Genomic DNA, 71,204 nt, shown 5'->3' with positions numbered 1-71,204 from the left:
GGCCTGAGCTAAGGATGCTGTGCTGGAGACTGTTAAATAGGATGCTCTTATCTATACCCCAGCTCCTCTTGCCCCGGGAAGACAGGGAGCACCTACCCAGAGTGACAGTGGCAGCAATTTAGTCCCCATCTTGCAACAGGCCAGCTCTTCTTGCCAACGATGAGAAATAAATGGAGGTAGTTATTTGCTTTGCAGAGTTAACCCAGGTAAGCAGAAATGCCCAGTGGCTTTCACATCCCGTTGACGCTGGAGAAGCAGCACCAGCCCAGTGCAGCTTGGCTCCCATCAGGCTCAGCCTGCGCTGTCCTTAGCTGAGCCCTCACAGGTGCCTCAGAGCCGGGGCTGAAGGTTTGGCCACCCTCTGCCTCACAGCTGTGCCCTCTCAGCATGCTCATGGGTGTTCCTGTGACCATAAAAGGCTCCTGGTGCCTCTTTGTATGTCCCTAGTCAGCCTTTACTCAGCCCCAGTAAAAAACCCAACAAACCGATTAAGCATCTAATTCCCCAGCCCTGCCTCCAACATCCCCATGAAAACCTCAAACCAGGCACCTGGGCTCTTCAGCACAGTGCTTGGTGCCCTCTAACCAGCTGGGCCAGGCATCTTGTTGCAGCACAGAAGACCCACAAACCCAGATTCTTTATCTGTGCTCACCTGAGCTGTTGTTCCCTCAGCTTCCTGGTGCGGAGCAGCTCCTCTGCGAGGCAACAGCAACACGTGCCCTGAAACCCCCAGCCCTGCAAGCACTTGCCCTTTGCACCCTAAACCTCTTCTGAAAGCAGCAATTCCTCCTTTCTCTGGAATCATTTTATTTGTGTTAATAAGTGAAAAAAATATTCTCATTTATTACGGAATGTGAACAACATGGAGCAACCTCTCCCCAAAACGCTACGTGTGAATGACAGGCTGCCCTGCTTGGAGGACATGGTCTTCCTAGTGTATAACTGCGAGGATACCTGGTTCTCCCCTTCACACACAGTTTAGCCTCTCAGCTGCGTGTTCCCATTGAAATACAAACTGCAAAAGCTGTGTCCCTGCTTCCCTTGCATGTCCAGCTGATTTCCCACAGCCAGCGAGCATCTGTCTGCTCCTGCGGGCTTGGGGGGAAGCACCACCCCACAGCCAGGGTGGCAGGAGCTGCAGTGAATGGTTGTCTGAAGCTTCACGGTGTCCTTGCCTGGGACATTGTGCACAAAGCAGGCTGTTCAGTCATGGCTGGACCCAGGGCAATGCTGGGCTCCACCGCTGCTGAGATTTTTACATTCCCCAAAACTCCTTCCAACATCTTCAGCATCTGCTGCAATGGGTCCTCTTCACTCTGGGAGCACCTCTCCACTCGGGTGGGTACTGGGGCTGCTGCTGTGAAAAGCTCAGGCTGTCAGCCTCTGCTCCCAGCTTTAGCTGCAGGAAGAACATCTCCTCCTGGGATTTTGGTAGATGCTCCTGCCAACTTGTACTGACATGCCTCCCTGGCCATCACCATGTGGCCTGGGTGAATATTGGTTTCACATTTAGGGATGTTTGCAAGACTTTTGCTGTGGTTCATTAGTTCCCACCACTTCTTGTTGCAGCTCCCTGATTTATACCTGTCTGCAGATGGTCTCCACTAAAGGACCATGGTGGGATCTGTCTCTGAAGGCTGAATGCAGCTTGAGAAGTCCCTGGAGGTTTTCCTTTCCAGTGAGCTTCTTCACTCTGCTGGAGAGTCAAAGCTGTTCCCATCAGCCAGGGCCTGAGAGCCAGGAGGTGGTATCCTTCCCCCCCTGCTGCTGGGAGGAGCCTGGGTCCTACTGCTGGCTAATTCTGGGTCTTCAGCAATAGGTGATGGATCCAGGGTTTCCTCTGGGACAAATCCATGCTAGTGGGAGGCGGGCACAGGACAGCCCTTTTCCTTCTGAGTCAGAGGCTTAAAATCTTTCCCCTGCCCAGGAGTAAGCCAACACTCAGAGCAAGCAGGACCACTGGAAAGTGATCCCTGGAAGGCATCTCAGCTCAGTCCTTGATAGCTCTGCAACCAGGGGAGCGTGCTTTGGCTCTCCAGGCAGTCCTCTGAGCGCAGTTAGGCTCACTGCAGTGAAGGGATGGAAACTTCACAGCTATATGTTTAGAAAAGCAAAATCCCTGTGAGTCGCTTGGCTCTCAGCATGCAGCATGGCAGCAGATTCCCCTCTTGCTTGCTCTGGGACGTTGCTGCAGATTGGCGCATTCCCTTGAGAGCAGCGCTGCTGGGATTTGGGGATGTCCTCGCAGTATAATTTTGCCCTGCAATCACTGCTGGCACGTGGCTTCTCACGCCATTTCCTTTGGCATTTGTCAACCTCCGTGTTTTGGGCAAGTGCTAAACTTGTACTTAATTACTTAGTGGTATGTTTGGAGCCCAGTGCACAGGAGGAGACACACTCAGCCCCCTTCCCCTACCCCTGTCAAAGGTTTAGGAATGCCAAAAGAAGAGAGTTTCATTGAGTGTGCACCAGCGTTCACTGAACACACACCTGTGCTTGGCTGAAGGCATATCCAGGTGCCCACCAAGTGTTCTTTTCATCCACCAAAAGCCTTTGATTTCCTTGATTAACATAACTAGGAGGACCTTGCTGATTTGAAAGCAGAGTAAAAAACCTTCTCAGCAGAAATCAAAGCCCTGGAGGGGACCGGTATGTACAGGAATGGCATTAACAACTAATCCCCTCTAATCCAAGATGACATCCTTATCACATGAGGGCATAAAACGTAATTAGACTTATATAGTGCTATCTCCAGAGTACTAAGGAAATATTAACCAATCCATCTCGCCAGTGCTGCTGTGGGAACAGCCCAGTTATCCTGGCTGTGCAGGTGGGGAAATCGAGGCACAGGATGGTGCTCTAGCAGGGTCCCTTTTCTGGAGAAGGCCACACAAGCCTTGCATTCAAAACCCCTAAATTAGCAAAGCATTTATGACCACTAGGAGGTCTTCTGGGGACACGGAACATGTCTTCCTTCAAGGCCCCTGTTATCAAGGGAATGGTGAGTCACTGCTGTTTCCCTGCACTTCCAGGATCCCTCCACAGCTATTATATATCTGTAGGGAGATGAAACACATTTTTAAACATGGGCTTCCTCTGTTGTTAAAACGTGGTTAAATGACATCCAACCATCTCTTCAGCTCTCTTTGTATTAGGGCTTGTTTTCTAATCTTGCTTATGCCCCAGATTGTCCCCATCTCACAGATGCTGCAGAAGGTACCTTTTGCCAGGGGGAGCTTTGCTGTCCTCCCCTTGGCTCTCCGAGGTTAATTGGCCCCAAGATGGGTGGTGCAACTGATGGTCCTTCCCTGCATGGAGTGATGCCATTGCCCTTGGGACTAAAGCCAGCATGTAGGCTTTACAGTCCAAACTAAGGTCTCCATCATCCCTCAGTGCTGAGGGTACCTGGGGATGGGCAAGCAGCTCTGCCTTAGACACCGTCTGTGCGATGCCTTTCACCAGGCAGTGGTGGGTTTTTATTTAACAAAATATAGGGCCTGATCCACTTTGAGCAGCAGTAGGACCATTTACGGCAGCCCCCTGTGGTCCTCTTACCAGTGTTGGTTAGTGTCGGTGCCCGTGGCCAAGAGCTGCTTTTGATGGAGGAAGACACAAAACAGCCACCAAAGTTTTCAAGGCCTTGGGATAAGATTATATGTCTTGGGCTGGCAATGCCCTTTGTTTTAAAAAAACAGTTGGATGTATTTGAGTGTGAAGTATAAATACCTGGGCTCTATCAGTCTCTAAAATCAAAGACACGCGGCAAAAGGCTACTGGCATTTGGGGGACAGAAAGTTTAATGGGCTCCTCTTTGGTGGGGACGGGATGGTATCCCTCCCTTAACTGGAGGACATTACCCTTGATCTGTCACAACATACATGTGTCAGAGGGCTTGGGAAGAGCTGCGCGGTGCAGGGTGAGCAGAGGAACAGTCGTGGTGTCCCTTGAGCCCTCCCTGGCTCCGGGCCACCTCTCCCTGCTATGAGCTCTCCCACACCCTGCAGGAACCAGTCAGTGAACGTTTTGTTCTATTTTCCTCTGGGACATTGGGAGTGAATGAAACAAAGCAGTGAACGTAAGTACTCATGGTTTGTTTTCTTTATTAATAAAGTTCCAGGTTTTCTGGAATGGAAAAGAAGATGGCATCTGCAGAAAACTTTAACGAATCTTTCCAGGCACAAGGAACTCCATCGAGACAGATAGATGTTGACGTGGTTCATGGAAAGCTGTTTTGCCACTGGTCTCTTTGGAGCTGAGACTGTGTTATATCCTCAGTGGTAGTCATACATCACTGGCTGAGGGCAGGATCTGTCCCCAGCCCTCCCTTGGCTTCTTTCCACCCTGCTCCCTGCACTGCACTGGCACCACCAGTTGCCTGGAATTCAGATCCAGGGACTGATCCAGCTGAGAGGCAAACTGAAGACCAAAAAAACCATTGGTTTTTTTTTTCTCAGGGAGAACGAACAGTTCCTAGAGGGAGCTGCTCACCTCCAGGCACTGCTGGTGCAGGCGAGAGGTGCAGCGTGTCCTGCTGTGGGTGGATGGAGGTGCAGGGGAGGCAGTGGTGCCTCCTGGGCAGGACTGTATCACCCCAGAACCCACTGTGGGATACCTCAGCTGCTGAGAAGTCAGTGTCACAGTGGGTTTCTGCCTGCTGAGGAGCTGCTGCTAACTCTGTGTCTAGGATAACCGCTAAAACCCTATGCTCAAGAGGTTGCCTTCCAAATTGAGGCAGTTAAAACCCCAAAATACCCAAACACTAGCATGCTGCAGAGTAGAGAACAACATTTGCCCTTTTAGGCAGCTCACCTGACACTGCTTTTCTAGCTTTATAATGCTGCCCATGAACTTGGTAACGTGTGACTTGGCCAATGCATCTTCTAAAAGCCACTAAAACTGTTCCTTTTCCTTGCCCAAGGGGCGCTGGCTCCAGAGTCACTGGGTTTCCTCCCTTTGCTTCTGGAGCTCGGGCTGCCCAGATTAAATCATGTATTGAAAAATTCCATAACAGCTTCTGACCTCAATGAATAGCATATTCAAGGCCACTGGAAAGCTCTTGCATTATCTAGTTCAATGGTTTTCAACCTTTTTTTTCTGTTTTGTTTTGGTTTTTTGTTTATTTCCAGTAGAGATGGGAATCCCCCAATATTCAGATCTATAGCCAGCTGGCCAGCTTGGTGCAATCACTTTCCACAGACACCTTAGGAGCAACCTGGGCCCTTGCAGGGTCTCTGGGTCACTGGTTGAAGTCTGCTGTGGTGTGACTCCCATCTAAGAGAAGTCATAAGATTGCATCTGCAATTGCTGGCATCTAAATCACTGTAGGAAACAATGCAGAGGAACACTTCTGGTCACGTTTATGCATGCAAAGCTGGGCTGAGCTGGAGCTGGCAGCAATACACCTTCAGGTTGGATCAGGCAAACAACAGGTGGTCTACAACGAAGGACAGCCTACACCCAGGTTGAGAAAAAGCCCCAGGCCATCGAAAGGGTGATAGCAGGAGGATAAAGGCTGAGACTGGAGTCCTGGGGCACGAAGGGAAGGGAGAAAGGGCACTGAGTCAGCCCTGGTGACCCACAGAGGTGGGGTGGGATGGAGAGACAAAAGAAGGCAGTTGTTGTCAGCTCCAGGGTTCAAAAAGCACATCCCAAAGCAATGAGTGGTGTCCCTTGCACTCTGTGTCACTGTGAGGGATCCCCAGCAGAACCTGGCACACATTTGGTGCTTGGATGATGGACAGATGCTTTTTTTCTTATTGTATGTGGGTACAAGGGCATGAGTGAAGGTGGATTTTTTTTTACAATAAAATCCCCTTCCCCTCCTCCAAAGTCTTATCTTGTGACTTGCTCTGTCATCATTAACCAACGGGCGAGTATTTCCCATGGTCTCCTCAGCAGATTGCACCCTGTGAGCAAGGCTGATGCTCTCTGTTCCAACCCTGTGCTGGTTGTATTAAAACACACCTTTTATTTTTTTTTTGCCTCTGAGCTAGGAGATTTGGCATGTCTCATGTGTCTTCCTCAGTATGTATCACTTGGGTAATCTTTGTACCTTCTGTATAGTTAATCAGATTTTAGATTTTTCTAAGTGAAAACTTAGAGAAAGAACTGTGGTAGTGAAATTATTGAGATTGGAAGGTCTGGCTAAGGAGTTATTTTTACTAAAAGCACATTTCTTTTGACTGAAAGGTGACAACCTGTGACTGTTCTCAACTGCCCGCTGCTGAGCTAGGATAACACCCCGTGTGTCACCCCGATGGCCTCCACCAGGAGCTATCTCCCCATATTGTCGTGTTATTTGCTGCTTGATTCCTCAGACTGGGACAGTTAACAAGCTACTTAAGGAATCCATCCCTCTTCTTTTTAAAATATTATCACAATATGGGTTTTCTTCTGGAATTCCCCATGGATTCCAAGTCATGCTGAACATTGGCACCAATGGCACAAGCTTCTCTTCAACACAGTTTATGCTTGGATTTGCTGGGTCAAACCCATGTAATTTTACCCACTGCTAAAGTTAGAAAAGTCTAGACAAGAAACCTCCAGGAAGAAGAACTCAAGAATAATTTCTTTGATGCATTTGGGAAAAAAAAAAAAAAAAAGCACAGGTGGCATGTATAATGACAAAATCCAAATGGTAGGCACTCCAAATAAATGAAGGCTATTGAAAAGCAGCTATGAAGATTAGAAATAAATCTGACTGCTTGACACTACCAAGTCAATTTGGGTTTATTCTGTTTATTCGTAACAAAAATATGAGTGCTGTCTCATGTAATAACCGTGGTGGTTGTTACTGCTCGCAGCAGGTGTTAGGAGCTGGATGCTGGGCGGTGGGGTCAGTTTCCCATTCAGTGTTACTACCTCCCTTCTGTTTGTGTTACAAAAAGTTACTTCCCAAGAGATGTTTATAAACAATGATCAAGTTTCTTAACCTTGTTTTGATAAACGAAAGCAGATGTTTGGCAGGATTCATCAGTTTCATCTCCAGTATTTATAGACAGTGGGATCTCACTGGCATGGTCCAGGGAGTCTAGGACACTATGCATCCTATCCTGAACAGACGTTTATGTTAGGTCAAACAAGGAAGACAGGTCTATACCTTGTAAGCAGCTAAAACTATGACCACCGTATCCTCCTATTTCATACAGGTGTATGTATTTTTCACCTCTTTAATCCACCTACAATAACCTGCCTTCAAGACAGCAAATTTCTTTTACAATGGGCAACCTGTACCTATAGCGTGTAACTCTTGATCGAACTATTCTGTGATAATAGAGTTGCTTAGCTGATGCCTTATAAATAGACATGTCAGGAGCAGTTTATTCTATTCCCTGGTAAGGGGCAGCCTGGAACTAGTCCATGTTGTATTTCAGTGTCAAAGAAACCCACGTCCTGGGCTGAACCAGCAAAATTGTTTTATGGATAGAGTAATGTTGTATTTGTATGATCGTATGCAGAGGCTGGGTAGTAATTTTGTGTCATCTTGGCTCTGGTGATGGGAATAAAGAGGGTTGTGAAGGAGATGGTTTGGGTGTTAGACATTTTAGTCTCAGTTAATTGATTGCCAACTCATCTGAGGTGGTTAATAGGTTTGGAGAAGCTGATGGGATGTCTGTCTCAGGACATAATTATTTCTGTTATTCCTTTCTCCAGCTGAACCTAAATGTTGGTTAATTGGCACTGATTGATTAAAGGAGAACTAGGGAAAACTTCCTCTGAAAGTCTGAGGCTTGTCTTTACTATGAAATATGGGAGGACCTCTAGCCTGACATAAAAATCCTACTGAAGACAACAGTTTCTGCTTGGTACAGTGAGCTTCCATTAGATCCTCAGTGTCTGTTGTCTCTGGTCCAACAGCTCTTCTGCAATCAAACCTAAAGTAGACAAGAAATAGGTAGTTTTTGCCATGATATAGCTAACACTAGTGAATACTGTGCATCTGAACTGCTGTTGACCTTCCCTAACTACATCATGGGAAAAGTTAAAGCAATGGTCCCCAGGAGGGTTTTGCAGTGAGGTTATTTATTTCACTATGAAAACAAACTGACAAGCCTTGGTTTGGAAGTGAGGACGTAGCAGTGCTGCACTTTGGTCACTTGAACCGTCTTATCTGAGGATATTCATCACGGTCCGTGCCCTCAGACTGCCATCCCATCCGGATATGGGAAGTCTTTACGCACACCACAGGGGCACCTCAGTGGTCAGGTGATTTGTACGTTAAAAAGACTTGAAGTTGGTGCTGATTCACCTTAAAAAATTTGCAAACGACAGTGTCTTAAACCACTGTAAGTACAGCTGCCCTGGGTTGTGTGGGAACGGGCTAAAATTGTCACATTCCTATTTCTCTCACGAAGTTTATTGTAAAGACGAGTCAATGTACCCCACTGCTGCTGTGGGAAGATAAAGGGTCTGATCCTTCTTCCACCTACATGGCTTTTACATTTCTGTAATCCACTATTTTTTGTCAAACGATTCTTAAGTTTATCTCTCTATGCATAAGAAGAAAGTGAAGCTGCAGACTTCAGCATAGCATATCCCACCTTGAAAGAGTTGGCATCTCCCTGGTCTGACTGTATGGCTGTTACGGAGACCTAGTCTGTATAGGCTGGGACTCATGGCCCTGGGATTTTTTCACAGGTCTGTCACTGTCTCAGGGATGGGAAGACAATTTGCCCTTTAGTTTCCTGACCCATAAGGTAAGACCACTTGCTTGCTCCCTAATGGTGGTAGGATATTTATTTGCATGTGTAAGGTGCAGCCACGCTGTGCGCCATCCTATGAAGTTAAAAGAAATGTATTAACTTTCCCCACAGGACCTGCAGAAACAAGAGGTGACACCTTGAACAAGCAGGAAATCTAGGATATTCTTGGGGAGAAAGGAATATTGAGGAAATAAGTGTATTTGTAACCAGCAGAAGAGATGAGTGTCTACTCACCTCACCTCACCTTACCTTTCAGGGGACTTGCGAGGCTTCATTATTGGACTTGGGAATTGCTGTGCAAACACAATAAAAAAGAGTCTTAAATTTGACTTATAAACATTAAGGGAATAATGTGTTGTTAGAATAATTGCACAAATTACTGTCATTGCAAAACTGCTTTTACGTATGGGTATATTCTAGTTGGGAATAATTACAGTCAGACTATATGTAATACAAGAAAACCACACTCCCTTTTCCAGTTTATCTTCTTCTTAGTCTTGAATTTGTTGCGCAAATCATCTAACTAGAGCATTTCTATAAGAAAAACTTCATTTTGATGGAAGAGCACTTTGAAGCAAAGACCAAATATTATAATAATAATGCTCATTATTTTCTCATATTTTGAGTTTTGACAAGTCATAGTATTTGTGAAGGACTAGTGGTCTTGTGAGATGTAAATTGTGATTCTGCTAAGGTACAAAGAGTTGTCTGAGAGACTACTGAAAGGCATTTTGAGTACGTGAAGAGTCTTAAAATGTTTTCCTTTCAAGGAATTTAAACCGTTTCTGAAGTGTTTAAGGGGAGATGAAAGGCTCTGTAATGTACTTCTTCATGCTTCGTGCTGTCCTACAACAGATAAATGCCCTGGGGTGGAGCATTTCAGATCTTTCCACATGCTCAACTGTGTCTAATTATTATCCTGGAATTATTTCATGTCTGAGGAGTTTACATTGGAGATGATGCATCTGTTTGTCACTGTTGCTTTGCCAGGTCCAGATTATGATAATGCCTTTCCTCCAGAGTTAAAAATAACCACTTTTCAGATGGTTTTTGCTTAGAAGTCTCAATGGGGAAGGAAAGCACATGCAGTAGGACAGCATGTAGACTTTTTACCATGAGTCTCTTCAGAAGCTGGAAAGCTGTGGACATCCCACATGTCCTTGTGCATTACCTGTATGGTAGAACCTGGACATTGCCTTGAGCAGGAACAGGACTGTGGGGCATGTACACTAAAACCTGTGTCAGGACCATAGTATCCCTTGCAGCTGGATTTCATAGACCCGTTGAAATGTTGGTGGGAAGGGACCTCTGATTGTTTCTAATCCAACCTGCACCTCAAAAGAAGGCTGCAGCCTACACTGCATTGAGTCAACCGTGGCACACTCCGCTGGAATCTTGAACACCTCCAAGAACGGAGATGCTGCAGCATGTCTGGTAACGTGTTCCAGTCCTCTAATAAAAAAGTTCTTCTTGGTGTTTGATCTAACCCCCCAGTCACAGCTTGTGGGCATTGCCTTGATCACTGCTGCTACTGAGAAGGGTTTGGCTCCATCATCTTTTTAAATGCCTTTGCATCGCCTGTGGGCTGCTGTTTAGTCCTGTCTTCATCAGCATCGGGCTCAGCAAGCCTGATGCCTTCAAGCTTTGCTCACAGGAGAAGGGCTCTAGGCACTGAGTGTTTCAGCAGTTCACTTGCTGCATCGCGTCCAGCTTCTCCATCTCCCACTTGAACAAGAGGCTGAAACAGGTGCAGCCTCACCAGCACCAAGCAGAAGGGCAATAACTTCCCTTGATCTCCTGCGCTTTGAGGAGTGGTTTGCCTCAATTCCAGTGAGAAGGAACTGTTGTCTCCTATTTAAGATGGCTTTCAAGATAACCCATGGGTCCTTTTCAGTAGAGCTGCTCTTCAGCCAGTTGGTTCCCAGCCTGAACTGGTGCATGGAGTTATTCCAGCTTGGTCCAGTAGTTTGCACATCTCTGCTAAACTTAATGAGGTTTGTATTGGCCTCGAGTTTCCCAGGGTCCAGCTGGATCAAAGCACTCGTGCTCGGCATGCCAACCACCCCACCCAGTTCGGTGTTGTCTGCAAATCTGCAGAGGGTGCCTTCTCCTTCTTGTTCAGGCTTTTAGGACTCTCTTCCCATGAGGAGAGAGTCTGGATTAGACATCTTCTGGCACCTCTTCTTCTGCTTTCACACCCCTGCCCCTGGCAAAGCTGGTTTAAGCAACCCCTGCTGCAGCCTGGCCCCAGCTGCTCCTTCCCCCCCTTCCCACTCCTTGGTTGAGCTGACACCAGCGTTTGGGGCAGGGTGGCAGACCAGACTGGTGGGTGGGTGTGGGATACACACAGCCATCACAGATATTTTCGTCTTGGCTACAGTTTTTTTGCTGCAAAGCAAAGCTTCCTCAGACAGCGGAGCTGAGAGCAGAGATGGTCTGTTTTCGGTTCTGGGTGATGATGCTTTGTCTCCAGCTGTTGCTCCCCACAAAGCTCCAGGTAGTGATGGTCCCCCTTTCTCTGCCAGCCTGGTGTGTGTGAGGATGCGGTGTATTTATACCACTCCAGCCAGGCCAGCCGAGGCTGCTAGGAGCAGGCAGCACACACGGTGACCTCAGGCAGAGGGACCGCAACTAACCCCTGAGACGTGTATCGGTCACAGCTGTTTGCAGAGTCAGTGCCTGCTGCTGGCCAAAAAGTACATGGGTTTTGTTGTTGTTGTTTTGGTTTTTTTTAAAGTCATGTGCTGCTTTCCTACTAGTGCTGTCAGCTCCAGAGCCCTTCTTGCAGCAATGTAAACACAGCTACTGCGTGTGCTCCATCACAGAGTGCCGGTCCCCGTAATTGCAGCCTGTAGTTCACAATGAGACAGCCAATGCCAACAGATGTATAATGAGCATTTTAAAAGCGCTTATTTTGTCATCCAATCATCGATCATCCTCATTGTGTAAATATTTTCTGTTTCCACAACAATATGACTTTAAAAGAAATGTTCACCAGGAAGAAAGAAAATTTTGATTCTGCTGATAAAATCAGGACAGTCAAAATGATTAATATGACATTGGGGAGAGCTCGCAAATGAGGCTTAATTTCTGTGGCAAAAAGACCTCGTGGATTCATCAGTGCTTGGTTGCGCCTGGAAATTCAGTGGCAGCTGGAAATTTGATGGTGACCTCTGATAAGCAGGAAAATCGTGAGCATTTTAATGAATGACTTGAATAAGAAAATAAATAAGCCAGTCTGTGCGGCATCCTTTCTGATATTTGTTTTGCTATTAAGTTCAGTTAATGAGGTTCTCATTGTGTCATGATGACTGTGTTGACAGCACATCACGACATATGACCATTGCTGGCATTTTGGCTGTCGGGGGAAGGGGATACATCGCCTTAGACACACCAGGTAGGACAGGGAGGTGGCTGTAACAGGCAAGCATTTGCAAGCCTTTGGTGAGGCTACCTCAGAGATAGTAAAGATAGGAAGATTCCTGGTGAGCATCTTTGTTCTCTGTCAAACTGGCCACAGGACGTAAAGGAATTCCTTTCTTTTCTTTTCTTTTTTTTTTTTTTTTAGGAGAAAAATCTAGTCTTAATTCACATCTAGAAAATGGGAATGGAGAAAGGGGGCTTTAGCCACAAACTTTGGGAAAGTTGTACTCATGGTTGATTACTTTCCTTGCTAAATTGTGCAGTCTGTTCTTAGCCTTGGTTTAGTAATTTGTACTGTTTATTCCCTGACTCTTGTATCTTTGCTGTGAGGTTTAGAAGCATTTGTTATGAAATGCTGAATTCCCATGCGAGTATTTATAGACTATGTTTGAGTCACCTGTTAATCTTCCTCTGGGTAAAACCAAACTAAGCTCTTTGTTTCTTTCACTATAAGGCACATTTTCAAGACCTTGTTCATTCTGTTTTTCCTCTTCAGTGTCCTTCTCAGTTGTAACACCAAGACTACATTCATACTCCTGGCAGTAGCCATTGCCCAGAACTGTAGGCCACCAGCTATGCTCCGAGGTGCTGTTCGGTAGAGGGCAATGGGAACCCCTCTAGGCTGGTTTCCATCTGAAAAGTGGAACTGCACAAGATGAAGAGACCTCAGGCATCAGTGGGCTACATGGGAGAGCCTGCACTTGCCACTGGCTGCCCCAAACCTTGTCAAAGGCAAAGCAATGATTTTCTGGCTTTTAGAACAATAAGGGCTGCATAACAACTGGTCCTTTCTTTGCTCAGAACATCACAGTTGATTAAAACCTTGGGTTTTCAGTCTTTTCTAGTTTCTGGTACCTTCAGTGTGTTCCAGGGAAGGCAGACCAAATTAACCAGTCACAGTACAGACACTTCTCTTGGTTATCTTGCGGAGCCTACTTAAACATGGTTCCCCTGTTTACTCCTGATCTCCAGGTCAGAGGCTGGAAACCTGTGAGCTAGAATACACACAGAGGCAACACAAAAGGCACCATGCTGATCCTTTTTCATAAAGCATATTCAGTGCTTGGGTGACCATCCCAGTAAGTCTTCCCACGTCTCAGCAGCTCATTTCAGATCCCTGCAGTTCATCCACACAGGCTGTAACTTTATGGCCCATGCATCAGGAAAGAGTTGGAGTAATCCCTGAATAACCTTGACTAATGCCATAAAGAGCTAATGGCAGCTTTTGGAAGCTCTTCAATACAGTATAATATTCAGCCTTGATACTTTAAGTTTATTTTGGGCTTCATGAACACAGAATTGCTTATCTGACATCGAAGCTACTGTTAGGCTTTTCAGAAGCAATTCAGATGTTTATGGTGGAATTCATAAAGGTATAGAGATGCTTTGTTTCCTTCGAATTTGGTGGCAGTTAAGTGCTTAATTACTTTTACCAGTCCATCTCTGCAGTGTTATAATGCTCCACGCTCACATCCCTTTAGCCCCTTGGCTAACGGAAACACTTTTTTTTCCAGAGGAGAAAGGGAATAGAATATGTGACTGTATCTCAGTCACTTCAGTGCAAAGTCTACTAAGTTGCCTCTAAGTGCTAAGAAATTGATATAAATTTTCACTTTTCAGCAAAGCAGATGAAAAACATACATGTTTTCCACTCAGTGCTTAGCTAAAGGGATTATAATGACAGTGAAGCAGCAAAACAAACTTCTGGGGTAGTAACATCTTAAACTGAAAGTGCAGGTATTAATGCTTGAAGGTTTTGTGTTTGGCGTATTTTTGTGTGTGCTTGTTTCGGGTTGTTTTTTGTTTCAATTAAAAGGATTGACTGACTTCAAAATATTTTTCCTTTTTATGCCAGCTTGAACTCACTGGCACAGTGCTCTTGAGTGCAGGCACAAATGGCTACAGGAAAATAATTTTATTTTTAAAATACTTTTTCACATAAGGATTATCCCTAGGTCCCTTCATAGCGTTACCTCAAGTAGAAGAATCCAATGAACAAAATACTCGCTCAATCCCTTTTAATCATATGAGCAAAGCATTTTACTGTGAGCTATTGAAAAAACATCTAAAAAGAGAGATAAAGAGCAATCAGCGCAGCAGAGGGAAAGAAATTACTTTCATCTGGGAGGGAGTAGGAGGGCAAAAGGAGGTTCGGGTGAGAATGCTGCGGTGGAGAAGACTGCTTCACTGAGGGGCTCTGTTAGGGAAGGAGGAAGAGCAGACGCTGGGTGATCAAGGGAGCCCCAGAGGGGAGCAGAGGACGACTTGGTCTGTATGATGTGGTGGGTTTTGAAGATCAGGAGAGTGTATTTATTTGATGCTGTGATGCAAACTTCCGCACTGGGGGAAGAGCAGGAGTTAGACCAGAAGAGGGCTGAGATTTCTTTCAGGAGAGGTAGACAAAGAACAAAGATGTCTTTTTAGTTCATCAGATTTGGCTAAGAAAGGGATGGGAGGACAGGAAGATTTAGAAGGCAGAGTGGCTGGTAGTCTCTGTAAATTTTATTAGCAGATCTCACCTTATTTTCTACATTCAGCAACAGGCCCGAGAGGAAACGAATGGGAATATTTTCAAGTAATTTTCCCTCCAACATACTTACTTTCTAGAAAGATAGCAAAAAAAAATATTGACATGCCAGACTTGATGGGATCCTTTGTTTTGTACTGAGCAGCTGCTGCTGCTGCTCAGATGTTGTGTGAGAAGAGCAAAGTATTTTTGAAAGCATAAAAAGGTGACAAGGTAACTCCAGCCATTTTGCTTTAAAAGAACCAGCTGTTTGCCCAGCTGTGTAATAAAAGAGGAAAGAGAAACTACACTGAATGGAATTTTTGTGCTACTTCTTAGTATATAACTGAGACAAACAGATATATATATAATGCATCTTAAAAACTTTAAGACTCATAGCACCTCTGTGAAGCTACTTGGTTACCCTTCAGGTTACCTCCTTCTTCACCTCATGACACATCAGGACACGGACTGCCAATGCCTACAGCTATACTGCATCCAACTCTTGGGCTCAACCTAATGATGATCTATAGGCGCAGTGTCAATATCGATATTCTATAATCGTAGCCGCATCTGACAGTGAAATGCCACTATCTCAGCTGTAAAGTATGGCAGTACATAATACATGCCAGGAGATGCCCTGGGTAAACTGCCTTTCTCAACTGAAATGTGACTGGGAAGCTTGTGGGTAGGAAGCCTTCTCCCGCAAAACTGACGGGAAGATTTGTAATGACTTGGGGTCGTTAAGGGTCTGTTTCCATGTCTGCTGGTGGATAACAACAGGACCTGGCTCTCCTTTTGTTTCCCCTCCCCAAACTATCAAAGGTGGGAAGGACCGATGGGACAGGGAGATGCCCCAGGAGCCGGGGTTTCGGAAAACGATGGGTACGGGCAGCCCTGTAGGTGAGGCTCAGGATCTGCGATCTAAAATGGTAAAGAACCAGTTTCTCCTTACGGAGCAGGGGAGCTGGGCTGGGAAAGCCAGAAGGGTTTTGGTTAGGGGTGGCTTTTGTCCCCCACACCGTCCTCTGGTTCCTTCACGTCCCCCGGCAAACCGCTTTGGAAAACGCCCCCTGAGACCAAGCCCAGGCCGGTGTGAGAGCCAGCCAGCCAGCACGGAGGGGAACCCCTCGGCTGCCCCTCATCGAGAAACCCCAGAGGCTTCGGCGGGACCCCGGCAGCGATGTCACACGCGGGCCCGCACGCCCCGCGGCCGGGCCTCGGGGGTCGCTTCAGGAAACACGGGCAGCTGGGGGCCGCGGGTCCCCGCGGGGCCGCTCCGGAGCGGGGACCCCCGCGCCCCAGCCCCGCCGCCGCCGCCCGTGGCGGGGGTCGCCGTGCGCGTCCCCGCTCGCCCAGGGGCCGCCCCGCCGCCTCCGCCCGCCCCGCGGGGCCCCCCCGCCCGCGGCCGCCCCGGCCCCTGCGTGCCCGGCCGCCGGCGGGGCGGGGCGGGGCAGGGGAGGGCTCGGCCCGCTCCGGCTCCCCGGCCCGGCCAACCCGCGGCCGCCGGGGCTGAGCCATAAAAGCGCCGGGAGCCGGCGGGGCTGCGGTTCCAGCCGGCCGCAGCCGTGCCCGGCGCCTCGGGGTGGGCAGCCCGGCTGGCCCCCTCCTGCCGCCCGGCCTCCCCCAGCCCCAGGGACGGCGCCGGGCCCCCTCCCCGCCCGCCGCCCCCAAGATGCTGTTTTGGCACACGCAGCCGGAGCACTACAACCAGCACTCGACCGGCAGCTACCTGCGGTGAGTCCCGGGCAGCCCGAGCCGCCGGGGTGCCCTCGGCGGGGTGCCGGGTGGGCGAGGGCTCCCGCGGGGCTGCCTCCCCCCCGCCCCCCGTCCGCAGCGCCCGGCCCGGCGGTGCCCGCAGCCTCGCCGGGCTGCCCGTGCCGGTCCCCCGCAGGGGCGGGGGTAGCGCGGCTCGGAGGGGAGGGTGCGAGCGTGGCTGGGCGCTGTCAGGAGGCGGTGGGAAACCTGCCGGCAAACCGAGAGGGCGCCCGGTTACCTCGGGATGGGATTTCTTTCTCTTCTTCTTGGGACGATGCATAAAAAGCTCAGATTTTCACTTTCTAAACTTGTCTAAACCAGCTCTTTCCTGCTTCCGCACAGTTGCATTTAATTAAATGTGCCTAATTTAAGCACAAGGGCTACTAAACAATAGCCTGTAACATGTGTAGCACAATTCCGTATTTCCTCCCTCCAAAAGACATCAAAGCAGGCAACTTTGGGAATTTCCGTTCTGCTGGGTGCTTATTAATAATTTTTTTTCTGAATATGTAAAACTGAGCTCTCAGCTGGTGTCAGTTGCTGCAGCTCCGCTGAAGTGTGATTTTGCTGAATTGCAGCAGTGGTGAGCCTGGCGGTGGCCCAGGAGCCTTCCTTTGGAAATGTCCCCCCAAACCCCGCTGCTGAGAGAGCACAGGGTTTGTCTGGTGAAGCACTGAGTGTAGGTAATAACAGCCCTTCCAAGGAGACATGCGACCTTGCCTATTCCTGCGCCTCCCTATCAGCGTATTTGCAAAGGATTTTTTTTTTTTTTTGACTCGGTAATAATCTCCCCTTGTCAAATGATAGGATACCATGAAAGTCTTGCTTTCTGGCAGCTTCTCCACTTCTTTATAAAAGGTTCTTCACCTCCTCTCCCTATACCAGTAAGTCTGTTTTAACAGCATGTGTGTGGCAAAAGTCTTCTCTCTTGCTTTGTGCTTGCAACTCTGATTAGTTTAGGACAGCGAGAAGGGTGGCAGCAGAGCAGCATCAGCATTGGTACTTGGGCATACTGTCTCTGCATTAGAGAGTATTTATGGTGCTCAGGCTGCTTCGTTAACTCCATGAAATTGTTGCACTCAAGAGTTGCAATTCAAGTTTTGGAAAAAGTAGGCTTCTACAACAGTTCCCATCCTAAAAAAAAAAAAAAAGGGTGGGAGGGGGAACCCTTAAAACTCTCCCAAGTTTTCACCTTTACGCTGAAGCTTTACAGTTTTGGTCTCAACCAGCAGCCCACTTATCTGGGAAGGGAGAAAGTTACCTGAGAGCTCAGTCTGCTGGCAAAGAGTAAAATACATTGTGTGTTTATATGAATATGTATGAAGATTTATGAGGATTTTTCTGTCGTATTGTCTTGCTATAAATGCAAATACGACTGAGGTACGGCAGAATTCACATGGTTGTCTCAGGTACACACAAAGCCTTTGATTGCTGCAAAGTATAACTGATACAAACTTTTTCTACAGCTGCTCAAGGACTGTGCTGTTTCAGCTTCCTGTGCAAAGTTGGTACAAGTGGGTATGGGGAGCCTTCAGAAAGGCAAAGCTTGGCAGAAAAATGCCCCTCTAGAAATGCATGTCTTGACACATTCCCATGGAGAGTGAGCTGGCCAGAATTAGAGGTCCTTATGGAAAACAAGGGTTTTAGTCAACTGACTATCCCTGAAACACCTGAGGCTGTTGCTGCCATAAAATGTTTTAGGGCTTTTAGTCCCAGATCAATCAAAACCACCGTGGTCGCAGTAGCAGATACTCAATAAAACTGAAATTTTGTCCTAAAGCACTGACAGGTTACCTTCGTACTAGCAGCCTTTCTGCCAGATCAGGTATCTTTTATTCCCCCAGCTAGCATCAAGCCAGCAAAAACAATTTAATATGTTTTTCTGGCCAGTTAAAAGGAATTTGTGTTGTGGGCTCAAGTCTGACCCAGACTTGATACTTTTAAACCTGGGCCAGATTTTGTGCAGAACTGCAGAAGCTTTCAGGCTTCAGAATTTTTTTACCTGTTCTCATCTGTAAAGCAACATGCATTCCAGTAGCACTGGGCAGACGAGTGTGTTAAGAGCAAACGTTGGCATCCAGGGTGAGCGAGATGACTGTGGAGCAGTATCAGATCCTGTGTGTAGCAATGCTATCTATTTCAAAAATCTACTGCAGGCATTTCTGTCACTTCATTACTGTAGTAAATCATCATCACTAAAGGGGGAAAAAAAAGCCTCCCTATGGCTGCAGTTAGGCAAGAGCTGTGATTGTGTCAGTAATGCCAGTAAGCAAATGAGGCTGGATGCTTTCGAGTTGGTGATAATATAGAGGGAGTGGGGTTGAGAAAAGAGAATGGAAACGGAGATGGGTGTTTCTTTTCTCCTGTCTGAATCTGAAATGACACGGTTTGCTCTCTGGCTTTATTTTGCCATAAATAGGAGTACCTGTGTTGGAACCTGGTGCTTGAGCAGTTTGCTATAAACTGCTGTGCAGTTTCACTCATGACCTGCATAGCCTTCAAGGTTGTGGGTGCTGTGAGTGAACACAGGGTGGATCATTAACTGAACAGGCAAAGAAAAAATTCTTAATGCTCTTTCCATAAGGAGCATGCCCGTACATGCTGGCATGTTCCTGAACAGTTTTTCTTAAAGATTTTTATGTATGGGATTACTGAAAGGAACAGAACTGCAGCCTCTGTAATAGGACTCTTCATACATCTGGGGGAAATGGAGGAGAAAAAAGAATTGCTTCTTATTCTGAACTGTCTCTGTTCAACATAATCCTCCTAATTTAGAAAGGTATTAATGTCTTAAGTAGACGGACACAATGATCAGAAATGTTAGTGACGTGGGGAAGGCTAATGTGGTTCTTCAGTATCAGACATGTTGACATAAGGATGCTTATTCCTGACATCTCATTTTGTACTAATCATTCTGTTGTGCTCTCAGCCTTGCTAATACCAGTTCTGCTCAGGGATTAGTGCGGGCTGGGATCAGTCTGACACTAAATCAGCAGGCAGGTCAGCGTGGAAGCCTTGTAAAGGAGCGAGAACTGGGATGGTGTACAGGTCCTAGAGAAGCTGCTCCTGAGCACCTGTGTATGCATTTGTTGAAGGTAGCCCAGTGCTGACAAGAGCTATGTAACGCCTTGAGACCAGGTTTATCAGAGTGCAAGGAGATGTCAATCGAATCAGCAGTTCATGCCATCATTTACTTGAATGTCTCCTTTTTACACTGGAGCTATCTACTCCTCACCCTTGGCTGCTACTTGTAGACATTTTACTAATCTGACATTCAGCTGTCAAAATAAAGTGCCTTTTCTTGCCTTTTTTTTTTTTTCTCCCTGAAAGGCTTTCATCTGAGAACCCAAGAACTCTTAAACAAGTGTACTTCCACAAGGATGAGGAATCTGTTTTTGAGAACTTTTTTCCTCATCAGGAAGACTGCTTAATTGAAAAGTAAATCAAATTTATGTTTTAAAAACATAAATTAATTCTCAGAAAGAATAATATTTTGCTAATGGTGTGTTCTTTTGTGTCTAGTGCTGACATCCTAGAGGCAGAAGTTGCCCCGTTACATTATACAGGCTAAACTTTTTTTTTTTAAGCCATCCTAACTTGGTGTTTCTCCAGAGGCCATCCCCATTATCTCAGAGCATGAGAATTCAGTGCAGGTTGAGGCTAGGACACTCCATAAAGTCTTTGTAATTAAATGTGTGTGAATTCTGCATTGCAGAGATGTCCTTGCACTGCCGATCTTCAAGCAGGAAGAACCGCAGCTGTCTCCTGAGAATGATGCCAAACTGCCACCCTTTCAGTACGTCCTCTGCACAGCCACGTCACCTGCTGTGAAACTGCATGAAGAAACTCTGACCTACCTCAACCAAGGTGGGGTTTGCACTGCACTGAAGGAGGGCATATTTTCTGGGAGCAACTCATGAGAAAGAGATGTAATTCTGTATTTGTGTCTTACCGGGAGGGCAATGGGATGGGGAAAAAGAGGGATAGAGATGGGGAGAGGGGAATGGAGGAAAGGAGAAATATTTGATTTTTTGCATTCATATATCAGACTGTCAACTGTTATAAAATAATGAAGTACCACTGATTTAACTGTTGACTTAAAGCAGCATTATAGCATGCACAGTTCCCTGTGGCCAGGATGCTGGCTTGATCTCAGACAACTTAAACTGCAGCCTTCTACCTTCATTTAAAAGGCCAGATTAATTAAGCAGATTGGCAAAGTTTGGGCTTGGGAGGGCTCTTAACATGGTAAGTCCCCGAGCACTGCTGGAGGGCATTGCCAGAGGATGAGTTAGCAGGTATCCAAGGGCTCCTCAGCCATCTGGGCAGAGCATGACATCGCTCCCACTGGCTGGGTGAGGTGGCTCTGCTCGGTCCCTAACTTGACAAGTTACTGGGGTTCCGTGCAGCAAGGTCCTCCATAACTGACCTTATAGGCTAATTTTTACTCCTGGAAAAACAAGCAATGTGTGTTTCTCTAGGCTTTTTCTTCCCCTTTTGGCAGAATTTTTGCAGACACATCTGTGGTTGGAGTTTGGCTGTCACTTTGCAGCACCTCCTGCGCATGGGTCCTGGTGGTATCAGACCTCTCCAGGCACAGATTATGCTAAAACTTAGAACCTGGCAGAAAATAAGTGTAGTAAACAAGGGCACTAGCCTAGCAACAAGCTGAAGGCTGTCTGCCCTGTTACTGAGATCCTCTCCTGCTTCAGGACACTGTTCAGCTCTCCAAGGTTTGTGCACTGAGCGTGAAGCTTGCTCAGGTGCCTCTCTGGCTAGGTTTCTCTTAATGCTTGTTCAAAGCAGAGCTCTGACCTCCCCTGGACTCTGACCTCAGATGCAGTTGGCTGCTGGATCTGTGTTGCTAGTGATCATAGAAACCCATAGAAGGATCAGCCAGGTGCTGCAGGCTGTACTCGAGGAGCCCAATGTTTCCCGTCACCTAAGCTGGCACTGTGCTGTCTCCCAGGATCAAAAGTTGCTTGAGATCTCTGACTGTCTTCCCGTTTTATCCATTCAAATACAGCAGACCCCAGGAGGAGATTATGTGGCATATCAAGGGTGAGATGGAGATGAATCTTCCTGTGAAACACAATTCTTTCCTTTTTCAGAGTAAAAGATGTTCTGTTGTGAAAAGCAGTTGATGGCCAAATATTTCAGCATACATGAGGCAGAGCCAGTTGTGTTGCTTTTTTTTTTACCTAGGTAGGGCAAAAGTTAGTCAACTCTTTACACAATGCCATGAGTCTTAAAAATCTGTGTGACTAGAGCAGTCTGTTTTTCTCTGCAAGGTAAGACTGTTACTGCCTTTGCAGACAGACCATGTTGTGTTAGGCTTTCTCCTGCTTACTGTTGCAAGGAGTTGTCTCCTGCTCCATCTTGATGCAGTACTGGCCTGGATCCTTGGCAGAACGCTAGTTCCTGGATATCTTTTGCATCTGTCTTTCATCTCTCAAGGGGGAAGGTGGGATGTGTCCTTGCAGAATACACCCTGGAGAGCAGGAGGCTGGACAGGCCTGGAGGAACAAAGCAGGAATGAGGCTGGCAGGAGCTGTGCAGTGGGGCCGAGTTGGGAAGGTGCTGGGGGAAGAAGTGGGCACCCCATAGTGCTTCTGGCTCGCCATGGTGGATGGAAACGGCACGTTTTTGTAGAGTCCTTGGAGTGATTAGTGGTAAAAGGTGGTGCATCTGCTGACAGTTGAATAGTTCACTGCTTTCTGTTCCTCTTGGCAGGAGCTTTACATCTTCCTGCCACCTTAGGAGCATACTCACCTTGTTAATTTAAGCTGCCAAGCAATTTTTCTTGTTCCTAACCCTGAGATGCTCTGGGTTTCCTGAAAAACCTCTTGAAATTCAAGACACTCTATGTGTAGATAGGTTGGTGTGGTTTTCCTGGGTTTTTTTGGTTTGGTTTTTTTTTTTCCTTGAGAACTTGCAATGTACCTGCTTTAAAAACCATTCTGCTCCACTCTAGCAGCTGCTTCAGAGTCCATGCCATTGCTGCGCTCTTGCTTCCAGCATTTTGACTCCTAGTAGCAAAGGCAGGCCTTGACTGTAAATCTGTCTGATGTGGTCTACCTCAATACAAAATCCTTTAGACCAAAATCCCCTGCCTGTGCTAGTTAGGAGTCTGCTCCCGCATGGGTATGAGCTGCTGCAAGAAGCTTGTGGATTAATTGAAGGTAACTGCAGATATGGGGAGAAGAGGATGATGGACCCACCCTTCAACCAGATGTGGTCAGAGCTGGGCGGTCTAATCTCAGTTGGTGGGATATCAGCGAGGGCATTGCCTGGGGTTAAACAGATGAAGATTTGTCTTGCAATTGCAGGACAAAGAATCCATCTGAAGTGGCAGGTAACTTCCCATTTCACTTGGAGGTTTCTGTTCAGGAACTTCTGCATAAATGGGTGTTAGGTCTTTTTTTGACATCTGTGTCAAAAGTATCTTCCTGATGCATTGACCTTTTGGAATAAAACCAGGAGGTGTGTCTGTTTAAAAACAAATTAAAATGCTTGAGTCATATTTTTTCCTTTCAGCAATACTTCTCTGTGAGAACCACTAATTCTTGAGCTGTATAGTTTCCCAGCATGTACCTGTTGTAGGTATTTTCCCATCCCTTCTCCAAAATCAGAGGAGGGTGCTGCAAGTCTTTACCTTGACCTGCTCAACACAAGCCAGGGAATCCCACCCAGGTGCTGCCACGCTTATCTCGATTGTCCTGCCTGAACTAGGGCTAAGTGCAAGTTAAAGGCTCTGACAGAAAATTAATCCCCTTAATAGAATTACGTTGTATGAGCCTGAGGTGTGTGGCGGAGACCTTGAGGCAGCCCAGGTCTCTGGAGCCAATACTCACAGCATGGCAGCAGAGCTGCCACGTAGACTCCAGAGCACTGGGACCCAGTTGCAGTGCTGTAGCCTTCTCATGAAGTAATTTAGACAGTTCCTTACACCTTGCTGCCTTACGCTGGCTGTAAGCAAAGGGAGGCCTCTTGCCCCTTACCCTCTTTCTGTGCTTATCATGGTCTGGCCAAACACTGTTACATAAAACTTCCCTTCTTCCTTGTATGCTTGAGTTTTGTGATGGATTACTTTAGCAAATGGGTAACTTTGTTAATGGATGTCCCTCTACCCTGTCTGTGCTGGTGAGGGTGACAGTCACAGCTGGCTCCTAGTAAGGCAGGCACAAAGACATAGTGGCTGCCCTGGCTCCAGCAAAGCAATTCACATCCAGTGTGGTTACTTACTCGATTTGTGAGGACTGGGTTTGGGGTTTTCTGCTTGCTGGGTGACTCTTGCCACTTGCTGTCCAAATGTTCCTTCCTGACTCAAGGTCTTTGCCACTCACTAAACAATCTTTTGTCACTGTGAAGCAGCTCTGCTCCGTGCTCTGAAACACTCCACATGGCTGGCTCAGTGGCGGCTGGTGAGTGGACCAGCTTAGAAGAGGGTCCATGTGCAGAACTGGATAGAAGAAAGGTCAGGTCTGACAGAGCTATGGAGTGGGAAAAGCTGGAGGAACTGGGCAGCAAATTGAAGGCCAAGCTGCACAGCAGAGATCGAAGAGGAACCGGTGCAGAGATTCAGATGAGATCTGAAAGGGTTTCATATGGACTGGGAAGAAAGGTTGTCCAGTGCCTGTGTACAATCAGGAGAGGGGTGGGAGAGGGCCCCAGGCTTGTGGAGCATAATGACTTCTCATGAGCCTTGCTTCTTGCTGGACAGACCCAGTGAGATGGTCCGTGGCATTGAGGGGGAAGCGGTCTTTGGCCTGGACTCTCCACAAGAGTGAAGGAGGAAGTAGTGAGGGCTCATGAGATGGAGACCAGTGTTTTCAGCAAGGGCAGGGGAAGCGTTTCTGAGGGAGCTCAGCTGTCATGTAAAGTTGAGTTGGGGACATTCAGCAGTGGCAGGCTCCCAAGCTTGTCTGCTCCAGTTTGAAACCATGAGTGCTTGCTGGCTGCAGCTCTAGAACCAGCCTGTAAATGAAGTAACTAGAGTCAAGTCCCTAGCTTGGTTTCCAAAGACTGACTCATTACACTTGTCTTCCCGATCTCTTCCCCCCTGCCTTCCCACATTCTTTAGGAAACTGGAGCCAGAGCCATGCTAGCCCAAATTGAACATGATCTTAGTTTGCGAATCTTTAGGGCAGTTCCTATATTAAGAAATCTGTACTGGACTTCAGGAGGGTTACTCATCCAACAGGATGAAGTATAGACTTACCAGTTTGGTGTCTTAACACCACTTCACCTTCAGTCCACAAGACTGGTAAAGGTGTTGTCCTCACATCAGGAGCTGCTGCTGGCATTGCTGCGTTGGTCAGGGACCACATCTGTCAACAGAGCTATGCTGCCCAGAAGCCTGCAACACAAACATCGCCTAACGTTTTTGGAACTAGCCTGCCTTTTAGCACTATTTCAGTGTCTCTTGTGGATAGGGATTTTCAGACAAACAATCAACCAGCAACCATATTACAAACCACTGCTTTAGCAAGAAGGCTTGATGCAGTTGCATATTCCATGGTCTGCAGTCTTATGGGGTGTGGTTTGAATGTGGCTGGCTAGAACTAGTTTCAAACGTGGACAGAAATGGGAGTAATGAAGGTGGTTCCAGGAATTGCACCAGGAGGAATGTGGAGGAAACAAGCACTGTACAGTAGATTTGAATGCTAATAAATTGAGGAAATAAAATATTCCTTTAAAAAAACAAAAAAGCCAAAAAACCCCCAAAAACCTGAAAGTCATTGCCCAAGGGAATGAGCTTGTAGTGCCAGAACCACTTGTGGACTGTGAGCTATTCAAATCATGATTTTTGTTTCATGACCAGCGTTGGGTTGGCTCGGAGCCTCAGGTGTAAATTACTGCAAATAAAGGGTGGTTAAGGTTGATGGCAGAGGGTCACTGAGAGCAGGCTGTGTGACGAATCTGGCCCTGTCCCCCAGTGGTAATTCAGAGTAACTGGCCGTCACCTGCTTGAAGAGTTTTCCTGGGCTCTGTTCAGCTCTCCAGATCTGTGGTATGTGACTTGTGTTCTTGGCCATGTGAGGATTTCAGTGTACAGCTGGTTAGGCTTAGGAAGGCTGGCCATCTCTGCTTTACAGTGTCTTCCAGGAGTTGTCTTTACTGCCAGTCCTAGACAGTTCAGAAAAGAAACAAGCCAAAAACCCAAACCATGAGAGAAAACTACTAACATCTGAGAAGACCTGTGATGATATTGGGAGCTTTGCTGTGGAGGCACTTAAGAAGCAGATGCCTCGTGAAGCTAAAGATAGACTTAGTCTGGGTCACAGCTAAATGAAAACCCCAAATTTCAGTCCTCAGGTGCAAACACACATATCCAGGTTCAAGACACATGTGCATGAGCTGGTGCACTTTAAACTGTGCTGTGTTTAAAATCTGCTGGTTGTTGTTCTGCCGCAGGTTGCTACAGGCGTGTTCTGGTTTCTGCTCCAAAGCAAGGTGCAGAAAGCACTGGGCAATGAGCAGTCCTGCCAGAAGAGGACACCTTGAAGCCGATTGCTCTTTGCTTGGGTAGGAGATGAAATTGCTTACAACAGAAGACAAAAGAGACGCTTTGCCTCCCTTAAAAAGTCTAAAGTTCAGATTTGGTTGTCTAATCTTCTGCAGCCAGAGAGCCCAGTTTTAAACACTGAGATTTACAGTAAATGAAAAAAGCTGTTTTGTATTGACGTTAACTCCTACGTAATCGAGTTTTTATGGGGTCCCAACTGTCTGAATGTTTGTAGTTTTCCTGGAACAATTCTTTATTTGCCTAAATGAAGTGTAGAGAAGGCTGAGTGACCAGCGCTGCCTGGGTGTGCTTCTGGTTTAATTATAGATCTGTTTGTGGGGATATTTTTACTTTGTCCCATGCTAAAAACTACCTTTTTTCCTAAGAATTACTGTTGTTACTGACCAGGCCCTGGGTATTTTGGGGAGCTCTGGTGCTGTTGGCCTCTCCTGTGTGAAAATGTGCTCCACCCTTAATGTAAAATCACAGGCGCAACAACGACTTGGTGTCGTTGAGATTGTGAATGTCAGGTGCTCCCTGGTGGCTGCCCACCTATGCATCCTTGATCCCTCATCATTGTGGGGTGCTATACTGTTCCTTGATCCCTTCCCATGCTGTTCCTGGGTTTGGATGGCTTAAAAAATGGCTAACAAAGCTGGTTTGTCCTTTCGTATTCTCAGATGGGCTACTTGGTGTTTTCGGTTCTTGCGGTGCACCTCTTTGCCTTTGGAGAAGGAATTTGTCTCCTGTCTGACTTTGAAGACAGCTCTGAGTAGGTTCTGGTGTCTCAGCTGAAGCCATTAATTGCTAGCAGCAATTTCCCCATATGTTTGGAAACTCTGTCTTCACTTGGCAGCACAGGATAAACAACCCTGTCTCCAAACCACACCATCCCTAAGCTCATCATGAATCTTGCTTCAGATGACAGGGCACCTCTGCATAAGTAGAGCATCTGACTTCTGTTGTCCCTAGGAAGCTAGAATCTCAGTTGTCTTTTAACCAAGAGACTGTTTTCTATTCTTTCTGTAATCCTTTCTTCTGTTGCTAACATCTGGATGAAATTCAAATGGGATTGTGAACTTGCTGGATTGTAGCCTGTGTGCAACTCCTACTGGAAGCCCCTAGACTGCATTTTGTTCTCCTGCTTCCATAAATCTTCAATATCTGTGAAGGAAGGAAGTGCTCAGAAGTTCTTCTGACAGTAATGAGAAGTAAGAGACTATCTGTACAATTTTTTCAGTATAGTCCATGTCCCTGTTTTACTTTCCCCCATTATCCATATCTACTTTGAGATTCCTGTAATTATGACGGTGAAAATTTTGCCTGTCGTTTTACAGCATTTGATGGTTATATCAACATGTACCTATCAATCTGAGAAGATGTGGAAATTTTCCGATTAGCTTTTTCTGATTTACAGTGTCCTAAAAGATCACCTTTTAAGTAGCAATAAGAAGCTTAAGAAATACTGTAGTTTTGACATGATTAGCCATTTTATAGGAGCAATATACTTTTTTTATAGAAGTAATATTCTTTTTTTCCTAAAGAGGCTGGAAAAAAGTACCTTTTTTTCCCCCCTTCTGCTTCAGACCAAGCATTTATTATGTGTTCCTGAAACTAGACAGCAAGTACTTGAGCAGTGAGATTCCTCTTGTCCTAGCTTGGTGCCATATTTGTGCCTGGTGTCAAAGGTACAGTCTGCTTTGACAGAACAGTTGCCAGTCTCATCTTCTCCCCTGCTCTGTGGTAGGCACTGGCTGAGTAGCCATGTGCAGGAATGGGACTTGCTTTCTCCCAGTTTCTTACTGCAGAAACGTGGTGAAGGAAGTGACTCACCTGAGGGCATCTGAGGGAGATGCTGGGTGGGGTCAGGAGTCGTACTCAGCTCTTCTGCATCCCTCTTCAGCACCCTCAGCCAGAACCATTCTTCTTAGTTATCTGAAACTCAAGTAAATATTACACACAAAGCTACTCTTACAGAGCTATAAAACCTGTTGTCCAAATTGACTTAAAACAGGTTGAAACCAGAAAAAGCCTGTATTTTTTACTTACACAGAGGGGCTGACGTTTTCTGAGCTGGACAGATGTGACTAAGATAGTCTAGGGTGTTTCAAGTATATGCTAGAGAAGTGGAAATACAGGAATAAATTATTTTCACAGGGCAGATATTTTTTCAGCTTTCCATCAGAAGTCCGTAATGTCTTCACTGATTAATTTATATTAAAAATTGAAGTTTATACCATGGCTTAGATTAGGTGCGGTCCAACAAAATGGACAAGGTGCATGCAAGAGAAGTCCAAGTGCACATGGTGAGCCTAGCAGCTGGGACTGTTTCTGTGTCTACTGGTTGGGTTTGCATCCTTGATTCAAAGTTAGACTGTAGTCGTGGAGGAATTAAATGTGCCTCCCTCTCTTTTGACTGGAAACCACTGTAAATGAGGGTGTTTCTGTTGGTGCCTGTTAGCTATGAAGTGTCACCACTGTAAAACAGACAGTCTTCAAGAGTCTGGGAAGAGTAGGGCTCAGTCAAATGCTTGTATAGTAAATGAGCACAGAAATTTTTTTCCAGCGAACTTGGCTCTGAGGCATGTGTTTGGCTTTCCCACAAGAGAGTGGTAGGGCAAGAGAAAAAAATGGACAAAGAAACCCCCTTGAGTTGCAGGCAGATTGTAAAAGGAGGAAAAACATAGGAAGAGACATGATGACAGTGAAGCTCAATGGTGTGGTAGTAGATTTAGTAGTTGGATTGGGCTGCTGTGTTCCTGTAGTCTTGCAACGCTGGTGGTAGTGGCATGTAGGGCAGGTACCCGCAGTGCTGGACTTAGATGGGTACCAGCGCACAGTGGAGCTAAGGTGGCTCTGCTGCACAGAGAAACGGGAGGAGGCAGGAGAAGGGCAAGACTGAATACTAAAGCAAGGCACGTGTAAATCATGGTTCTTACTGCCACGCTGCAAGCAAGTTTGGAAGGAGACCACACAAAAGAGGAGTTTGTGAGTGTTGGTCATGGCTGGGCAGCTTGATATGGGTACAATCTGAACACTGAATACCAGAAGCTGGGAAGATATGGCCAGGAAGGGGCTGTCTGTGTTCATCCTGCTCCGTCACTGGGTGCTTATAATTGTCTGCTGTGTTGAAGATGAGATGTGGGCCTGCATTGTCAGGATGACTCTTGTGTTGCTTTTGCATTTCCTGGCCCACAGTTGGTCCTCCTTTGCAGGATTTCCATGTTCCTAGCATAGTGGGAGCTTTCAGGGTGGCCTATTGTGTAGCTGGTGAATTCATAATATCCACTGGATAAACATCTCCTACAGCATCTTGTCAAATGAAGCTGCAGTAACCAACTGCAGAATATCCACTGCCATTTGTGTCTCAGGGACAGAGGATTCTGCCCTTGCTCCTTGTCCTGCAGAGTGTCCACACATGGGATGCTTCAGAAAGTCTTATGCTAATTTTTATTTTTGCTTTTGTCTGGCTAAAAAGGTGTGGGCAATCAAGAATGCAAGTTCAGATGCCAGCTCTGTCACTCTTGCCTGTTTACCCTGGGGGTTCCTTAAATTTTTGTGTCAGAAAAATCTTTGTGCCTGATGCCCTGAATAGTTGTATTTGGCTGTTTCAAAGATGATCCTCCTGCCTGCTGGATGTGCTTCGGTTTGGGAGGATAAATGCTTACCTTTTTTTTTTTTTTTTTTTTTTTCTCCCTACTGTGTGCTGCATTTGACTGTCAGCATTCCTTTGCCTTTATCTATGCGCTATTTAGGATGTCCATATAAAGTTGCTAAATGGAATTTTTATTGGCCAGCTTGGCTTAATAATCAAACAGTTTCCAGGCTGGTTCTGTCTAGTGCTGTGTGGATCCATTCTGAGAAAGAGGACTTGCAGCTGTTTTTTTTGTTGTTGTTGTTGTTTTTTCCACAGATTTTTGTTGGGGCTATTGCTTACTCTAAGGTTAGGGTTTAATTAACTGCTGGAAAGGCAAGCAGACTACTTGGCTAGATTAAGTAAGGCTTGAGTCATATTGGTCTGGAACACCAGCATCCTAATTGGGAATTAGTGTATCATATCGGTGTATCATGCAGAAAACCACAAAATGTGTAGTACAAGTATGTAATGCCAAAACAGAATGTAATCTTGAAACGTAATGCCAAAACAAAAAAAAGCAAGTTTTGTGTGTGGCTGTGTAGCAAATTATCTTTGAACAAAATGTAAGTTTGAGCTTGAAATAACGATAACCTTTTATAATCAGAAATTGCCTAAAATTCCTGATGGCTGACTAAATTCCAGCAATGGAAATCAGTTAAGCTGTTGTGGCTTGCACCTTTTGAGCAGGTGAAAGCATTTCCATGTTGAACTAAATTATTTTTCATCCATAGCAGATTGTTGACTTTTTGTCCTTTGGTCCCCAAATGAAGTGGTCATGCCTGCATTTAATGTGTGTTAATTACCAAAGGCAATAAAAGGTTAAAAAGTAAACGGTCTATAAATCCTCTTTAAGATAGATGCAATTGTTTAAGAATCACCAAGCAGGAACTCTCTGGACCTGGGTGGTTACTACTTTGCTGGATATTACTCTTGTTTGTAAAGCAGAGTTGCTCAAACTCTAGCCTAGGAGGAGATTGCATAAATTTGCTGTTGCTCAGGGAATGTCTGTTCAAAATACAAATTACAGTGTATCATCACCCGCCCAGGTTTTTATTGGTGCCCCTGAAGCTTTCAGTGAAGCCAGGAGACAAATTGCATCTCAGGAATTTACTGTGGTTTTCTAAAAATTTATTACCGTACTGCTCTCTGCCTGAGGTAGGGAAGAAGGGTTGCATCAGGCTGTGTGCAAGGGGAGCACCGGGTCGCCCAGGCAGGCGGGAGGCCGCTTTGGCCATGCTGGCGATTTGCTTGCACATAGTGGCAGGGATGCTTTAGGTGCCCTTGTGTGCCTGCACCCAATATTACAGTACGAGCAGAGACTCAGCTCACTGCCAGCTTTGAAGCTACCTTGGACTTGTGCTGCCTGTGGTGGTGCCACTATGGCCAGCGTTGAGAGCACGGAGGGAAAGGGGTTTCAGCAAGTTGCTGGCCTTGAGCACTGGGCTTAAGACTAGCATTCAGCAGTCTTGCATGTCATCTGGGTCAAGTGGGGCTGCTCTAAAGCTGCCGCTGCTCTCCATTGCCGTAGATGTGTTCTTCAGGCTTTTCTTTCCATCGGAGCCCCGTGGATGTTAAACCCTTGGCAGCTGAGGATCACATACGACCCTGGTCAAGGTCAGATCGTTCAATCACATCGTTGCAGAATCTCAGTGTTGGTACCTTCTGCTGCTGTCTCCAGCTTTACAACCAAGCGATGACTCAGAAAGATGTAGTCTAACCTGTATTAATATGTATTTCCATCTGAGACAGATGGAAAAACTCAGTATAGGGAGCTCTCCATATTTCAGCTGTCTGTTTTGGGCTTAGCTAGTTGCAGTCTGTCTCGGCAACTGGGAATACAGTTTGTTTTAGTCACGCTTGCAGCCACATTTCTTTACAGATTTTGATACCCAAGTAAGAATGATCTGTTACTGATTTAGTTTTAGCAGAAAACTGCCAGTTTATGCCTGCTAGTGCTGGTGAGTCAGTGATGCAGGATTCATGGATGATCATGTACCAGAGCCTTGAGTGACTTCTTTGCCCTCGTTGACACCAGGGGGACTTCAGCTTTCTTGAGGTTAGGTCTCTGTTACTCCCTTTATTTTACAATGGAATCTTGTTTTCTAACATCCAAGTACTGATTCTTTAGGGCTTTTTTTCCCTGCAGTTGTTCTAATTATAAGGCTGAGATCGTAATTCACCATTTCAGGAGCTTTGCTGGTAGCAGTGGTGGAGAACATAGGGTAAACAAGATTTGGAAGGTATTTTTCAAGGAAAAAAATATAATCCAAGCAATTTGGTGCTATGAAAGTACCAGTATCTGAATGCTGTCCATGCTATACCAATGAATTACGGGTACCATGAGCTGCAAAGCAGTGAATTTGCTGGAATAAGTTGTAGGGAGAATGAATTTTTCAAAATAAATACCAAAACTTTTATACATAAAGGAATTGTGAGGAATTAGGACATAATTGTCACTGACAGAGTTCCACAGAGAGGGAAATAAACTGTGTGTTTTCTGAAGCCTGGCTGGGAGCAGCCTTGTTTTGATAACAGTTCTGTGTAGTAACTGGAGTTAAACATTCAGAGGTCAAAGGGAAAGCAGTTAGCACAAATGACCATTTTGACTGATTATTTTTTTTTTGTGGTGTAAACCAAGTTCCAGGGCTTACATCAGATGACCCACATATCTTTCATGAAAACATTTTATTCCCTCTTTGGCTTTCCATTTAATATTAACTCTGTCTCCACTACAGTTTCTTTTTTACCAGTAGGCAGAATCTGTTTTGAACTCCATCCAAACTGAATCACTCCCGTCAGGAGATGTGCGGTGCCAGGTTGTGGTACTGTTCCTATCCCATGCAAGTGGTTGAAAGGTGCATGCTGCGGAGTTTTTGAGTGATAGATCCTAGTTTGACAGGAACATGGCCGATGTTTTTGTCCCTGTTATTTTGTTGCCTCATTGGAACTACAAATAAGCAAATCAGGCTGACCAAAGATTAGGAGTTTATCAGTGCACAAAGGTGTCCCCAAAACCTGCTCATTCCTAAGATACTTGCTGAACGGGTGGCAGTGCTTCTGGTTCTATCATTGCCTTCCTCTATAGTACAGCTCATGCCACTTCTTCCTCTGTCCCTGCTACCCCATCTGAATACAGCTGTAGATGTTTTTTACTACCTCTTGGACTCTCATGGTCTCAAATCCTAGATTAATTTTCTATAACGGTCAGTTAGCCTTATTTTTGCATGGGAATGAACTGTTAATGCAAGACGTGCTTGGCTGTGTAAATTTGGGGCAATTAACTGTATTGCCCTATAGCTGGTGAAATCTATCCCCAAAGCGAGGCACTGAGCAGCCAAGTACTTCATACAAGAGATACACACATGTGGTATATACACGGGTACGTAGTACAGCCCGTGTGGCACTTCAGAACATGGTTTAATGGTGGACTCGGTAGTGCTGAGTTAATGGTTAGACTCAACGATCTTTAGGGTCTTTTTCAACCTAAATGGTCCTATGATTCTATGAGAGAAAACCAGTGTTGTGAACCTGAACCTGATGTTTTTATGATAATGCAACAGTATTGATTATGCGGGGAGATACGTACGTATCTCTGAAGACTGTCAAGTGAACAATATTAATGTCTATCAGTGGGAACATCAGAAAGTCTCTTGAGTTAAAGTGTGGAAGACCTCAGTTTCACAACTGTGATTTACAAAAGCCACTTCTGTTGTCCAGCAGCCTTCAAAGGAAGGTCACTGTTGTCATTTTGGTTTGCTTATGTGCAAAGAGATGGGTTAAGATCTATGCATGCATCCAGTGCTTAATTTGGTACTTCATACGGTTTCTTCTCCCCTCTACCCATGCCCTAAGCCACTTGCTGGATTCAAGGGTCGTTTCCTGTTTGCAGAACTCCTGTTGACACGAGTAGGAGTGTTGTGCAAACATTTGGGGCTTCAATATGGCCTCTCTTGTCCTTTTTTTTTTTTTTTTTCTTTTCCTGCCAGCCAGCTGAATAAGCACCATTATCCTGGTGCTGTAGCGATAGGGTCTGTACTCACGTGGGCAACTGGAAAAGCTAGGATTCCCAAAAGGGAACCTGCCTGAAACACGGTGCCCTTCTGACACATCTGCTGTTGTAAGTCTTCTATTTCTAGATCCAGATCCAGAAATATAGCATTTTTTTGTCTCTGCTGGCAGCAACTGCTTAGAGGGAGATAGATCTGCTTTGCAGTTTTCTGCAGGGCGGTCCTGCAGAGATACTGGTTGAGCCAGAAAATCCAAACTGATCTCCTTCTCGGTGCCTGCTCTGTCATACCCTGTACATTTTTCAGTAAAAGGGAGGATAGCAAGATGAACAAGAAAAACCGGCTATGAGGTATACATATGCTCCGTTAATCCTAATGATCCTGTCCTGCCTCTGCACCGGCTGTAGGTTTATTGTGAAGAGTTGACCCTATACGATGAACTTTCGTGGTGTCTTAGCCATTTATGTGTAAGCTATTGAGACATCATTCTCTTTTGTCTGCTGTCAGGCTTGGAGGGAGGTGTTATTTCAGAAACCAATTCTACTGAACTGGCTAATTCCTTACGCTGAGGGTGGAGGGGTGCTGAAGCATGAATTCTCTTTCCCAGCACTGGTCCTTGCACACACTGTAATACCCATTGCTGTTTTCATGTGCATGTCTGAAGGGGTATTTGTGCCCTGGGCAGCCACGTTCAAGGCCTTATGGAACAAATCTTTTATTTCTGGTTCACCAAAACACCTTACAGGCCTGACTGCTCCCTGAAGGTGGCAAGAGTTTGCTCAGGTTGCCTCCTCTGCAGAATAGTGCCTAGACCTGTTGTGCCAGCAGGTCTTCACACAACCATTGCTTCAGCAGAAGGTACAAGCAAAGGCAGTGCTGTTAGAGCCATATAGCCTGGGGAGACAACTGCCCTGAATTTCTTGCTGACTCTCTGAAAGGTGACCAGAAAACTGTAGCACCCCGGGAGACAGAAAGGATCGATGCCCTTAACTGAGAGCTTTTAGCTGCCAAAAGATAAACCTTCCCCTTGGATTTCTGCTGTGCTTTAGTGCCTACTCGATTACTGGGGCAAATGCATTATGTTACCAAAAAATGAGTTTTCCCTGATCAAACATATGCTTTATTAGCCACTTAAATGCCAGCATGACTCTCTCATTGCTACAACATATTAAACACCTTGGAAATGTTTCCTTAAACTCTAGGTCAGTCTTATGAAATCCGTCTACTTGAGAATAGGAAATTGGGAGAGTTTCAAGATTTAAACACAAAATATGTAAAGGTAAGGAGAAATAGATTTCTTTTCTTCCTGCTACTACATACAGCCTCTAATGAAGGGCCTGACCTTGCTCACACTGAGACAATGGAAAATACTTTGCCATTGTTTTTAATGGGAGCAGGGCTGATGGAGTCATTGAGTGCTAGTTTCATGGGACTATCTGGCTTGGCTTTACAGGGCTTCAGGGGAACCTTTATTCTGGTTGTGATCATGACCCCAGAGTTTCACTGTGAATATTGGATTCGGGGGAATCCCAAAGTTCAGAGGTGAACACGGTCAAAACTGCTGAGAGGCAGACTTGTCTCCCTTCTTAACCCCAGCAACGTGCCTGGGTTGTTACATGTCAAATGGAGGATCCTGGTGTTTATATCATTCTGCCATGCAGATTCTACATAGCTCCAGTTCACTTTGGTAATGGGCATGATTATGAACATCTAGAACTTGATCGTTTAGTTTGGGGGATTTTTTTGTGGTTTCCCCCACTCCCAAAACAGTTCAAATTCAAAAACTCTGGTCCAGACTTTGGTTCTGGATCCAACCTTCAAGCCTTCCTCTCCCCAATTCTTGGCTGTTCTGCCTCAGGATTTCTTTTGAGAAGTGGGGACTAGTTGCAAAATTTGGATTCAAGTTTAGGCAGTTCTCAATTTGTCTTTTGGCCCATTTCAGGAAGCATGTGGTTTGGGGTTCCAATTTTGCAGGCATTTCCACTGTGGCTTACTTGCTTCTTGGAGCTAGGGTTTGATTTGGGGTGTTTCTCAGGTTCATTAGCAAAAATTGCTCACTCATTTGAAATGGAAGTCCCAGCAGGAGCATGGACTTGAGAAACTGGGATGTAAGTTGTCATTAACTCACACAAGTGTAGCAATCTGAATATGCAAAAGGATATATTAGTTAGGAGTACTTTGGACTTGTCTGCCCTTATTCCAGCCTTTTTTCTCCAGTTATTGAGGTGGCTGCACCATTGCAGACCAGAGATGAAAATACTCCTGTTACAGAAGCTTTCCTATTCTATACTTGTTTAACCACACGGGGGAAAATCCAATGACTGGCTGTTAATGGCTGGAATCAAGTTTAATTCCCATTGACAAGGTGTCTGGGCATGCCAGCTCCCCCGGTGCAGGGACAGGTGAGCTGGCTTTCGCATTTGTTAATCAGACTGGGATATACTGGGGTTGGCCATGGTACAGACACATTAAATATTACCCCCATGTGAGCCGTTTTTGGGTATGGAGGCAGTACAGCAATGTTTACATGGCACAACACCTGAGATTAGGTGGACGTTGCTATAGTGCTTCCAGACCAAATCCCGGAAAGCTGTACAGGGCTGCGTTATGCAGTGTAGTGTAGAAATGCCCTGTGAAGGGGAAAGTGTGTTGCTCTCTTACTCGGGGGTCCCTTAGGAATTCATTAAACATGGTGATGGGTCTCTTAGGTAGACCCTCTACTCTCCTCCTGAACTGGGGTGAGAAACATAACAGATCAGCTTTTGCTTCTACTCTGGAAAACCAAAGTCATCTCGAGAGAAGGGCCTCTGGATCACATTGTTCATCTTGCTATCTTTTCTTAACAGAGCATAATTCGTGTAGTTTTCCATGATCGACGCCTGCAGTACACAGAGCATCAGCAGCTTGAGGGCTGGAGGTGGAGTCGTCCTGGGGACCGCATCCTTGATATAGGTGAGACTATTTCATTATGATTCCTGTGCGGTGTTTGGAAATGAGATGCTGAATGATGTATGGATTGTTTGCATCTATGTTTAGGGTTTTTTTTGTATCTTACTCTCTTAGGAATCCTGTATGTCTTTGGGTGGGAAGGTGATCTAGCACTGTAGGTCCCAAATAGATATATTGTTGGTGGATTAGCTTTTCACGTACATCTTGTGATTGTATGGAAATGCTTTCTCTTCTTCAATTTAATATTTTTAAAATTTTAGGGGTTTTCTTCTACAGATATTCCGCTGTCAGTTGGTATCTTGGATCCCAGGGCCAGCCCAACCCAGTTGAACACTGTTGAATTTCTGTGGGATCCATCAAAGAGAGCCTCAGCTTTCATTCAGGTAAGAGAGAAGTGATATTTTTGTGACAAACACAATGGCGAGATCTCTTATAAAGATGTGGAGAGTTAAGGAAGCCAAGACATGAAGAAGAGAGAAAGATGCTAATGATAATACACAAACTCACATGACAATCATGTATAATTAATTTGTAGGGTAATTGCTAAACCAGCTTGCTAGCAACTTGCTAGCTTTGGAGTACTACCTGCTATAGCTAGGATTTTCTTTTGGAAAAGAAAATAATTCACGTTGCTTTCTAAGCATGGGTTTTGTCTGGAGGAAATGGTTCACAACCTGTTAGTTTTGCTTGGTTTTCTTTCATGAGTGTTTCTCATCCCAAACACCAACTATCTGTTTTTAATCTGTATGTGGGATTTGCTTAAGTTCAAGGATGCTTTTCCTGATGCCCTGTTTCTTTCTGGGCTGCTTGTTCTTCTAGTTGTTTTGTCCTGAGGAACAGAAATGAAAACGTATGAACTCTTCTGCCTCTCTGTTTCTTGGAAGGAGCCAAAACCTCATGTTCAAACAAAATCTGAAATTCAGATTTGCACAGCTTCCAGAGATAAGCACAGCTTTTGTTTTGCCAGGTACATTGCATCAGCACAGAATTTACTCCACGGAAGCATGGAGGAGAGAAAGGGGTGCCCTTCCGGGTGCAAATCGACACCTTTAAGCAGAACGAAAATGGTGAATACACAGAACACTTGCATTCTGCAAGCTGCCAGATCAAAGTGTTCAAGGTATGAGGTAGTTTTGGCTTTGTCATCAACTAGATTAAGACTCAGAAATATGCAGTTTGTAAATTTTGTAGGAGTGATGTAATAGCAGAGTAAAAGAACAGACTTTTAACCAAGTATGCTCAAGATCTTGAACAGGACTCTTGCACACAAAGCGACCTAAACACTGAGCTACACAGCAATTCTAGTTAAAATGAGATGACCCAAGTGCTGCACCAAGACTTACACTAGTCCATTGTGCCTTGAACACTCTACAAATACTGAGCTATTTAGGGTATCCACTGTATTCTGGTGCTCCTAGGCAATGGAAACATGATGGCATCTCCAGTTTCTTTCAGTCCTTCATGAACGAGAGTACATCTTGAAGATCTCAAATACCCTCTTTTTTATTGTAGCAGCGTTCCTCTCCATGCTACCTGGAGGAGAGAAAGATTCAGACAGAAAGCATCTCTGTAGCTCCTAGTCTGGGCTTCGCAGAACTGTAGCCACTCAACAACAAGGTTTTCATAGGCCTGCTATCTCAAAGGATCTGCTGCTCCAGTTTTGCTCCTGTGAGCAGTGTCTTTCCTGTTCCTGGAGAAATGGTACAAGTACCGGTTGAGGTGCATGGGCCTTATGGTCTGAAATAGTTGGTATCAAATCTCAGGGCTGTGGTCAGCATATTTTGGAATTGCAACAGGCGTTAATGAGGGATGTTTTAGAAACAGTAGAGATGCTTGTCTAATTTTTTTGTCTAGAGAATGCAGATCTGATCTTGTTCCTTATGTAGAGTCCCCATAAATCTTATGGAGACTTGTGAGCAGATTAGGAAAAAAAAAATATCTCTTGGCCTCTGTCTCCAAACTTGTAATACTTGGCATAAGGGAAAGCTTGTGCTTGTGCTTATAGCCTAAAGGAGCAGACAGAAAACAGAAGACTGACAGGGAAAAAATGGAGAAGAAGACCACCCAAGAGAAGGAGAAGTATCAGCCTTCCTATGAGACAACTATTCTCACAGAGGTAAAGCGTTTTAGACACATTGTACTACTTCAGCATGTTGGGATATAGATTTGAGATAAAATGCGGTCTTACTGAGCACTGTAGATTCTCTTGTAGAGACACATATGCCCAGATTTGATTGGAATTGGGAGCAGAGTGAAATTACAAAGTGTTTCTCACTGCTGAAGTCTATAAAAAATGTCCATGTTTCTTATGTTTCAGGCTATAAACCATCCCTTAACAGCCTAGCTTTGAAAGAAACATTTTCTCTTTCTGCTCTGCTCTTGGGTACTTGTCATGGCACTGAGATGCCAGTTGTATGAGGTATTTTCTTCAGAACTGTCTGTCAAAAGCTCATGCTGGAGATGGGACACTTGAACAGATGAATAAGATTTCTGATTAAATTATTAATCTGTTTTTCTGTGAATGTGCCTCTGAAGCTACTATCACATGCAAGATCTGAGAAGATTCTGGCTTGTACTCTAGGAATATTTTCAATGTCTTATATTCTGGTGCATCTGGTTAGAGATGTATGTGTCTCTACCCCTCCCTGACGTTACCAAGATGTATACATAAGTTTATCCTAGGCTGCAGAATTGCTGAGCAACAGGACATAAGACAGTGGTCTAGAAGTGCTGTTCTGTATCCCTGTGGGAATGTCTTGTCACTTGATTTAGTTCTTGTTTTCTTGAAATGGCTTGCTGGACTTCTAAAAATGAGGGGGTTTTCTTAATTTAAATGAACTTCTTGCTTGCGAGATCCAGTCCCTCCCACTTGGTTTTCCTCACGTTGTCAGGAGTGACCATCATGTTTTCTAATTCAGTGTGGTGGTTTTTAACAAGGCTTTTGTGTACACAGACCTAATTCTACTGAGTTGGCAGATCCTGAACTCTCCCTGTGAGCTCTGGTGCACTTTGACATATTGCATGGGGAAATGTGGGTTGCCAAAGAGTTAAATATTTGCTAGGGCTTGTGGAGATGATAACACTCTAAAGCTACACTTGTCTTTTTATCATTGCAAACAAGGATACTACAGACTGTATTCTTGAGCCCTCGATGGCAGGGGGTTCCACAGGGCTAGATTTCTTCTACTGATTACAGTGGCTTAAATTCAGAACAGTCACCAATTCTAGCTGGGTTACTCTGGTTTTACAGTACTGTGGTGGAATACAGAGTTTGACCTATATTTGTGAAGGCTTTTAGTAGCTTTGTGTCTGTCTATCTTAAATTTTCTCCATGTAATACCCATTTATAACTCGAGCTCTTTGACTAATAGCCAGGGGTTTTAGCAGGCTGGTTCAGATTCTGCTCTTTCACTGGTATAAACCTGAAGCAATGCCACTGGAGCGTATTTGTCACTCTTGCCTGGATTTAATTAGGGATTTATAATTGAGACCAGGGGTATTTCTGTATCATTGCTGCCTTCAGTCTGAGTTGACTTACTGGCGTTGCTCTGACTTACAGCTGTGCACACTTTGGCCCAGTGTTATTTGGGGACAGGCTTTGTGAAATGGGAGAAATGTGGAATGCACAACTGGAATCAATCTGGCCCCCTGACAGCCCGCTTGGAGAGCAGTGTAGAAAATCCATGGCTCGTCTCCTCCTCCCAGCAGGGGTGATGAGCTGAAGTTAGTGGTGTGGCAACAGCATGACTGTGGTATGAGGGGAGAATCAAATCCTTTATTTCCATCCTTATGAAAGTATTCCCGATGCCTTTCTTCCAACAGTGCTCTCCCTGGCCAGATGTGCCTTATCAAATGAACAATGCTCCATCTCCAAGCTACAACAGTTCTCCCAACAGCTTCAACCTTGGAGATGGGTATGTAACAAATAAATGCTTTATCTTTCCTGTTGATATGGTAGCCTTTGTGTGCATGTGTTTGGTGTGTCCATGTGTTTCATACCCTGGAAGAAGAGGTCAAGGACCACCCTTCCTAGAAAGGGGAAAGTATTTCCCACAAAGCCTTTTAAGACCTTCCATCCAGGAATTCCCTGTAACACAGAGTACTGTTTGTATGTCTGCTGCTTACGTGGTGGCTAGGAGGTGACACCAGGTCAATTCTTGCCATGAATTTCCTCTCTTCTTCTTTTATGGAGGTCAGAGAACATGGCATGCCCTGTAGCAGCAATTCCCAGTATCTTCTAACAAAAGTGTGAGAGGCTTTTAGCCTTCACTACCTCTTCAGAGTTGGTATTCCTTCCTTCCTTTCTGTCTTGAGGTAGTTTGGGGTGCTGGATTCCCGGTTGAAGGGGATGTAAAGAAATCCTGTTGGGCAAAACGGCCTGGGTTTTGAGAATCTGTTTGAGAACAAAGGGCTAACAGGAGGCATGTTTAATTCATTAATATAACCATCATAAAGGAACAGTTTTAGTGGTCCTGAAACACCCAAGATGATAGCTGATGACAGAAGCACACAGCAGGGTCCCTCGGTGCTTCTGAGTCCTCCCTGCAACATACTTTCCCCATGGAATTGGTGCAGGCCTTTCTTTTCCTCCTCGAAGACTCTAGGCAGCCTTGTTGCCTTCCCATACAGCTTATTAATTAATCAATGTTGTATTGCAAATTTTCAATGAGTGACCTCAGCCTGTGAATAATGACGAACACTGAAATGACAAAAATTGGTGTTAGTAGAGAGATCTGTCAAGCGTTTTCCTCCAGTGGTAGATTATTAACTCTTAGGGAAAATCCTTGACGTGTTGAAGTCCCCTCTATATTTTAGGAGGATTTAGTAGAAATGTGGTTTTGTGTAATATAGTTAAATTGCAATTTACCATGTTTAAGATAACACCAGAGTTGAATTACAAGGTCCTTATTCAATTTTTGTGAAGAATCATTATTAGACAGTGGATTTAGTTGGGGGATTTCTGGATCATAGAAACTTTGAGTTCAGTCACCCTGTAGGTTACAACTTCTTTGCTTTGGTGTCATATAAGTGGGTCACCCGTATGGAAAAGCTTGAATGAGGTCACTAAACTGAGATTTTCTCGCAGTGTTGAGTAGGACCTCAACTCTCCAACAAAAGGCTCAAGTAGAGTGTTTTTTTTCTTCTTTTCTTTTCTTGGTCCAGATTTTGGACGCCTTTTTTACAATCTGATAGAGAAAAAAGCCAGCCCAGTTGGTATGTAACTTGTGACAGTTGAGTCAAATGGAGGAGGGGGAAGAGGATGAACACTGCAATGTAAAATTTAAAATAATGTTTTTTTTCTCTTCCAACTTTATATAATCTTTTTTAGCAACAGTTCTCCAACCCACCAAGTGGAGCTCCTGCCTCCCAGCAATGATGTAAGTACTTGAGATCATGTTAATGTGGTGCTTTTCTTTTTTAGGACACTGGTGAACAGTTCATTTCAAGACCTTCTTATTCTTTTTGCAATGTAGCATCTCCTTCCTTCTGCTTCTATTCAAGATGCCCAGCAGTGGCTTCATCGTAATAGGTTCTCTCCATTCTGTAGACTCTTCTCAAGTTTTTCGGGTGAGTTTAAATAGTCCAATTATTTTGTCTTTATTCTCTTTTGTAAGTGCAGCTTATGCTTCTTACCAATAGCATCTGCTGCTAGCCACTGTTGATGGGATCACTGGTCTGATCCAGTGTGGCTGTTCTTTTGTTCTTACGTTAGTTAGCATTTGCCAAAACAGTCTGTAGAAATATAGAATAATTAAAGATGGAACAGAATAAATTAAGATGGAGAGGACTTGACTTCAAGCAGGGGATTGCATTTAATGAAGCAAGCCCAGAGCCTTGTGCAGTTGCATTTGAGTATCTCCAAAGCTGCAACTTCCACAATCTCTCCAAGTGACCTCTTCAAAAATTTGATTACTCACAGTGAAAAAGCTTTTGCCTTATACCTAATCAGTGTTTCCCATCTTCCATCTCCTGCATGTTGCCTTTCATCCTGTCCCTGTGCATCTTTGAGAAGCATCTGACTCCACCTGCAGCTCTGTCTTCACGGTGCCTTCCCATTAGGTAGTTGTACACAGCAGTAAGGTGGTGGAAAGGGGAATTTTTAAAGATGCTGAAACCTTGAGGAGCCTCTCTGAGTTGCAACATGATTAAATAACCTGGTAACATGGCTGTTAAAGCAAATTGGGCCATTTAAGGGCCAATGTTAAATATCTGACTTGTCTCCGAGTTAGCTAGAATACCTTCCAGTGCAGCACTACTCTTTTGGCAGCTTCTAGCTTTCTGTTTCACAAGATTGATTTGCAGTGTACACCTCTATGAATTTGCAACTTCACTGGGCAAATCTGTCTGAGCTTTATTGATTCTCTCCCTCTGCCCTTTCCTGCTGCCCATACCCACAGTTTGGAAGCTAAGATTTGCTTAACTTCTGAAAAAAAATCAATTTGAAATATGTAGGTGCTGACTTACTGAAGATGTCCAAAGAAGATTTTGTTCAAATCTGTGGGCCTGCTGATGGAATTCGGCTCTTTAATGCAATCAAAGGAAGGTTTGTACTTCTTCCTTCCTATTTTTTTTTTTGTTATGGCAGCATCCCTTGGTAATTTTAGTGTTAACTAGAAGTTAATCCTGGAGCTGTAGCATTTAGACTTCCTTTTTAACACTTAAGAGGTCATCTCAGAGGCTGGAGATCAAATCCAAGCACAGCTCAGAAATGTTGCTGAGAGGAAGCATCATAATGTGGATCTCCAGTGGTGTATTTGCTACCAGCTGATAGCTTCCATCCACTTCGCATGAGACACAGCCTGCGATACTCTGTGCTGCATCTGCATCACCGGTAGCAAAAGCAACCAACCAACCCCTGGAGCTTCAAATGGCTCTTAAACCTATTTTTATTGCAATAACATCATAAATTCTACAGCTAGGCAGGATTCAATTCAGTAAAGGCAGGAATGATGAGCTGCTTGGCAAGTGCTGTAAACTGTTTATTCTCGTCTGATCCTGAAGTGACTAAGGTGCTCTGCACTGTACTGTCACCTCCCAGGGAGCTCTTACTAGACCTCCTAAGACATCTAGTCACCAATAGCTGGTTATTTATGCACAGCCTGCATGGTTCCATCTCTCATGGTTTGGTAGCAGACTGGAACAATTTTAGATCTGCTAAATAACTCATTACTGTTTTTTAATAATCTGTAGAAATGTAAGGCCCAAGATGACAATTTATGTCTGTCAAGAACCAGAGCAAAACAGGTCCCATCTCCACCAAAAACGAGAAACTATAGATGGCAGTCTTTGTGGTAAGTTTTTATGTATGGTTTTTGTTAAACACTTAGCTGGTGAGAATGCTTTCTGCCTGAACTCCTGCGTAGGACAGCTTGGCGCCCAGAGTGTTTGATGGGGTCCTGTTTATCCCACTTCTGCCACTTGGGTTAGTTTCAGGGCTACAGATTCCAACTGATACCTTCTGCCCGGGGAACAGACCCAAGCTATAAGCTGTCTACAGAATGCCACAGCAAAATCTCTGATCAGTTCTTAATAGGGACCATGGCATTAAGAACTACCTTCCTTTCTGTAATTTACTTTAAATTATGGCTTGTTTGAAAATATTCTGGGAAAGGGAAGGTCTATATGTCTTAAAGTGAGGTTCTAATTCTTGGAAGTTTAAAGCCTTTGGGGACTCACTGTTCTTAACTATCCCTCATGACGTGAGGTACGATTGAAGGAGAATAGAAATCGCCCTTGGTTCTTGAACACAGTATTAACCAGGCACAGCTTTTCTACCTGGTTGTTTCTACCATTTGGATTTGATTTAAAAAATAATGCTGTCATCTACAGTTATTTGATACGTTGTAGTCTTTAGTTTGTGCCCATGGGATCAGTGGGATAGCATCTAATAAAATAGTACTTTTGTGTAACATAGTATTATATGTTTTACTGTTTAATTGCATCTGATTTAAAATGTCAAAATCAATAAAAGTAGATTATCCAAAAGTATTAACAACTTTGAAAGGATTTTTTTTTTGTGCCCCATGACACGTGTTGCCATTAGTCCCTGTGTTTTCCTCTGGGCAAAAGTGTTGTGGGCTTTATTTGCGTGCTCCATCCAAATACCCAAATACTGGGTATTTTTCTACAAATTATCAAGCTGGACATTTGGGGGCTGCTTTGAAGGTACTATACTTGTTTATCTACTGTCAGGATTTGAACCTTCATCTTAAACCCATTTGGTTGTTGATACTGAGCATCTTGGTGTTATCTGTAGTTGCTATTCTGTAGTTACTCTAATTCTGTAATTACTTTCAACTTGTTGCAGTATATCATGCAATCTTCTTGGAAGAATTGACCACGCTGGAATTAATTGAGAAGATTGCAAACTTGTACAGCATTTCTCCACAGCAGATAAACCGAATCTATCGGCAGGGACCCACCGGGATCCATGTATTAGTGAGCAATGAGGTAAGGGGTTAATGCAAACACTGTCAGAGCTGTAACAGTTGTTTGACTTCTCGAAGTTAGAATGACCTTTTATGTTTTGGAATGACTTGTCAAGGCAAGGAAGCTTTACAAGGTTACTAACCCCAACAAGTTAAAGCAAATACTTAAAGCAAATCATTCATGCATACCATTGATTCTGGTGTGGTTTTGAGATCTTCACTCTGTAAAAGAGGTTTTTGTTTGTTTGTTTTTTAAACAAACCCAAACACAACAAAACTCACTTCCTTTTCATGTTGGCTAATTAAAGAAATTTTGAAGTGAGGTTCTAATGTGAGAACCTTTAAAATAGGAAAATTTCTTAAAGAAGGAAAGTTTGAAAATCTGTAGGGCAATTAGTCTTACATCTTGGCCAGTGATTACAGCCACTGGGTCAGAGTTAGTGCTGCGTAAGTGCACACTATAATTTAATGGACCTCTAGCTGTTTGTGTCCCATTATATGATGGCTTAATTTAGTTCTTTGCATTAACTTGGCAGGTTAATAGTGAGTTACCCTTCTTCTTCTTCTCCCCCTGCCCCCACCCAATTACTTACTCATTCATGCACCGGAATCACTTAAGGAGCTTCATTTATAAGAAACATTGTTAAAACAAATGAAGCAGAGCATAGGTCTCAACTGGAGCCTAAATTGAAGGCTGTAATGCTTATTCCTAAAGTTTCCTTGCTATTTCAGCCTGATTAAATCTGAAACCTTGATGCTTTATGGATGTAAAGTGCTTGGAGGCAACTCTTGATAGGGGAATTGCCTGAACCAGCTTGGGTATAAGGATTTAAGTCAATTATTAACAATGTTATTGCTCTTTTAATAATTCTTTTCTTGTTCTAGTACTATAGTGGCAAGAGTGAGGCACTCTGTGAATGTACTTCATGCATCATTAGGCACAGACACACAGACTAGCCAGTGAAGTTTGATTTGCAGGAGCAGGGAGTGGATGTTAAACCCAAAAGAGAATAGGGAGATTAGTCTAAGTTGAAAAGGATATTTGGTGTAAGAATTTACAGCTGGAAAGTGCTCTACTTGAATGATACTCTATAGCTTGGAGAAGGCTTTTGCTTAAAGCCTGACTTTCTGAATTGATCAGGGAGATTCTGGTCACCTTACCTCTGAAGTTAGGTGTCCAGCATCTGCTTCAACTGTATGAGACACCTGAAGGTAATTCACTTCCTCTGTCCTGCACAGCTACTCTAAATTGGGAGGAAGCGTTGACTAGGGGTGAAGCTTAAATGAGCATTTCAGATTGGATAAATCAGCTGAATCTCTTAACTCGCCCCTTTAGTTAGGGGCCTCACTAGAAGCTGCTTGTGTTTTGAAAATCTAGTTGTTTCTCATGAATAACTCAAATTGCTTTAGATACTGATCTTGCTTCCCATGATCTGCCTTGCCTCTCATGGCAGTTTCATTAAGATTCCTGTGCCTCAACAAAATACAAACAGGTAAATGATTCCTGCAAGCATGTATACTAATGTCTGGTCAAAATAACCAGGTGGACGCTGCTGCTATGGCTTTTCAGTAACAATAGTCCTTCATTCAGCAAGGGGTCTGTTTCTCAGGGCTGACCACCTCCAGATAATATTTCAGATGCTAACGTTCATTCAGCTGAGCTTCGTCATTCAGCTGGATGTGCGTTACCATCATTAGATTTTAGGAGAGGGACTGTCTTCATCCAGTCTAAACTAGTATAGCTTCACTGAAGGCAATTAGGAGCATGGTCTTTAATAGACTAATTGGAGCAATGTAAGAACTTGCAGGATCAAGAGCTGCAAAGAGGATGGTAAAGTGCTGAACAAGCTAGATCAGTTCCAGGTAAGCACTTTAGCAGGAGCTTCTCTTAAGCACATTAGCAGCTGCAAGGACCTTAATTAATCAGTCATGCACTTTAATAATCTTATGGGCAGGATTACTCAGGACTGTGTAGGACTAGACACCAAATCTTGTTTGATACCTCTCCTGTAAAGTCTATACCAGCACTAAAAGAAACTTGAGTTTAATTGGTAAAATATTTTGTGTTGTCTTTTTTCCTTCTGCCCTTCAGATGGTGCAAAACTTCCAAGATGAATCTTGTTTTGTTATCAGCACATTAAAAGGTATGTATTGCTGCTACTATTACATGTGGCTCTAAAGATAATTTCTCTTTTCAGTTGCACTAAACATTATCACAAACCCCGTCCTGTTCCTCTGAAAAGATAAGTAATCTTATCTTTTAAATAGCTTAAGTCAAGGTGTTGCATCAGCTTCCACTGTGATACTGATTGATCTATGCTTTCCTCTCAGTTACGCTGTTACAAAACTTTGATAAATCCATTGATACCGCTGACATAAATGAGCAGAAAACCTTTGGGTAAAATGATAGAAGATGATAGTTTGTATGTTGTATTTTCTTATGTAAATGCTTTGACCTAGATGTTCAACATCAATTTACTTAAGTGGGTTGTGGAACAAGAGTGCAAACTACCTAAGAAGAAAATTTGGAATTCTGTGTCTTGTGCTGTTTTCTAAGAGCAATGAAAAAATGCTTTGCATTTCTTTATTACAGCTGAAAGCAATGATGGCTACCACATCATTTTAAAATGACCGTGCTACACAGAAAGACTTTAACAGCCTATAATTTAGTGCCTCACTGAGATTGCTACAACCTAGACTGGAAACATGAAGAACCTTCAGGATAAAATGCTCCTATGAACTAAGAATTACCAAACAGCTTAAGGACAAAACTTGCTTTTACAGATACACATTTTTGGTGGTGTGTGGTTTTGTTTGTGGTGGGTTTTTTTTGTTTTTTTTTTTTTTTTTGCTTTGTTTGTTGTTTTGTTTTTTTTTAAGGTGGAGCTGAGAACATCCTCAAAGCTTGTACGTGTTTCTTCCTCCCTCCCTTCCTCTTCAGTCTTAAAAATTGTCAAGGTTTCTGCTTATTACTTAGAAACATCTGCCTTGTGCTAAAGGGAAATGAAAGATAAACAAAACCCAATTCTCTACACCCCTCGTGGTTGGACGAATTGATTTATTTACTGTTCTGAGTGCTCTCTTGCTTTCAACACACACACTGTTGCTGATGGACATAGGCTCCCTGGGGCTTCTCTTCCACCCTCTGAGGTGGCAGGCTTGGCGCTACATCCAAAGCCAAACTGGGCAATGCAGAGGCTGGATTTGGTGCCCAGTCCTCACCCAGAGTGTCAACTCTGGAAGCCCACTTTTAGCTGTTCTCCACCTGTAGATGTGCTCAGAGTCCAGAGACCTTGGTCCCTCCTGACAGAGCTTCTGTAATAGTCATCCAACAGAACAAGTGTGCGGGGTTCCAGGGAGGGCAGACAACCTGAGGCAAGCAGCTCAGTACCATATTACATCTCTAGCTTTACAGCAGTCTCCCTGAATGGAGTATATGAAGCTTTTCCGAGGAAACGTTTTGAACACTGAAAGTTATAGTGCTCATGAAAATTCATGTTGTGGATTTATTCTGCTTTACAAAGTGTTAATTAACTGCTATCTTGACTGTAACTGGGAATTAGATTTTATAATCGTAATGATTTTTTTTTTCCTCCTGTTACTAAAGTAAAACTGAGTTTTGATTGAGTCTAGGTAACAGATCGTCTTAGTTGCTGCTTCTTATATTCTTGCTATTTCATTCTTGATTCCTGTTTCCAATATCTGCAACTATGGTCAGCTCCACCCTCCCTTGGTTTTTTGGGATGCTGAAAAAGTGACTTCCACTCGTGTCAAAGGCAAACTGGATCACACCCTTCTTGCATGGATGGAGTAATTTCACTTTTGGCAGCTAATTAATAAGGCTGTTTCCCAAACTGAACGTCCATATAGCATCAAATTCTGATACTTGAACATTTAATTTAATCCTGAATTGAGATGGAAGGCTGAAATACCAAAAATTTTCCTGGAATGGAAATTTTTCAAAAAATGAGAAATTGTCAGTTGGAAAACACTGAATAAAATGTTTTAGCCTTTTGAAATGGAAACATTTAATTAAATCCATTTGGCCCTTAAAGCAGCATCACTTTGAGCTACTGTTGCAGACCTCAGAAATTACCATTCAAGTGCCATGTGCGCTGTGTCTCCCTTAGGGCTGAGCTCTTTGGCTGGGTTACAGATCCCATGATGCTCTTACTGTGGGTTAGTCAAAGAGGGAGTGCGTCATGAAGGCTGGAGGGGTGCCCAGGAACCCAGTCTTCTGGGAAAGAGGGGGACATGGAGCCCGTGAGTTACAGCTCCCAGCTGACACTGGAGGAATTCGGACAGACACGGACTGATATTTTTCTGACAAACCCAACGTGTTTCAAGTTTTCCCAACAGAAATAAACAGCAGAATATTGAGAAAAAGCAACCTTTTTTTTTCATTAAAAACACTGAGTTTTGCACAAAAAAAATCCCAGCCATCCCCACCAATTTTTACTTTTTTTACACCAAAAATAATACTAGAATAGAAAAATTGTGTTACAATGGGAAAACCTTCAGCCAACTTGGTTAATTAAATAACAGTGCCTACTTAGGCACGATCTTGCTCAACTGGCTGTCCTGGATGCTCCATGAATTGCAGTGTTTCTCCAAAAAGGACTCCCAGGCTTTGGGACACGCAGATTCCTCCCCCTGAAGTGAAGGAGCTTTAGGCTTCTTGGTTGAGGACCAGATTGTGTAGGTGAGGAGGTTGTAAGTGGTCTCCTGACAGAGAGAGGAGGACAGACAGAGAGGCTGGGGGAGCTTTGGGGGAAGAAATGCCTTTGTGGAGGGTAGGAAATTCTGTCTTTTTGAGAGGAAGGTGATGCCAAGTCAAGCTCTCCCTTGCTTTGGTGCCTGTGTCACCTCCCTGGCTTTGCAGCCTGCTCTGCGCTGCTGTGCATGTGGAGGTGGGGGGGAACAGCTGGGGCTGAGGCATCCAGCTTGTGGCCACACAGTTACAGCTGCCTTCCAAAACCAGGAATAAATTCCAGCTGGTTTTGTGAGTAGGTGGGACCGATGTGCCCCTATGTACCAGGAGCTGTTTGGTTTATGCTGTGGAAAGTGAATTGGCTGTGCTTTTGCATCCTGTTTTTTAGCACTGGCCCAATACATGGCATGTCTGTTGGCACGCAGCTGGGAGAGGTGAATCTGACCTGATGAGAAGGGTTTAAAAAAGATCTTGGAGCTGCCAGGAGTGTGGCATGTACTGTACAGTATATATACTGTACTATACTTCCACGTGTGATAGCCTTGTAATTCAGGGGATGCAGCAATACTGAAACGGCAGCGTGAAGAAAGGGAGAGGTAGCTTTGCTCCCAGAGCTAGGGACTGAGAATGGTTTGCTTATTTAAAAAAATATAACTTGTTCTTGATTATTTAAAAAACAAAACTTGCCTGTACAGAATTATACACAAGTCACCACAGTGTTTTGGTAGCACTTGCTTGATTAATTTTGAACAAAAATAATGCTCTTTTAGGGCTGCCTTATATTTAGATTTTTAAAAATGAAGTAGTTTCATACTGATACAAGGGTGAATTTGACAATACATCTGTTCTCCTTTCTGTGCTGTAAGAAGGCATGCCAGAGTAAACGATCCCCTAGATTAGAAGTACTGTCCTGCTGGGTGGGCTCTATGTTTAACCAGTGTTAGCCTCTTTGTAAAGCTGCAGAGCTTTAAAGAGTAAGGCTTGCGCTTGCTCAACAGAGTAGTTCTAGTCCTTGTTGAACCTATAGTGCCAGCAGAAACTTGGAGGATTGTGGTCAGGTAACATACATGCCCTTGAAGACGCAGTACAGCTAGTTGTGTGTTCAGGAGGATGCTGAGTTACTGCAACTTGGAATCATAGAATATCTTGAGTTGGAAGGGACCCATAAAGTTCATTGAATCCAACACCCTGCTCCTCACAGGACTACCTGAAACTTAGCCATGTGACTAAGAGTATTGTCCAGATGCTTCTTGAACTCTGACAAGCTTGGTGCGATGACCACTTCCCTGGGGAGCGTGTTCCAGAACCGACCACCCTCTTGGTGAAGAACCTTCTCCTAATGTCCAATTTGAACTTGCTGTGATGCAGCTTCATGCCATTCCCCTGTGTCCTATTGCTGGTGACCAGAGAGAGATCAGCACCTCCCCCTCCAGTGCCCCTCTTGAGGAAGGTGTAGACTGCAACGTACCTCTGGGTGCTAGGAAAACACGATTCACCCTTTGCCCTTGTTGCATGATGCTGCGTAACCAGCCGGTTGTTGTACGTGGGCAAACTGGCCATGAACCATGGTGGCTGAGCGGCTAGTGCAAGTGATCAGAGCAATGTTGGTGTGAGATTGGACTGCGGGTGAACCTTCCCCTCTACCTCCTGAAAACATAAAAGCAAACCCTTGCCCTGTTGGAAGTTGGTGAGTTTGTCCATGCAGGAACCAAGCAAAGCCTTCAGGATTTGTGTTAGTGGCTTGTGTGAGGAGAGAGACTAGTCTCAGCTGTGTCAGTGGCAGCAATCTTACACTCTCCCCATGGTTACAGAGGGTCTGCCATCCCTGGAGAGACAAATATGCCCTGGTTGAAGATGTGACAGCCTCCAGAAGGAAGCTTTTGCCTCCTGAATGCTGGAGGAAGCACAAATGAATAGTTGGGGCTGGGTGTCTAGATTCTAGATAGGCTAAAGGCAAGGGAGATGAAAAGCTCCCTCTCATCTAGATGTTCAAAAGGGTTCTGCATTTACGTGTGTATCCTAAGTGCCTCTTACATTTATTCTTGCCTTTTGTTGTTGTTGTTGCTCCTGTTTCTTTTTTTAAAAGAAACAAATGAAACCTTCTGCTCAAAGTGGTTTAAATGACTTGTTTCTGCTCTATATGTGAACTTTGTACAGCAGGCCTTTATAAGGTCTGGGGTTTAGGATTATAGTGAATAGTATGGTATCCCAAACTGTCCACCTCTTAGGTTGTATGTATGACAACAGCCACTGAGAGTAGAAGTGGGCTTGTTGCAGGTGAAAAGGCAGAACCAACATGACTCCAGCCAGTACTGCAAACTATAAACCTGGGTTCTCATCTGATCCGTACTGGCTGTTTGAAATTATTTCATAAATTGCAGCATTTTCTCTGACAACTGAGTACATTGATACAGGTCAGTTAGTATGACTCTGGTGATGGTCTGAGAACTCATAGAAATGTCCATGCAGGGCAGGGCAGGGACATATAGTCCAGTGATAGAAATTTGTGCCGTCTGCCCAAGGTGACTGGGCTGGTGTTATTAAAATTAAAGCTCCTGTTCTTTCAGCTGGCCCTGCTTGGTTAATTGGCTAAAATAGAAATAATAATTAAATCTGGAAAATATTGGAGTTCTCATTGTCTTGGTGTGAAATTTAATGGGACGAAGTTTCAAGACTTGGAGGTGGTAAAAGGATTCTTGCAGCTGAGAAGTCCGGAATGGCACTGTCCTTATACTGTAACATATACATATTTATGCGTATATATATACACATACGTACTGTACTGTATCAACACATATATGTGCCGAGTACTTGTGTTCTTTGGCTTTAACTGGTACTCTGCTTTGTTTAATTGCAGTTCAATGTAAAAGACTCTGGTTGATCAAGCTTCAAAACCCAGCTGTTCCTTAGGTAGAAATGTAAAAATCCATAATAGAGACTCTAGGTGATTTGGACATGGTACACTTGGAGTGATGTAAATTTGACGAATTTCTGCAATATAAATCCCAGGCCTTGGTGAAGATGAGCATATTCTTGCACTAACACTGCAGTTCTATATTGCAGCTTCTGAAAATTAAAGAGAAATAGATTGCCCAAGGCTTTGTAAAACTCATAAGAGCTACTCCCTAAGCAGAACAACCGTATGATGACTTTCCTTGCTCAATGTTGTAGTGCTTAAACATCGGCTGTAATTCTAACAATCATCTGGTGGATGACTGGGACTGGGCTTCTTTTTTTTTTTTTTGGTCTGTTTCTGGTTTTGGTTTTTACTGTCCTCAAAGAAATGCTTGTAGTGAGATTGTAGCTTCTCTTTCTCCTCCAGTTATGAAATGGTTTAACTTTATGCTACTAATAGAAATACTGTCTTAAGATTGTTATCTGTTTGACAGCACAGGGTACTCAAAGTGGGGAGTGTTTCGCTTTGATCATCACAGCTGTGGGTGAATACCAGAAGGCAGACTGGAGAGGTATATTTAACATCCTTGCCTCTCTTTAACAAATGGGTTAAGCTGGTGCCTAATTTTTTGTGCATTTCTGATTTGTACCTTCCCCCCCCCCACCCATTCCCTCAAAATTCTTCCATTCTTCCGCTCCCTGAGGGGATGCATTGGTGAGCAGCTGGTGTGTCCAACTTTAAGTAGCCTGCTGTTGTCCCATTTTGCTTGGGGTGAGTGTTTATCTTTCAAAGGGCTAGGGGAGTTACCTCTCTTCACTGACAATGCAGCCGTTCAACAGGTGATGCTGACCACAAAGTCGGCATGATGGGCGAGGGTGCGTGGAGGTGGGTCGGTTGGAGGCTGAAGCGTACCAGTTGTGAGTTAAATACTGCCACACTGTCTTCTCATTTGTTGGTTTTTGGTTTTATTTGTACATGAATAATAATAATAAAGCATATTTTGCACTGGCTCTTGTACTGTTGTGCAGAAGACATCTGTATCTAGAATCTGTGCTCCAGTCAAAATGCAAATAAACCTGTTTGTAAGAAGCGTGGGCTTTGTCTCTGCTTTGCTTGGCGGGGATGGTGCAGGAGAGCCTTGGCATCGGCTTCTGCTCAGCATGCAGCTGTAATGTGCTGGGCACCCTCTCAAAAGCAGTGGAAGCGGAGTTTGCAAAGTGCTGGTGAGAGCGCGTCAGCTGTAGCCAAATGTCCTGCAGCATTTTCTTCGTGTTGGGACTGGCTTCATTTCTCTACAGCACAATGCAGTGACCAGTTCGTATGTAATCCAGGTCAAGGCATGAGGAGAAATGCTGAATTCTTGCAGAAGCCATGACAATGGGCATGTACTTTAGTGAGACCACAAGCTGTGTTAGATGACAGCTGGCTTTGGTCTTGCAGTGCTCAGAGGATGCAGGCATTTCAGAGCTTGGTCCTCAGTAACACCAGAGATGAGTGAAAAGTCCTTCCTGGTAGCCATGTTCTCTCCCGTGTAGCAGCTGTTAGACACACACACGGGAGAAGAGGCAGTGAGGTTTGGACATGAAGCATTTGCAGTGCTTTGCCTGGAAGAACTTTAGTATCGTAGTCATAGAATGGCTTGGGTCGGAAAGGGACCTTAAAAATCATCCAGTTCCATCCCCCCTGCCATGGCAGGGACACCTTCCACTAGATCAGGTTGCTCAGAGCCCCATCCAGCCTGGCCTTGAACTCTGTCCTCTAAGGGTTAAGCCGTAGATCTAATAACATACATGTTCAGCAGGCTGATGGATGTTCAGTGTCATTTGGAAAAGATGAATCCCAGTTTGCAAATAGTATCTCCCAGCAGCCAAATTTCACGTTAAGGCAAAGGAGAGGGAGTGGGTGTACTACCATGTAAGGGTGCTGCTCAATCTGAATTGACCCCAAGAGCAATTTCAGCTCCTTTCTTTTGCTGAAGAAGTATTTGAATCACAAAACTAGAAAATGCAGCATGTGCCTCTGGATATATCAGTTCATATGCAAAGTGTAAGGGCACAGACGATGTTCCTAGAGGAAGGTAGATGAGAATTAATTATTTTTCCCTACCGATGACTTGGGCATCCCTGAGAAGAGAAAGGGGACTGTCCACCCCAATTTCTGTTACCTTGAAGTTTCTCTAGAGGTAGAATTCCAGCTACCTGAAGCCTGAGACTGTTGAAGTTCATGGTTAGGCGGTACCATGTCTCACAGGGCTGCTGGGGTTCAGGGCAGCTTCAGCATAAGTTCAAATCCACTTGCAGGCAGCAGCAGGGCAGCTGGATGGGTCGTCATGATGGCAGGGTGCTGGTAGGCACTCAAGGGTCTAAGGTTGGCAGGGCTCTTCAGGGCTGGCTGGAGGGTGCTGTGTGTGTGAGGCCACTGACAATAAGTGTTTTGTGGCTGCATGAGCCCTGCCGGCTGCAGGGGCCATCCCTGGGGCTTTCAGGAGGATGGAGGTGAATCCCTCCCTGAGCCCAGCCCCCCAAGGTGTGGGCTGCCATGCCTTGGTTCCCACCAAGCTCCACACGAAATTATCCCTTTTCTCCTGTAAGCCTGACCCACATGCTGGCAGGGATTGATAAATGCAAAAAGGAATACCAGTGACGGTTTTTACCTAAAATTGCCTGATAAAAAGGGTTCAAAAACAGGGAAAGGGGTAATACTGCACAGTGTAATTTTTGTGGGAAACACACCAATGGAGAAGCTTGCAAGGAAAAGACTTCCTAGGGAACATACCCAGAAGTCAGTGGCAGCTGTAATTAAGAGTGGACAGAAGCTGAAAAGAGCTTTTTATGAGCGAGGAGACCCAAGAGGTAGGACTGAAGCTGCTTAGCCAAAGCATTGGCCTAATCTCATCTAAATCCTCAACAGTAAGCAAACATTTTAATTTTCCAATTTACAAAACAATGCAGTCTTTCAGTTAAAAGTATTAGCCACAGCTGTGGAACAGGCAGGGAAATAACATCCCTCATACCCTTTCTGCAAAGAAGCTAAATGCTTCCAGGTTTACCTGGGTAGGAAAGATTTGACACTGCGATAATTTAAAATTTGGTTTTAGTATATTACAGCAGAGGCTGGTTGTCCTGATCAAACTGAAGTTTCAGACAAGTGAGGACTTCCCTGCTCCCCAGCGATGTGTGGCCCAGGGAGCCAGGGCAGTCGCTGGATGTTGGGATGCGCTGGATGTTGGGAACCAAGGTGTCAGGTGCTGTGAGTCAGCCTAGGAGAGCAGAACGAGCTGTAGCTCCTGTCTTGTCTCATCACAGAAAAAAACATCCTTTCTCCTATTTCTTGGAGAGTGGTGATGCAAATCAGGCTCTACACTCAATGTTACACTATGCTGCTATAGTTAGAGCAACAAATAAAATCCACTTTGGAGACTTGAGTGAGGACAACGAACAGCTGGAAAAAAAGAATGTTTTAAATGAAACAAGATTAAGCAGTAAAAGGTGGTACACCACCATCCTGGGTAAAGTGTCCCCGCAGGTGATGAGTGATCTTGGGGTATAAGATCACTGGTGTCCTTATGCTGGGACTTGTAAACCAACATGCTTGCTCCCTGCTGTGGATGTGGAGGCATGTGACCCTGATTTGTCCTTTTTCCTCTAAGGGTGCCTGACAGATAATGCCAAAAGTGCTGCTCATTATGAAAATATATACACTTTTGTTTTTCTTTTGTTATATATATTTCTAATCCTAAAATCTTTGATTTTTGACTGTGGCAAACAGTGCTGCTATCCATTTTGCAGCCTAGAATAGGCTCATTCTGATTTTACTGATATTAAGTCATATGCAAGTATGATATAGCTGGAAAAAAGATTGATTAGCAGGGATCCAAAATTGGCTGAGTGCATTAGTGCACTAAGAAATTTTCCAAGAGTGAAAATTTAAATGCTGAAGTTAAGGCTATGCTTTAGAGAGGAGCTATGCTAGAAATACTATGTTGGATACACTCAAGCAAATGCAGCTAGGAGGAATTTCTTTGTGAAAATATTTTCAAAGCTTAGCATCTCCCAGAAGAAAGTGTTCCTGGATGGTTGGCACCACTTTGGAAATTAAGATTTCCATGACATCACCTAATTTAACCTGTGGTAGTAAAACCAGGGAAGAGTTGAGTAAAGGAATGAGCACGTGCAGGAAGAAAAATATGGCTGAGGCTGCATGGCTGGAGCAGCCCAGGAAAGGAAAGCTCGAGGCAAAAAAATGGAGGCCTCATACATTAAGACAATTGGGTGCTTTGGCACAGTTGTCCCGAGGGCAAAGAACATTGTCCTAGGCAAAATTATTCCAGAACCACCCACAGTTTCCTTTTTAAAACAGATTTACCTCATTTCATGGTGGTGCCTGTGAAGGCAGAACTTTTGTTTCTTGAGCAGCCATAGTTACTCACTGTCACATGCATGGCCTGAAAGAAATAAAGTCCAAGTGAGAACATGGGGATAAGTTTTATGATTGTTGAAGTAATTAGTGGGAGAGAGGAAGAAAAAAAGAGGCATTCTACTTTGCTTTTTCAAAAGCTTTGTCTTTCTTCTGGCTCTGCCTGGCTTTGCAGCATTGCCACTGCATCTGCAGAAGAGGAGTGCCTGTTCCCAAACAAATACGCACACAGCCATGTGGCTGGTTTAAATGCACGTCCACCTCCTGAACACATTGCTCAGAAATGTAACCTCCTGACACTCTGCTCAGAGGGACACCTCTCTCCATAGCTGTTTAAAAAAACGTGAGTTCTCAAATTTTGTCATGAAGGCAGGGAGGAGGGTTTTGCACTATCAGCTTTCTCCACTTGGCTTGGGAATACGGATAATGGGAGCCTGAGCTCCCAGTTAGGCTGTTCTTCCTGGTTTCTGGAGGACATTGTGTCTCCCTAGGGATGATACTGGGTTTTTTTTGATACCAGCCTTAAGTGACAGCTCGAACTGAGTGGTGGGATTGTCCTGTGGAGTCTCATCTTTGGACACCTTTTTAAGGAATACTGGCAATTCATATTTAAAATAGGTTATTTCTGGTTTGTCATCAAAAAATTTAGTTGATTGCCATGTAGTTAAGGTTATAATCAGAAATTATATTTATTGTTTGGATGCTGCTTTTTTACTCCTATCTTCCCCCAAGTAACTAATAACTGCACACACTATTTCAGGACTGTTTGGGGAGGGGGTTCAGCTAACTGCTGGTGTAAGGATGGTGTTGCCTATGTGAAATGACAGAGTAGCCATTCTGCTTCACCATGGTAGTAGCCATTGTGTCCCAGAATAATCAGGGGGCTGTATATCAACACCCATGTCACTCTTGGTGGATAATTGACCCAGCCTTAAAGACTGTCTGTGATGGAGAGGGGGGAGAAGCAGAGTGAAGCACACCCATGTTACTGCAGCAGTAGGAGCATGGCTGGGGTGGTTTTATTCCTGTTTTGTGTGTCCCTGCTTGGAAGGGAGCTGGATGCCAGCTAAAGAAATGGTCTCCAGCCCATCCGCCAAGAGGCATTCCAGCAAACCCACCACTATTAGTTGATGGTGACTAAGGCAAGGAAGCAACTTAGCTTTCGCTTCAAATCCAGCATGAATCCTTTTTAGCACCATGAGGACAAAGTGGCAACACACTTCTGACTCACTTTGAAACTCAGCTGGCTGGTGGCAAAAGGCTTACTAAGCAACCTCTGAGAAAAGCAGCGCTCCCACTCCCACGTTATTTCTGCGGTAGGGCCATGCCCTTTATGCAGCTCAGGAGCCACAGAGAGCTGTTTGGCACGAGTGCTGGACAAGACGTGCAGTGGCCTCAGCTGAATGTTGGAGGCTCAATATAGACGGAGAGGGGACCACCGTGATCCTGCCCGATATGCACAGCTGAGCATGTCTGCGTGGTAAAGAGGATCCTGCTGTTTCATGTGAGTGATGCAATTTTGTGCCCAGTTTTGGGTTGGTTTTATTTTGCACTTTTCAATTCTTTGTCGAACAGTTGAATTTTCCATCTATTTGTGGTGATGATTACGGTCACATACTGGCCAGCTACACAAGCAAAGTAATTGAGAAAATGAGTCTTTTGATTCCTGGAGACTCCCACTTTAGAACAATGAAACAATTTTTCCTCTCTCCTGAATGTCACCCAGAAGTGTTAATCTGTCACCTTTCAGGCTCTCACACCCACAGGTGATGTCCCTCAGTCTCTCTCAGTGAGGAAATCCTTTAAAATTACACTTAAGTGCAAAGCCTCTGAGCCCCAGTGGTGCAAAGAGCAGGAGCAGAAGCCTGAACTGAAAGCCTGTGTGAAAGACATGTGCGTGTTCATCAGGGCTTGGTGTCTGCAGAGAGGAACTAGCCCAAACTGCCCAGGTCCACCAGGCCCTGCTGCAGGGGAAGGATCCCTTGGCTGGAGGGAAGGGCCACTGGGGGCCCTTTTAAGCTTGTTTTTTTAATGAAATCCTCATGACATTACAGCAATGTGGAACCTAGACCATCAGACTCCTGAGAAGTCCTGACCAGATGTCACCAATCTGGTTGAATGAATATGGGAACATGTGTGCAGGTGATTTCAGGCAGAATAAGATAATAAATATAAAATGCATACATTAAAAAAAAGAAATGAAATTTTACATGGCACCCATTAAGCACTGGAGGAATGGTAAGAACTTAAACATCATGTGCATCACTCAGCTAATAACTGACCTAAATATAGAGGTCTGTTGTGACAGTATGTGTGTTGTCTGTAGTGCCTGTTTAGGGTGCATCACTAAGTATAAGACAATTTTTAACTCTAACTGTTAAAAAATTAACATGCCATTTTGGTAGCTGGGAGACACTGAACCCCATCCTGGCAGAGTGCTGGGTGCCCCAAGGCTCCGAGTTACACCCCCAGGGTCCTTTCTCAGCTTGTTTTCCTGACACCTTCAGCAGGGTGCCAGGTGGGTTGAGGGCAAGGAAGCCTTTTTTTTAGTAACTGTTGAGGAGGAAAATAATGGGCCTTAATTAAGAATCACACTTATTTACCGACACATTTGACTTTTTAGGGAGGTCTTGAAAGGAACCCAGGGCTGGAAATCCTCTTTCTACCAAAGCTGGGAGAATATTCCTGGGAGATGCAAACAAGCCAGCAGGTATTCCTGGGAGTTTTAATTTCCCAGATTGGTTCCTGGTGGGTCAGCCTTACTACCACAGAGAGAAGGAGCCTTCCCTGCACCTGGTCAGGGGACTTGGCTTTATAGATCTGGTCACTTGCCTAGGTGGCTGTGAGAGAGGCAGTGCTGGGGGGGGGGGCATGATGGACTGAGCGACCCCTCCCAGGTGAGTGGCTGAACTTTGTTGTTAACCACTAGTGTGTACTACGCTTCTTGCTGGGCTTTATTATGCTCCTTAAAGGTCTGTCCCAGGTCTTGTAGTGTGAAAATCCCTAGTGCTTTCCTCTTTCCCCACCCTTAACAGTATTTTCCCTGCCTCTTGGTCTTTCTCTTTCATTTTGTCACGGGCTAGGCAGAACTCGGTCCGTGCCAGCTGTGCTACAAGCTCTGGTGTCGTAGGAATGGGTGATGCTTCCTTAGGAACGAAGCTAATGGCATAGTTTGGAGAAGTCTTGTGATGGGAACTTCTAGTGATCCCAAAGATCTCTTTCTAGTGAGTGATGCTTCATCTGTTCTTTCTGCCTTGTTCCTTAAGGGTCTGTGTGACTTGAGGTTTTGCCTGTCCAGCCATGTAAACGGGACAGCTGAGCAATTCAGAGCAAACTTCTTCTCTTCTAAGGGATAAAAATGGGCACATAAGCAAGTAGCTTTCAGACCCCAAACCACAAAATCAAAGTTTTGGGGTAGCCAAGAGTATTGTCTGCTGCTGTAAACTGTGCTGATCCCTCCTGATGTCGCTCACCTGTGGGTGTTTAATCTATTACTAGCCCAGTGCTGGTTGTGTAGTGCTTGGCATTGGTGGGAGCTGGAGAAGGATGCAATTAAACTAATTACAGTGATTTTTCACTCAGTGAGATAATTACTCTTGAAAACTGGCAAACTTGCTCCCAGCCTTTATGTCTGGTTTCACTGTCTTCTCAGAATGTGTGATTGATGCCAACCTGTGATTGTGACAAAGGCTATAAACTCATAGGCTCATAAAATAATCTAGGGTGGAAGGAGTCTCCAAAAACTATCTGTCCCAGATGCTGCTCAAAGCTAGTCCATTCCAAAGGCTTCTTGGTGTTGTGTAGGGTCAGTAAGGGGAAGCCTGTGGCCAGTACTAGCCAGGAAATCTAAGCAGAGATCATAATGCCTCATTCTTGCTTTGGGTAATCAACGAATACGCTCACTAAGAAAATCTATTCTCTTTTTAGCGTTGGGTGGGAGAAAAGTAAAATAACACAGGTGTGCCAAGCCATAATTATCTTCCAGATCATCCCATAAGAATGACTATTGAAAAATAAAATTGGGATGCAATTGTTTACTTAATATTCTTCCTATTTTCTGGGAGAAATTACTACTTGGCAACTGTTTTCTACTAAGTCTGGCAGTTCTTGTGGAGATATGATTGCCAGCTTATCTTATAACTTGTCATGGTGGAGCTGAACGCATATTATACTGCAAACAAAAATTTAAGGTTTTGCTTGCTAATAGTGTTGCTTTGGTGACAGGTGGGATTGGCAGTGTGAGGGGGCTACTGGGCTTTAAACTGGGGTGAAACTGCAGTGGATGAGCTACTCCATACTGTGGGGATGCCCTCTTGCTCTGCATGCTGTGGTGCAAGGCAGCATATGCTGCCTTTTGAGCAGCTTAGGGTACTGGTGCTGTGAATGTTTTAAATCTCCAAACCAGGATCTTGTGCAATTGACTGTGTGTGCTGTAAATTTGCAGCTCTGCTTGCTTGCTCTGCTGTCCTGTGTAACCGAGATGTGAGAGTGCATTAGCTCAATTTTTTTTTGTATATAGTAAAAGAACACACAATCAAGAGGAGAAACGACTGTGGAGTTGGTGGGTAAGAGATGCTTGAAGTAAATGAAGATGGAAGTTATTTTCCTGTCAGTGCTTTTAAATTTGAATGGAGAGGCTACAATTGGAGGGACTTTCTACCGTGAAACTAAGATAAGTCTTAGAAGCTGAGAAGCTGAGTCTGGTTTGTAGGCTATAAGCATAAGAAGCATTATGTGGTGTCTTCATGCCTTCCCTTTGAAGGAAAGCATGATTGTTTTGCCCTCCTTAAAAAAAAAGGATTCTAGCATGTGCTTTGGCAGTTTCCTTGTTCATCTGAGTTGTGACCATGGGCTCCACACTGAAGAGCCCAGTCCTAAGTGCAGTGCTCTCATGATGGATATGGGCCATACCGTAGGAAGGCTTTGACCTTTGAAAGACCTAAAATGTGGAGGACAGCATAATCTGATGAAAATAATAAACAAGTTATATATTTCAGGTTTTTCTACCTTTTCATCTCCTACATGACACTCTGCTGTGAGTAGTCCCTATCAACATTACTAAGGATCTGTGGGAACCATGGTCTGTTTCATAATAAACTCTTGTGGATTTCAGTTTAAACTGCCCTCAGACAGTCCAGTCATGTCTCTGATATGGCTTGTAAGAAAGAGAAGGCTACTTTGTGTTTCATAAGTGGCATTTTTAAAAATAATCTATATTTAGCATGAAAATACCACTTCAAAACAGATTCAATAAGTGGTAAGTTTAGGTTTTGCCATTCTAAAATACTCCTGCCTTGTTTCCAAAATGGGATATTCTGACACAATTCAGTAATTCAGTAGATTTTTTTTTTTTTTCTTGGCAAAGCATAATTGAATTCATTATTCACCTCAGTAAATGAAGGGCAGCAGAGCAGGGTAGAACACCAATTGTCTAAGGTACATTTTTGTTTGTTAATTTATTTAGCCTGTATGCTTTGTTCGCACTGCTTTGAGTATGCAAACTGTCTTCTGAAAAGATACCTGACCTGGTGGCTTGGCCAAAGCACCTCCCGCTATATTTGCGGTTGTGCATGCTGCAGGTCCTGGCCTAGGAAGGATGTGGGTTTGGGCAGCATGACTGTGGTGTCCCTCATGCCTTCAGCTAAGAAAGAGTAGAGAAAACCCAAAGAGCATCACCCACTTTACTGCTCAAACTCTGGGCAAACTGGCTTGTCTAGGTCTTCTCATCCCTTGGATCCCCACGCGTCCCTCATAGCTAAATAGCTTATTAGATGTTCTACTGATGGATTGCTATGCAATATCTCAGCATCTCCCAGGCTCTTCTCAAGAGCCTGGGGAGGTCAGGAGGTGCTCTTCCCCTGGTTTGGTAAAGGGATTCTAAACCAAATAGGTTTAGATTTAGAGCCTCCAAATTATTTGGGCACCTGACTCATCTCCACACAATTTGCCCAGATCCTGTTGTGGACTTGAGGACAAATGACTTGGGAATGGGCTGAAGGCTGTGGCAGAGTAGAGATTTGGTCCACAGCACCCTGAGTCCCAGTGATGGTGCATGCTTAAGGGTAGGTCTGTCTGCCAGGGGCAGCAACTCCTGATTTCCATGGCAGCAGTCACAAGTCTTGATTCCTACTTTGAATACACGACAGGAGTCGGTGGCGTAAGATGTGGATATCATAGATATGGCAGAAGTAGGGAGGAATTTTTAAAATCCTGTATTGGATCAAGTTTTTAAGCATGTCCCATTCGGGAGGAATGAGACAAGTGTGCAGGGCTTTGTACAACCTGGGCTTTGCTGTAGCCACGGCTGGCACGGGGCAGGGCCATCCACAAGACCCATGGAAGAAGGCAGGATGCCTCCTGGCTACAGTTGCAGCATCCTGGGGAACAGGTCAGTTGAGATCTGTAGGTTTAATAGGAACTTAGCGTTGGGTTTAAGCCCTGCCTTTACTAACTAGTCTGTGACATGTTTGATTTTTTTCACATATTTTTAATGGAGTGCCTTTGAGAGACCTTAGGAGGACATGGTGTCTGGTGTGTGTGTGTGAATTTAATGCTGCCAAGGGTGGGGTTTCTCAGTCCACGAGAGGCAGCCATGTTTGCTGAAGATACCCTAGTTCTTACAAAACTTGCTGGAAAAAGGGCAGGTTTGTCTTTTGTTTTTGTTTGCTTGTATTTTTTATTTTTTTTTATACTTTTGTAATACTTGGTTGGACTTTCAGAGGAGTGGAGGTTTTTTGGTTTTCTACAGAAGCTTTCTAAAAAGGAAATTGTATTGTGTAAAATAGCTTTGCTCTGGCAGAATCCTGTGACAACATCTGTACTAGTGAAGCGCGGATAAGCTTTCTTTACTACAGGGTGACGATGTGCAGTATACCATTGCTTGGTGTTTGGGGTTCCCACATACTGTAACCAAGAATGTTACTACTTCAGTGGTGGTCAGTGAAATAACACTGTTACAGAACTAGTCAGGGAGAGCATCCCACCACAAAGAACAACATATTCACTATGTATCCTTGAGCAAGGGCTATTCTGTAGCATCACGTAGCAGTTGATAGGTGGTAATGTTTCTTTTTGAAGGGCTTGCCTGAGCACTCTGATGTTCTTAAGCAGATACAAAGGTTCATGGGTTAGTAAAATATTTTCCCCAAGTAACTATGACTGAGCTATTGGCCTGGTTTTGCTTAAAAGCTGCAAAATTAGGTGAGGTGTATGTCATTCTGCAGCCAGAAAACTTGGATGTCTCTGTCAGCTTCCTTGAGGTTCACTGGAACAACACTTAACAGATGCTACTGTGGAGAAACTGGTGCTGCAGCAAATAGTGGGTGAAATTATTCAGGAGTACTCATGCTCATAGCATGAGCTTTAAGTCTATTAATCTTTCTGCTCCTTTTCCACCTAATTTGGCACAGCTCTGTTGCCACTTGGTTGCTGATATTACAATGCAGGTGTTGATAAGCACTTGCCAGCATTCAGAAACTTTCCATTCCCACACTCTACAAGCCCTGGCCATTTTTCAAGCCTGTCATTTGTAGCTGTTTGAATCGTGGAAGAACAATGACAAGTAAGGGAGAAAGTGTTACTACTACTGATATTTATCAGAGAGCCTCCTTTAGTGCAATTACTAACTGGGGAGATAAAAAATGTGGTGGAAAAGAGTGTCTGTGGGTGATGGAGATGCATGGAGGTTAGTGCCGTCTAAGAGAAGCCATATAAGTGCTGGATCAGCATCAAGCAGTTACAGCATATCACACCATACAGGCTGGGCCCTCCACATGAGAAAATGTAGCAGGGAGCCGTGGCTGCACCAATTCCCACTGTCACCGGAGATTTAGGGCTCAGAGGTGGGACTCTGCCCTGTGCAGGCAGGAGCAGTATTTCATCCTGCTGTATGGGTAAGGCAGGAGTTGTGGGCAATCAGAGCACCTGCTGGTGACACTTCTAGCCTGTGCCTCACATCTCTTCAGAGACTGTGCAGCTTGTGAACTCCCAAGAGGTAAAATCCTCATGTAGACATTACAATGAGCCTGCTCGTCACTGCTTAGCACACCAAAATAAGCCCTTACTCCTCCCTGGTCCTGCACGCTGCCTGGGTTGGGGTGGGGTCTGGCCAGACAATCGAAATAGATCGATATATGTATTTATGACCAGGCTTTTGCACTGTCCAAACATTTGCCGTTGGTGCAATGCTCTGCTACATGCTTTTAGATAAGACCAGAGAAAGTCTGCCACGCAGCTTTCTCTTTCAAAGTATTTTCCCCCCATTTCCTTCTCCTTTCAGCTTTCCTACATGTGATTTGCCCTACTCCTACTGTCAATCCTACACTGCCTGTCTCAGGATGGGATGTCTGTGGGTTGCCGGGGCTGGGCTCTAGCAACAGGAGGTGTTTGGCTGTCACACTGCCACAAGGTATATTCCTGCCCTGCATCCAGCTTGTGCCTGGGCTGCAGTATGCTGCCCGTGCCGTGTGCCAGAGCATGCACAGTGACTAGTCTGGGTTAGAAATAAATGGGTTTGACTTGATAATTTCCTGATCTGATTCATACTATAGCTGCAACAATGGTTAAATCAGCCCAAGACGATGTTTTTGAGGTTGCTGGGGAAAAAACCCCACATTTTCAACTATAACGGTAGCAGTCTTTAATGAAAAGTGTGTACCTTGTCCTCCTGCAGACAATACCAGAGAGGCCAGCAACAAAGTTGTGCTACACCCTGGAGAGCTGGTTTCCTTTTCCAGTTGAGTTTGAATGAGAGGCCAGATCTTGGTGTATCAGTAGCCTCCAGGAGTAACCCCTGTGATGGTTCAACTTCACCCCTTCCTACCATACTGCAACCACAAGGCTGTGATTGCCCTCTTGGTCCTCCTCATCTCTTCCATTGCCTAGGCTGTCTCTGGCACAGGTCGTGGTGAAGCTTCACTGTGAAAGGCGTGGGTGAACTGGGCACTTAAAGTAAAGTGTCTCTTTATACTTTTCCTTTAATCAGGGTCTGTTGCTTGATCTGATTCTTAGCACCCCCATCCCAGGCTGCTGAAGCCTGTCAGAAGGAAGGGCTGGGTTGTATGGCTTGGTTGCTCGTGGCAGAAGCTGCCATTAGTGAGGCAGGGCAGTGTGGGGGATGGGGACAGTCTGTGTCCAGGTGGCTGTGTCAAGAAGATCACAGGACTGAGGTGCCTGACAAGGGTGGAGGTGGTTCTCTTGGCATTGTCCTGTGCTGCTGCAGGTGTCCGTGGCTGAGGGGCCAGAGGCCATGACCACCCTTGCTGTCTGCTGCTCCCTTCTTAACCCCCAACTCTTTGCTTCTCTACAGGGAATATGAGCATGGGTTCTGGAAGCTGCATTTGACGGAGGTCCTCAGCTACGGATAAAACAATTAACTAGTAAGGGTAGCCCACAGAGAAATGGAACAAAAGTCTGTTGAGGGAGCAGGCAGCAATGTGGATCCAGAGCTGCCTGCAGCTCCCTGCTGCAAGTACAGTGCAGCACGTGGTGTGAAGAGCTGCAGCCCCAGCTCCTTACCTCTTGCACTTGCTTTAAAAAGCAATGCAAGTAGCATTATTACTTGTTATGAACTATTATTTAATGACCCAGCGGAGCTCTCCCTGTTTTTGTGCTTCCACTAAGTACAGCTCCTTAAAAGACATACAAACCCATGCTCTTTCTTTTGTTTTCCCTTGAGAGAAATGTGGAAAATGACCAAAACCCTCAGTGTCTCTCAATGACTTTGTGAGAGCCGTCGAAACATCATACTATGTAAAGCTTTAGGATTGCTCAAATCGGGAAACCTCACACAGAGCTCAATTTTATCTGCAACAGCAGACATAGTGTCATTGGTCTTTTAAGAATAAAGCTGCAAAACAGCTTGATGTGGTTTTTTCTTTTAACCAAAAACAATGTGTTAAAGAATTCAAGATGTGTCATTTAGTAAAGTTCATGGCGTGTGTAGAAGTCTTAGGTTCTTCTACCTGCAATGACACATAAATGCCAGCACCAGTAACTTTGCTTAACTTATGTGTGACTTCTTCCATAAGGTTTGAATCAGAACTGCTCTTTCAAGATGAGCTATGACTGCTTAAAGTTCTAGCAAGACAGCATGACCACAGAGGAGACTCAGTGCATGTGCTGGTTAATCATCGCAGGTAGCCCTGCTGTGGCAAAACTACTTTCACATGGGATTTGGCAGTGCAAAAATACAAACTGGGAGATGTGGTGACTTGGCAGAAGTGAAAAAATAAGTGCACAGACCAAATCCTTGCACTGCAATATTTTTTAGAGGTATTAACTGGAAAAAAAACCAAACCCAGAGTGCCTGTCGTTCCACAAGGCAGCATGGATTGTAGTTTTTATTTAATCCTGATTTCTACATTTCCACTTGCTGGTTCTTCTGTGCAGCAAAATGGGAAGCCACCAGCCTGCTGCTTCCTTTGGGAGAGGTGGCTGATATGTGGTAAGACAGACTTAATTTGTTGCTTTGAACCCAGTGTAGTACAAATTTTCCTTAGTGTGCTGGCCGTTTCTGATGAATGAACGAACAAACGAACCAGCTTGCTTTAGCCTGGTCACAGGCCTTTTTAAACCCAATTGCTGACTGCAGAGGCAGGAGGTTCATTCTTGTAAATTCTAAACAAAAATAAGGCAGTGATGGAGAAACCAGATTTTCAGAATTGAAGAAGAAATCTCCTTCCCACCAGATCTGGGAAGATGCTTTTCAGAGCTGAAAAATTTACCCTGATCTTGTTTCTAGCTTGACTATTGCTTGCTGTATGTAATGAATATTTTCCTGGAGGAGGAATAAGTGAGATATGATTCAGAATCAGTTTTTGCTAGAAAAGTGTGCTATGTCATCAAGCTTTTTAGTAGATAGTGATTGAATTATGCTATGATGGCAAACTCAAAGCTGAAAACAAGACAAGTCAATGCAATGATTTCTGCCTGCTAAAGGGATACAGGCACATGCTGTGATTTGTGATATTTTTCGCTATCACATGTCTAAAGGTGTTTAGCTATGTTGTGACAAGCTGTTAGACCAGGCATCTCGATTCACAATAGGTCATCACCTGAATTCCACTCACATCCCACTTGACCTAAAGCAACTGGATTCCCTGAAGGGATGGGAAGGTTTGTAGGTAGAGGGTAAGGTCAAAGTAGTTTGGTCAAAATCTGTAGGTAGACACCATGCCTTTTGTTAAGCTGGCCATTGTTGTTGGAAAAAGTAGGTTTTCAAGCACAAAACACTTTCAGAAAGACTATCTTCTCCTTCCAGACATTGCCATGCCTGTGCCCTCAGGCCATCACAACCACTGCTATTTTCTGAAAACATTCATTCTTTCAGTCTTCAAGAGCTACTTAAAACACTGCTGTGTTTCCCTTAATTTGCAGCTCAAAATACAAACAATATCAACTTTGGCTTGTGTTCAGTAACAATCCTGATAAGATTTCTCAGTAATCTAGACTGAGCAAGTTAAAAGTAATTTCACTGACGCAGTTCAGTGGTATACCCAAATACATCAAGATGTCATTTATGACATACTTGTTTTCTGAGTTTGACTCAATCCAAAGACATAAATAATTGTAATGAATTATTCATCCTGTTTTAAGAAAAAAATGTTCTAATCATATGTTTTAGGTTTCTTTCAGGATTCTGCTTTTTGCTGCAAGGTCTGGAAATAATTAAACTTGCTAGACTCCAAAAGAAATGCATATGGAAAGGAGAAATCTGGAGGTAGAACTTCAAATACCTTATATTAAAGACAGTGAGGAGTGAATAAATAGCATACCGAGATGAGCTAACCTGGGATCACTGGCTTTGGGCCTTGGTCTTCTGTAGCTGGTAACTATTTACAAGCCTCTGAGCACTGGGTGACTGTGGGCATGGCTACTGATGTGAATAGTCTCTAGGAGCAATATCTGGTTACAGAAGCACCATGTAAACCCTTCTTGGTCAATGGGACTGTGTTTTAGGTCATGCCAATTTGTTCCTTTTCTCAGGTCTGTGCCCTATCCATTGAGAAGGGCTTGGTTCCTTACAGCTGCAAGCATTGTTTTCCCTGCGTGGTTTACTCATGGTAAATGTGCCTTGCTCAACAGCATGGAAAAATTATGCTCAAGCCTAAGCCAAACTTGCAGGTGTAAAGAGCCCCTGCGTGAAAGGCTGCTCTAACTTGAACATAATTTCTGTAGGTCTTAATTATTTGAAGAGATAGACTCAAGGTCTACTTAGATTTCTAATGCCCCAGCTTTGGGGTCATTCACTAATTTGAAACCATCCCTAATGAAGACACCAAGCAGCTGAAGAGATGGTTTTAAAATATCCATATGGCTAGTAATGAAGAGGGTAAGCATGACATCAGTCTCCTTGAAATGCCACGAATTAGGAATGTGGGTAATGCTGGTTGGGAATGTAATTGGATATGAAGTAGTCTACTGATGGTGGGTGAATAAAACGATGGTGTATATGCACTATTACTAGCTCCTGAAGGGCTCCAAATAATATTACAAGATAACTGTCTGTACAGCTGGGTCTTCTCTATCTGATTGTCAAACTCACTGCAACCATGTGGACAAGATTTTTTTTTTTTTTTGGTGTTTGTTTTTGGTTTGTCTGTTTTGTTTTAACCTGCATATCTCCAGGATTTTCCGGTGTGTCCCAAGCTTGGAGGAAAAACTAATTATCACATTGCTCCAAAAACTTTTGGACTGGAAACATTTGTGCATCTTTGAGACATGAATATAATTTCAGTAATGAACCAGGCTTTTAAGAAACCAGAGAGGTTTCTACTTGTTGTCTTAAGACTTTAAGAAAGCTCAAGAAAGGTGTTTTTCAATCTTTTTTTATTTTTTTATATTTATTCCTGGCTGTATACTTAGCAATACGTCTGTATGATGTGAGAGCTATTGAAATAGATTCTCAGTCAGGATTGTATTTCAGTGTTGGATGGAACAGTAATATAACTGTCATGAGAACATTAGGGATTTTTGGATAAATTATATGGTAAAGAAGGTAGGGGTTTACATGCACTGAGCAGTGACTGTTCTGGGGTGGGTTTTTTTAGTAACTCTTAGTCTTTTGAGATATATTTTCCATACACAGATTCCTTCTGTTACAAGCCTTGACCTGATAAAAATCTGGCCTTAATATAAATTGATCTTTTTATTTCACAACATCAAGCTCTTAGGAGGAGGACATAGTGGTGACTTGTAGAATGTACCATTTCTTCTTGGCAGGGGTGAACATTTCACTTCCCAAAAATAAAATAAAGATTTATAAGAAAATAAATATATCTTATTGAAATGAATGAGAGGCAGGGGCTGGCCAAGATGTGTGATATGCTTGTAACAACCCTCAAGCTTCTTCTCTGGCTGACTAGATCCATCCAGAGAAAGCTCCTTCAACTCCATGATCAACCCACAGAAAAGCTTTTGTAACTGCAGAAGTACCTCTTGTGCCAAGCATGAAAAAGGCAAAAGGATGCTCGAAAGAAGAGGGTACTGGTAAAAGCAAGGCAACTTGGAATTTTGTCTGGTCTCAAATATTGGAGAAGCTGCCTTTATTATTTTTATTTTGTGGAAAAAGATTTGCAGAAGATGCCATACTGCTGTGTAATTTATAGTTGCTCTGATGGGAGCACTGGGGAGTCCCCTTTTTTCTCTGGACCTAAATCTCCTCTAGCAGAACTGGCCTCTTTGTTCTGCTGCAGTGAAAGCAGTGACAGCAAAGCTGAGTAGGAGGAAGAAGGATGGAGCAAGAGCTGGAGGCTGATAGTTGCTTTGGGACCTTGTTGCAGGCTTTGGTTACTACATTTTTTTCTTTCTTATTCATTGTTTTCTTTTTTTTATATCACCCTCAACCTACGTCAAACTTTCTTAGACTGCAAATACCAAGGGCTAGTTTGAGATAGACACTCCCATAAAATTTTCAACTCCTAAGCATTACTGCCCAGGAGCAATTTGCTTCAAGAACAAGTCTGAACCTTGTCCTTGATGTATCCGGCCCTTTATGTAAAGGTTTTTGGGACTGCAGTGCTGGGGAGGCAGGTAGCTGCACGCAGGGAAGCAGCCTGGCTGCGGGATGCGAGCAGGACTGGTGGCTCATGCTGTGCATGGGAGAGGTGGATGGATGGGAGATGTGGGGAGGCTGTCCGCAGGTGAGCCAGGGAGGAACCTGTCTGAGATGGCCTGGGAGGGGATGATATAGAATATCCCCTAAGCCCAAAACCGAAAAAATACTTTAATCCATCCTGCAGGCCTGAGGGGACTGCTTGGTGC

The 71,204-nt window shown here is 44.4% G+C and overlaps 1 protein-coding gene across 3 annotated transcripts; it reads left to right on the top strand.

Moving 5' to 3' along the window:
- The first annotated feature begins 16,171 nt into the window (after positions 1 to 16,171).
- Positions 16,172 to 47,953, top strand: TFCP2L1 (transcription factor CP2 like 1). 3 transcript variants are annotated; one of them, XM_055718693.1, is made up of 16 exons: positions 16,172 to 16,368; positions 20,105 to 20,256; positions 34,744 to 34,820; positions 36,388 to 36,493; positions 36,767 to 36,873; positions 37,458 to 37,610; positions 38,496 to 38,606; positions 40,313 to 40,404; positions 41,654 to 41,704; positions 41,820 to 41,868; positions 41,965 to 42,058; positions 42,944 to 43,034; positions 43,682 to 43,782; positions 44,799 to 44,941; positions 47,012 to 47,063; positions 47,513 to 47,953. In XM_055718693.1, exons 1-16 carry the CDS (start codon positions 16,307 to 16,309, stop codon positions 47,548 to 47,550), a joined length of 1,479 nt encoding a protein of 492 aa, XP_055574668.1. In that variant the 5' UTR covers positions 16,172 to 16,306; the 3' UTR covers positions 47,551 to 47,953. The 3 variants fall into 3 exon arrangements, with proteins under 3 accessions (XP_055574668.1, XP_055574669.1, XP_055574670.1); XM_055718694.1 differs by lacking the exon at positions 41,654 to 41,704; XM_055718695.1 differs by lacking the exons at positions 16,172 to 16,368; positions 20,105 to 20,256 and adding an exon at positions 20,291 to 20,318.
- The last annotated feature ends 23,251 nt before the right edge of the window (positions 47,954 to 71,204 follow it).

Source organism: Falco cherrug, chromosome 8 (genome assembly GCF_023634085.1).
Source record: "Falco cherrug isolate bFalChe1 chromosome 8, bFalChe1.pri, whole genome shotgun sequence".
NCBI classification, from domain to species: domain Eukaryota; kingdom Metazoa; phylum Chordata; class Aves; order Falconiformes; family Falconidae; genus Falco; species Falco cherrug.
This window is presented reverse-complemented; position numbering and strand designations above follow the sequence as displayed.

Coding starts and splice junctions, on each gene's coding strand:
- TFCP2L1 (XM_055718693.1), top strand. CDS start 16,307: ATGCTGTTTTGGCACACGCAGCCGGAGCACTACAACCAGCACTCGACC. Junction 20,257..34,743: donor TCTGACCTACCTCAACCAAG/GTGGGGTTTGCA, acceptor CTTAAACTCTAG/GTCAGTCTTATGAAATCCGT. Junction 40,405..41,653: donor AGCTTCAACCTTGGAGATGG/GTATGTAACAAA, acceptor TTCTTGGTCCAG/ATTTTGGACGCCTTTTTTAC.